The sequence below is a fragment of the Pituophis catenifer genome, unplaced genomic scaffold, assembly GCF_029215685.1.
Source record: "Pituophis catenifer annectens isolate HBS135680 unplaced genomic scaffold, rPitCat1.0.hap2 SCAF_4, whole genome shotgun sequence".
NCBI lineage: Eukaryota > Metazoa > Chordata > Lepidosauria > Squamata > Colubridae > Pituophis > Pituophis catenifer.
This window is the reverse complement of record NW_027256884.1, coordinates 1-55,576: the sequence shown is the minus strand read 5'-3', so window position 1 is coordinate 55,576 and position 55,576 is coordinate 1. Positions and strand designations below refer to the sequence as shown.

The following is a 55,576-nucleotide window of genomic DNA, read 5'->3' as shown; positions in this document are numbered from 1 at the left end:
AAACAACTCTTCTTTCTTTCATAAGTCTTTCAGTTTCAAAGTTCCTTTCATAAGTTAATACGGTAGCATTTTAAAACTGAAACATTTTTATGAGAATGCTAAGAGTATAATTTCACCCCTTGGAAGTGGTTCTAGATGGGCAGCTGATTAGGGCAGGTAGCTAGTAAAAATATTTTATGCTACTCTTCAGAAATTAATAGATCATCCGAGTATCCCATATGGCTTTAAATCTTTGAGCAGCAAAATATAACCTGTATACACACATGCAATTATTACTGCTTACCTTAAGTATTTCTGAGTCTGCTTTTGTTCACTGGCATGACAAAGCCTTGTGATATTATTATATATGGGAACAATCATATACTAGAAGAAAGATCAGGGTTGTTAACCCCCATTGCAGAGATGGTAGCATTTTCAGAGGCAATAAATTGCTTAGATAAAAATACTGTCCCTACTGTGGCTGAATAATTTACAATTCTGACATGTTTAGATGTCACTGTAAAAGGCAATCATAAAACAGTTTTTCCTTTTTCATGACACTCTATGCAACTTGGACATCACAAGATGGAAACATTGAAAGAGTTATCACATTTCTCAGTTGGTCTCAGGATCACGTCCGCCAATGCAACTATGAAAGGGCCCATATTTTTATTGGTAGGAAATAAAGTATAATTTGTCTTTAGGTGATTATTGTAACTTGAGTTGATGCTGTAACCTTTAAAGTGTTATTGTTCAGTTGTGATGTATTTTCCTTCTGTATTGTGTATCCATGTCTTATGTTTTTTTGATGCAACATGTTTTTTTCCCAATTTGCAGAACTTCATCTTGATGTGCTATATTTGAATTAATATAATACTTTAAATTGTATAATGAATGAATACATTTTAATTACCGACTTTGGCCAGTTAGCAAATACAATAAACCCCACAACTGAAGCCTATTCTTAAATCAATGAAATTAATTAAATATAGTCAGGATAATTACGGCGACAAGAGATTGGACTTTGTCTTAAGCTCAAAATTAAAACAAAACAAACCCTCCCAACCATTTGTAGGTAGTCCTTGCTTACACTTAATGATCACTGTTGGGGCTGGAATCTTAGTTGCTGAATGAAGTGGTCGTGAAACAAATACGCTTGGAAAAGGTTCCCCTAACCTTAAGCTTTGTGAAGCAATACCACATTGAAATATTTTTTTCATGTCTGATCCTCAGAGACTGCCTGGAGAAGCTCCTGCTGTTTTCTTGGCAAGATTTTCCAGGAGTGGTTTGCCATTGCCTCCTTCCTAGAGCTGAGAGTGAGTGACTGGCCCAAGGTGGCTTTGCGCCCAAGGCAGGACTAGAACTCACTATCTCCCACTTTCTAGCCCAGTGCCTAAATCACTACACCAAATTGGCTCTCCTCATCCGATTAGATAGTAATTAATCATTTTGCTGGTGGAAGCAATGTACAAATTTTCAAGTTCTCTGCAACATTACAAGCCAGCAGATGTCGCTGTTTCCTTGTGTACCATTTTATCTGTGGTTGACCTACAGCCAAGTGTGTAACTTTTCCCTGAGCATCACTGACCACAAGTAGGGTATGGGCACTTTTTATTCAGAAGAAGGAAAAAGAAATCCTTTATGTTCACCAATTTCAATATGAGAGGGCACAGAAAGTCTTTGGCAGCCCACTCCCCACCCCCAGTTCTCAACTGCTGCATTTCAAGACTCTTTCCCAAGAATTGGGGTTCTTTAACTGTGATTCAGAACCAATTCAGCAGCCGGGTGCGTGCATGGTATAGCATAAACCACTAGGGAAAAGTGACTTCAAAGGATGGGAGACCTGGGTCTTAACCCATCAAATAATAGAAACAACCAGCATCCCCCCTCCCTCCCATCCGGTTCCTCCATTGTGTATTTTTGGAAGCAAACGGGAACAGCTCCAACCATATTTGTTCAATATATTTATCTCCTCTTGAAGATTCACTGTGTCTCCATACTCTGGCCAGACAACCATCTTTAGAAAAGCATACCCCTTCTCCTGGGCTTCTAGAAAAAAGGACAAAAATAGTCCTCCAACGTATATGGCATCTTATTTCAAAAAGGATAATTATCACAATGTTTAGATTTTTCTTAATGCTTCAAAAAATTTTAGTTTGAAACAACTAGGCTGCATAAACAGAGGGATAGAATCAAGTTCAGGTGAAGTGTTAATACCACTTTATAATGCCTTGGTAAGGCCACACTTGGAATATTGCATTCAGTTTTGGTCGCCATGATGTAAAAAAGATGTTGAGACTCTAGAAAGAGTGCAGAGAAGAGCAACAAAGATGATTAGAGGACTGGATGCTAAAACATATGAAGAACAGTTGCAGGAACTGGGTATGTCTAGTTTAATGAAGAGAAGAAATAGGGGAGATACGATAGCAGTGTTCCAATATCTCAGGGGTTGCCATAAAGAAGAGGGAGTCAAACTATTCTTCAAAGCACCTGAGGGTAGAACAAGAAGCAATGAGTGGAAACTTATCAAGGAGAGAAGCAATTTAGAACTAAGGAGAAATTTCTTGACAGAACAATTAATAAGTGGAACAACTTGCCTGCAGAAGTGAATGCTCCAACACTGGAAATTTTAAAGAAGATGTTGGATAACCATTTGTCTGAAGTGGTGTAGGGTTTCCTGCCTGGGCAGGGGTTTGGACTAGAAGACCTCCAAGATCCCTTCCAACTCTGTCTATTCTATTCTATTCTATTCTATTCTATTCTATTCTATTCTATTCTATTCTATTCTATTCTATTCTATTCTATTCTATTCTATTCTAAACTATCTGTGAAAATCTATTAGGATCTCTGTTGTGTTCCCAAACAGGAACTCTACAAAGATATTAAATGGCTTGCAGTTAATCCCCCCTCTCTCTCCCCTCCCTCCCTCCCTCTGTCTCTGTCTGTCTGTCTGTCTCTCTACATACATACTTCATATTGCTTAACCACCCACCTTCCTATGCTGAAACCACAAGATTCACACACCCCTCCCCTCGTCCTCCTGCTCAAATGCTGAAAAGGATCCTATTGCTTTTAGGGTGCCCCACATTAAACAGAGACAAAGAGCCTGCCTTTCCATCTGCAGCAGGCAAGCACATTCATCTTGGTGCAATTTCAGGCTTGTCTGGAATCAGGAACCCCCAGTTATCTGCATTCAGTCCAGTATCTTGAAGCATGTCAAGTATGTGACAAAAATTCTCCAGCATTCTGGGATGTGGGACAACTTTTGCACTTGGGTTTGTGGCCACCAACACCATTCAGTTTTAAACATACACAGGCAACTGCTCAGAATCACCTGAACTGCAAGACGGGAAGCAAGTAAATTTGATACATACATAAGTAAATAAATTGTGTGAGTTGGAATAGCCTTTACAATCACACAGTTGAGCATGTGAAGACTAGAAATAATTGAATAACTTTAACTTAGATCTAGAACTTGGAGTTAAAAATGGCTTGCCTTGAACTCAGCTGGAGATGATGCTGGTGACATCAGCATCATTGGGGGTGGGGGGGTTATGCACATCATACTTGATTTGGGTCGTGACCTGGTGACATCTGCATCCCCTGGGTTTTCTTTACTTTCGTGATGTCACTGGTTAAACAGACAAGCTGCTGCTAAAGTTGGTCTGTACTGTTCCTGAGGCTGCCAGCGCTGTGGCACTGCAGAAATGTGCCACCATCTGTTCTTTGCTTTCTTCCATTTGTCACTTCTTGATGTTAACGCAAAGAGATGCCAGGCCCAGGGAGCACACCGTGCCTTTCCCTGTCACAGCACCTGGGGAGACAGTTCTTGCCAGACAATATTAAATTTCTTCTCATCCAGTCAGCTGTGCTCATTTCAGCATAAAACTCTAGGATGAGGGGTTGGAAGGAGCTGTTGAAAACAAGGGCTCCATTGAATAAGTCCTGATTCTGTCATTTTGACTCATATGTGGCTTTTCATCGCTTTTCATTGAATGTCAAGTCATTTCATTCTAAAATGAATGAATGCGTTAACAGGCAGACTAGGAAGCGACCCTCCTCACTCAGATCATTGCACTGTCACCCTCAATGTTGCCTGTTTTGAAGTGGCATCAGCAGCCATCAGGAAGAGGACCTGCCCAACTCTGCTGCTTGAAGTCAGCTGAAGAGGAGGCAGGGCCCCTCTGAGAGAATCCAACAAGACCCCCTTTCTCCCAGCCAAGGACATGGCTCTGCAGGACTGCCTTCTTCCCGCCCACCTGCTTCCTGCAGCTCCATTCCTTGATTCTCCGTGGAGTGAGAGAGACAAGGCTGGTCATGGCATGGCATTTGGCCTTCTCATGTTGACAAGGAAAGCCAGGTCCACACGGGCTCTTTTCAGCTCTGAACCGTGAGAATGGGCAATAGTTGCACAGAGATACTGTCAGAATATAGACTGAGTGTTTTGAACAACAAAAAGGCATTTGGGGAGAGGCGAGTCTTACATAGAAGCAGAAGCGAAGTGGATTCATCTCAGTCTCTAAATCCTTGTGCTATTTACCAGCAGAATCTCCATCTTGTTTGGATTTCATCTCTGCTTGTCCCCACTCATCTAGCCACTTCAACTGTTTCTGTGGAGTTGGTTGGTAGGGCTGGACAGAGCTTGTTCCCAGAGGTCAATTCTGAATGACCTCACCCTACAATTTCTGGTAGAGGTGAAATACCTTTGGGGACAAAGATACGAATTTGCAAGACATAAAAAGATGACAGGAATAAAGAACTTGAAAGCAGACTAGTATGTTACTACACCAAGCATTCTTAATAGCTTTTTTTCCCCAATCAATTTACTTCTCAGAAAACTTGAGATCCTATTTGTGCCAATCTAGTATCAGAAAGGTGAAATTGACAATGGGCCAAGCACCTACATTGTTTGAAGTCTTCTGGCACCATCTTCTATGTGCCTCCTGAAGGAAGGACTAGAACCACTGCACAGCTATGACTCCTGGCCCATCACAGTGAAGTGGTCCCAAAAGATATTGAGGACCATGATGCTAAAAGCAATAAGAATCTGGGTGGTTGAACAGGATCCGATTCCCCACCATCTATTTGCTGGAATAAATCACCTACCCTAATGATTAAAGCAGTCCAAAAACCAAGTAAAGAACTGATTTAAATAGGTCCAGACAATCAGTTATTCAAATGTAGCTGAATAAACCACCATTTTCACACAAATAGAAGATGTAAGGCTAGGGTATAATTGCAGTGGTCTTCCAGAATCAGGAAGGGCTTTTTCGTGGTTTAATTGCATTATTTAATTGCCTGTGGAGGCATTAATCATCTTCTGTAGCCATGAGACTGGCTGAGGGAGAAGGAGTCAAACTGAAGTGACTGTGGAAAAAACAAAGGGAACTGAGAGCCTCCAACCATTCAAGCTTCCCTCACACAATGCAGTTCCTCCATTTTGCCGCTCTCAGCTCACTGGTCAAACAAGGTGCTGCTTGAGCTGCGTTGAAGGAAGAGCAAGTGGTAATGCCCCCCCATCCTGGCCACCGCTGGGCTCAATGGAAGGGGCAGGCTTTCAACAGTATCATCCACAGATGAGGAAGGAAATTCCCCAACTGGAGTCTGGGTTGGACATTTTAATCAATCAAGGTTAATTATAGCTTATGTTTATACAGATAATACCTGACTTACGACCACAATTGAGCCGAAAATTTCTGTTGTTAATTGAGATGTTTGTTAAGTGAGTTTTACAACCTTTCTTGCCAGAGTTGTTAAGTGAATCACTGCAGTTGTTAAGTTAATAACCCGGTTGTTCAGTGAATCTGGCTTCCCCCTTGACTTTGCTTGTCAGAAGGTCACAAAATGTGATCATGTGATCCCAGAATACTTAACGGTCATAAATATGAGTCAGTTGCCAAGCATCTGAATTTTGATCACGTGACCATAGGGATGCTACAACGGTCTTAAGTGTGAAAATTGTCATAAGTCACTTTTTACAGTGCCCGTTGTAACTTCAAGCAGTCACTAAACAATCTGCTGTAGGTTGAGGACTACCTGTAACCTCACCTCTCTCTGAATTTCCACAGCCCCTATGGAAGGAAGGCATGCGTTTTGGTGATCCTTCACTCTTTGGAGGGCTGTGCAGTCATATTCTGAGGAGGTCCTTCTCTTTCCTCCTGAACAGGGGAGAAGCCCCCTTCATTTCTCAAGGCAAGGCTGCTGTTGTCCCCAAAACTGGGCCTAAGCTTGGTGTTGAAGTCGATGGATCACCAAACACAAGGTGTGATACAAGAATATATTTTTTGTTAGATACTAACAGTGAAACCAATAGGCTTCACTCTGGTCCGCTGAAAGAGCGGGAAAAATACTTAAACCTGATTAGTTGAGATGCCTGACAGCTCCCAATATAAGAACTAGCTGTCAGGCAGACTTTTTGCTGGATGTTACAGGGCTACAATAAAGAACAGTTGTATGAGCCTGGCTTTCCGTCTCTTTATTTGCCTAATCTAACACTGGTGACGAAGGTGGGATTGAAGTAGACAGAAGAAAAAGAGCTGACAACTAATCCAGCCAGGCAGGAATGGAAATTGGAGCGGTGGCCATCTTGCGCGCCAAATTCGAAACATGGGAATAGGCAACGATGTCAGCATTCGCTCTGCCAACACCATTTGACCCAGCCCGGGATCAATGGGGCTCTATATGACCAGGTTCGAATGCTTCATGGAGGCAAACGACCTCCTCAGACTGTCCAATAACAGAAAAAGAGCTATCTTCCTCAACCATTGCGGGCACGACGTTTTCGACATGGCTGAGTCCCTATCAGAGTCAACCCCGATACAATCAGTACCCTGGCAACTGCTGCAGAATATGCTGAAAATGCACTACACCCTGGTGCCATCTAAGGTGGTATGGTGACACGATTTCTGCCAAAGAAACCAGAGGGAAGGAGAATCGATCAACCAGTACATCGCGGCATTACGAAAAGTGGCCACACACTGTGAGTTCAGAGATCTAGATGACATTCTTCTAGATCAACTCACTTGTGGTGTGCAAAATATTTGGCTGCAATGCCGGTTACTGGCAAAGACAAACCTTATCCTACATGCCGCCCTAGATGAAGCAAGAGGAACGGAGGCATCTAATAAGGTGGCAGAGTCACTGCAAAGATAAACCACCACCCCCAGCACCTCAGAAAACAGCTATCAGTCAGAAGGAAGCTGTCCTGGATGAAGGTGCCAAGGACAGTGATGAGGAAGTATTCCGCACAGACAGGAAAAGAAACCCCGAGACCGATGACAAGCAACCAGGGTGCGCTAGCTGTGGGGGACAATACCAGAAAGCCGTCTGTCATTTTAGAGACATTATCTGTTGGCATTGTGAGAGGAAGGGTCATCTAGCACAGGTTTGCAGGGCAAGCCAGCCTGCCCTTCACCGGCCTAAGCATCCTAGCAATCTGGCTAAAACCCCGAAAGCCCCCAGACGAGACCCAGAGAGGCTTAAAATGAAAAAACTTTCATTCTGGGATGCCAGAAACATATCAAACGTGAATCGGCCAAGCCAGCATTCTACAACAAAAAATTACAGATAATGATCCACATTGAGGGGTCACCATGCGAGATGGAGATCAACACTGGGTCATGGGTGATTATCATCTCCTGGGCTGTTCCACTCATCCAGAAAAGACAACTAAGGCACCAACAGCTGAAATTGTGTGACTATCAAGGGAATTGGATTCCTGTTGTAGGCTCCGGTAAATTCTGGATGAAGTTTGGCAAGTATGATAAAGAACTACCAACAACTGTCATCAGCGGAAACCTGCCAAGCCTGCTAGGGTTAGATTGGTTTGAAGCTCTTGGCATGAGAGTCTTGGGCATCAACTCCATTGCCAGTGGCGGAGTGGACGACTTGCTGCGCGAATTCCAGGACATATTCAGCGCTGACCTGGACAAGTATGTTGGCACCCCTATTTCTTTTAACTTAGACCCTCAGATAGCACCAATTTGAATGAAGGCCCGTAGGGTTCCATTCGCTCTCAAGCCAAGGATAAACAGGGAACTGGATAAGCTTCTCAATCAGGGGATCCTGGAACTGGTAGACCATGCAAAATGAGAGACCCGAATTGTAACACCAATCAAATCTGACAAGTCAGTGTGCATCTGCACTGATTATAAGTGGACTTTGAATAAAGCCCTCCAGCAAAGTGCGTACCCTGTGCCCATTGTTCAGCATTTGCTGCACTCTCTGGGCCCCGGAAAAATATTTGCCAAACTCGACCTCGCGCAGGCATATCAGCAGCTGCCAGTAGATACTGCTACTGCAGAGGCTCAGACCATTGTTACACACAGTGGGGTGTTCAAATGTCATCGGCTCCAATTCAGTGTTAGCGTGGCCGCCGGTAGGCACTGAATTCAAACTGTTTATTGTAAAACAGCATGGAATGTCTGCTCAAGGGGGCTATTTGTTATGGGGGGACTGGGTTGTTCCACCTAAACTGAGAACAAATGTTTTAAATGTATTGTATGTGGGGCATCCAGGAATTGTCCAGATGAAAGCTCTGGCTAAAAGCTATGTATGGTGGCACAATATGGGCAAAGATATTACAGGATAACCACATGCTCCCCCTGCCAAGAATCCCATCCAGCTCACCCAGCAGCCCCAGTGCACGAATGGGAAAAGCCCCGAGCTCCCTGGTCCAGAATTCACATTGACTTTGCTGGACCAGTGCACGGGCAAACCTTCCTGATTGTGGTGGATGCCTATTCAAAATGGTTACAGGTAGTCCTCATGAATATAACAACAGAGGAGGCTCTGTTCAGGGTACTCCGGAAAATGTTTGCCACACATGGCCTGCCTGATGTCGTGGTATTGGACAATGGGCCACAATTCACGGCCACATAGGGGTTCTTAGCCAAACAGGGAGTCTGGCATGCTTTGACCGCGCCATTCCATTCAGCCAGTAATGGGCAGGTTGAGAGAATGGTGAGGTCAGCCAAAGAAGCTCTCTCTAGAATGGGACCAGGGGACTGGCAGGTCAGAATAGATAAATTCCTCCTGGTTCAGCACATCACCCCTAGCTCAACCACAGGCCGCAGTCCCGTGGAATTATTAATGGGCCCCCAGCTAAGATCTATCTTAGGCCGACTGCACCCTAACTATTCGACAGAACAAATCTCCGAATCAGCAAACCGAACCAGGTCCTTCAACATAGGAGACTTGGTTTATGCACATAACTATGCTGAAGCGCACTGTGGATACCGGTAAAATAATCAATATAACAGCCCCCTGATCATATAGAGTAGTACTAGATGATGGGCGAATATGGAGGCTGCACATAGATCAGCTCAGAAGTCGCCTCGAACCAATTGCCTCAAAAAGGCAGGAACTCCAAAAATGTTTAAAAATACCAAAATCTGACTCACAAAACACTCCTTCCACAGCTAACTCAAGCCCGAGGGAACCGGAGGACTTACCTGAGGAACCAAGCATCCAGCAACAAGCCCCCTCCGAACCAGTTCCAAAAGAGGCCGACACACCCTATAGAAGTTTCCAAGAACTTCCATTGGTAGAGCAGGGAGAAACAACAGTTCCTACCGAACAGTCCGCCACCGCGACTCCAACTGAGCTGTGCAGGTCCAAAAGAGCCCGAAAACTCCCCGCCTACTTACGACACTACGTATGCTAAATTAAAAGAATAATCCATTCTGAGAGGGGAGGAGTGTTAGATACTAACAGTGAAGCAATAGGCTTCACTCTGGTCCGCTGAAAGAGCAGGAAAAATACTTAAACCTGATTGGTTGAGACACCTGACCGCTCCCTATATAAGGACTAGCTGTCAGGCAGAGTTTTTGCTGGATGTTATAGGGCTACAATAAAAAAACAGTTGTATGAGCCTAGCTTCCCATCTCTTCATTCGCCCAATCTAACACTTTTATTTCAGTACCAAGATATAAGGACTCTGGCTTTGAAAGCTGCCAAGGCCCTGATTACAGTTTTACAGCAATTCTTATAGTCAAGGGTGGATCATATTTACTCCTTTACCCTCCCTCTAATAATGCATGCAGAACATATAATATTGATTGGTTACTTGGATTACAGCCCCCCTCAAGCTAAATGTCACATCAACTGTAACTCACCCCAGGTCACGGGTATCTTGCAAAGTTTCTAGTTTCATGTTCTACCTATGTGGTTTTGGGGTTTTTCTTATAAGCGAGCTATTCTTGTTTCCAATATCTTAGCTTAGAGGTTTCTGACAGGTAAGTCACTTGCTTTTGCCTTGCTATGACTGTGCAGCCCCCCCCATTCCCCCATAGACACCACCACCCTCCAGGTACTATTGGCAACTGTTAGGATGCCTGTATTGCAGAAAAACAAAAAGGAATAAAGCTGTTTAATTGTTCATTTTAAGGCAAAGAAATGAAGACAAGAGTAAATGTTTTTCAGAATTCATATTCCTCACTCTCATGTCCATTACATCCACACCTGGGTCCTATCTCCACATATGACCCTTCCTCTGCTCTCCAGGCCTCATCTGTACATATATCCCATCATCTGATCCTTCACTGCCTATATTTTAGGGAACAAATTCCCTGTATTGTAAGTTATAACAGCCACCCCAACCCCCACCCCCATAATTAGCTGTCCTTAGGTCTCATAAAGGATGCAATATTTGTGAGTACATAATATATATTCACACAGGGCTGGTTTCTGCAAAAATATCCCTTATAACTAGATAATTTAAATAATTTGTTGCAAGCAGCTGCGTCCAGTTTCTGAAGCTGGGGCTCTGATGAAACTATCCTCCACATTAAGGGCACTCAGATGCTAATTGAGGGAAGCATGTTCCTCCAAAGCTGATCATTTGTCTTCATCATCTCTGACCATCCTTTGAGTGGCCTGACAGGAATCTCTGTTTGGAAGATAATAGGAATCACGATTACTGAGAGGGAATCTAATGCTTCACCGGCCTTTGGGAGCAATTTGTATTCATTAATGTTCTCGCAGATTAACTTTCCCTGATTAATATATGAGCGTGATAAGCACCAGGGCTGTCCTGCTTGAGCTGCTTTGATAAATCAGCTCTGACTATCATCAGAGGCTAATAGAATGTAAGCCTCACGTCGGTCCTTTAGTCGTTGTCGTTGTGTTCTTTCTCACTGACTGCCCGAAGCAGGTCAGGGAAGAAGCTTCAGGCCATCAGCAAAACCAATTCATCACTCTCCTTCAGACCAGTGGGATGAGGCATCCATAGCCCATGAATTAGGTAGAAGGAAAGTTTGGTTTTCTCTTCTTCAAATTCACAGGGTGTACCAAAAATCAGGCCCAGAGGCCAACAGGCGGTCTAAAGGAGCCCATCACACAAGAATGTACAAACCTCAGAGAACAAGTTGCTCTTCTATGGATGCTCAAAGGTCAAATGAGTGAGGAGCTTTTGAGAAAGAAATGGCAACCTGTTAAAACATTTAATGTAGTTTTTATAATAAATTGTTTATTTTTATTTATTATCAAACTTCTATGGTGCCCTTCTCACCAAGCATATTGTTTTACAAAATGGAAGGTATAGCAGTGTGTGTTGTTTTTAATTTTAGGTTGTAAGCAGTTATATCAACTTGAATTATGGAAAAAAAAGCAATGTGTTGCTATTTGTTTAAACCAAAATAACTATAATTTACAGTTTTGTAAATTACACTTTTGGGACTGGAGGATGTTTCAGTCCAACCCAGAGAATAAATCAAAGGAAGGAGCAACATCTGTGGGCACGGATTGTCCTCCTATGTCTAATGGACCATACTATCCCTGTGAAATAAAAACCAATATTTCTCACATACCTAGAGAATCCCAATCAGTAAGTTTCCTGTCTCCCGTCATCTCTTTTATGTTTTGTTAAGGTTAACACTGAGCGCTGACAGCTCTTCTGGAACCCACCCACCCCTGGGTCACTGGGGGTTCTCCCCTCTGCTGCTTGGGGAGGGTCCAAGCCGAGGGGAGCAGAGGTGTATGGGGGGCTGAGCCAAGGAAGGGCCAGCACATGTCCTCCCCACAAATCAACTTTGGCTTGATCTGGTTACATCCTCCTGTCCAAGGGTGGGGGTTGGGGGCAACTACAATGTGATAGCAGTACAAAGGACAGCGGACAAGGGTTCCTGTTCTTTTCCTCTGCCCTGGTTTTGCCCAAAATGGTTTTTATTCTTTTTAACATACAGGTTTTTCATGGTTTGTCAGAAACTGAAATATCCGCTGCACATGGAAGGCCAGCCTCAGAAAAGACTCAAGCTGTCTTGAGCACAAAGGTTTCACAGACGTAATTGACCCAGAAGACTTTTTCATTTTGGAGAAGCCACAAGAACAGCATCCTTCCTCAAAGCATTTGCATGTCCCAGGGTCCCACACCAAGGACATGCATGCAGCTCAGATTGTCACGGGTGTGCTTGAATGATATTGTGTGAACTGCCTTGGCGTATGCACACACAGCGCTGATTAATGAAGGAAGACTGAAAAGACAGCATAAAACCTTCTGTGTAAAAGCAATTGCAATGGGTAAATAATGGGGAAAGTTTCGGATATTTACATAACAACAGGATTTTGCATCTTGTAACAGAAAAGACAGAAATCCTCAACCTGGGTGACGTGTACATGAAGGCTAATCAAAATGAGTTTTTCTGGTCCATTCTCATTTTGGTTTTGCTTGGTGTGGGAATCAAGAAAACAGTCTACCATATGCCTTCCCCAAAGAATCTTAAAATATGTATTGTTGCTGGCAAGGAAATGATAAAGGAACATAATTAGGCAATGATGACCCGAAAACAAACATAGATTCTTTCCTGGATGCCACAAGCCATCTGTGCTTGCCTGATGTTTATAGAATCTTCATTAGTGAAGAGCCTCAATAGATAAGAGGCTCAACTAGAACATCAATGGTTGAGATAAGGGCAAGTGGACAACCAATCTGAGGATCCACAAGGGGCTGGGGGGGGGGGGAAACACACAGCAGAAACACAGCTTTAGAAAGTGACAGGCCTTTTTTTTATTTCACAGCATGTTCTTCAGACTTCATCAGACAAAACTTTGCTGTTCTGGATCATTTGTTGTCCCCCAGCCTTGGAAATTTAACAACATGTTATATTTTGGTGCCTGGACTCTTCTGTACGTCATCCTCATTGTCCTACAAAGTGGAACCCTCATGGGAAACCAGCACAGCTTACCCACAAAGGAGAATTCTCACAAATCTTCTGGTGAACTTGGAAATATGGAGGGAGAGGCCTATTTCAATTTTAAGGCTTTTCTGGAGAACCTGAAAGCTGATTTTTTAAGGAACTTGAACTTATCGACGATACCTTCACAAGAAAAGATCAAAGAGAAACCACCCCAGTTCATGATTGATTTATATAACAGATACACCCAGGACAAGTCTTCCAGTCCCATTGCCAACATTGTACGCAGCTTCAGACCTGAAGGTATGAGTAAGCTAGAGTATTTTGGTAGCTTCAATGGGTAAGCTAGAGTATTTTGAGTTGGCAGTTGGGATCCTAAATTCCATTCAAATATGTTTTTTTATATTCTCCACTTGTTTTCTTTTATAATGTAAGATATAAAAATGGAAGCTTTAAAAAAGAAGATTGAAAGTGCTGATAAATTATCAATGTAATTTGCATCAGTTTCTCAGAGGAATGTTAGTACTTCTATAGTTTCTTTAAAGTGCAGGTAGACGGTTCTGCTAAAACATGCAGTGCAGCTGTGAGTAATCTCTGGGTGTTCTAGAAACCTCTGGATTCACAAACATTTGCCAGAGGGGGGGGGGGTGTTGTCCCAAAATCAAAAGAAAGCCAACACTATTTCATTTCCTCCTGAACTGCATGTTCTCCTGAGCCAAAACTGTCTGGCTTTGATAATGGCCCAAATGCTTCGGGATTTTTCTAATTAATATGGTTGAACTATAGATTAGTCTTTGCTCTCAGCCACATCCTTTACAGTATTGCTAGATGGAGTAAAAAGTTTTCAATTTTGCTCCAGGAGGAAGAAGTCTTTAAGTACTAAATTTCTAAAAAAAAAAAGAAAAGAAAGCTAGAACAGATGTTAGGATGGTACTATTTGGTTGCAATTGCTATTTCAGAAGAGATTCAGAAACAAGTCAATTGACCTAAAATTGAGGACAAAGGCAAGCAGGGTTTGAGAGCCTGTCTCCCCAACATACAAGAAAGTGCCATTAATTATGTACTTACTTACTAATTTGTTTGGCTTCGTAGAAGAAGTCCCAACCCTGCTCATCACCAAAGGCTGATCAACATGGAACTCTTCTGAAAGGCATTTAATTAACTGATCAATTAACATAGAGCCATCCAAGTTTTACAGGTGGTTTAAAAATGTAATAAACATGTAAGTAGATTATATGGAAGGGGAAAAGATGGGCAGATCTCCCATTCCCCCTTAGATAATGCCTCCTCTCTATATCCCAGCAACTCAAAGTTACAGCTAAAATACTGAACACATCATCAACAAAAATACAAAATTCACACATTTAGCCAAATAAACCAGCTAATGCCTCCAGTCTCTTGATAAACATAGATTTGGAGCCCATATAAAGTTCTAAAGTCTCTAAGAAGCCTTTAAGAGGGTGTGTTTTTTAAAAAAATAAAAGTCTACCTAGTTTAATCTTGTCCTTTTGACAACAGCAGAATTTTAGGCCGTTAACTTTTCCAACTGATACTGCCTGTAATTGTTTAATTGTCCAAACCATGCAAATTGCCCATTCTTTGAAGTTCCCCTAATCTCTGATTAGAGAAAGCCAGTGTAGCGAAATGCATAGTGTTGGGTTAGAACCAAGGAAAGCCTGGTCTGAGGCCCCCTCAGTCATAGTAGCCCATTCAGTGACTTTCTGGCAGGCAGAATCTCTCAACTCAGCCGGCTCCACAAAGTTCTTGTCATTAGAACGATATAGCTACTTACTTTAATTTATTTTTATTTTTTTGGAAAACATTGTCATTTTCTGAGGACATCTGATTTTTCATTGTGCAAAACTCCTTTCTCTGCAATTTCTAGATGTTATATTTGTAAAGAAGAGGGCAGGCAGCCTCCCTTGGTATTTCTTCCCCTGTTTTCCCTATAACAGCCACTCTGTGAGGTGAGTTGGGCTAAAAGGGAAGGCTGGACCAAAGTCACCAAGCCAACTTCCATATCTAAACACTTACACCTAGTTGCTAGTCCAGCACCTTAACCGCTATGTCAGTTGGGGTTTTTTTTTTTTACATCTAGAATTTTTTTTTACATATTTTTCATCAATAATATTTTATGTTATTAATTTATTCAATTTCTGTAGTCACCCATCTCAATCAATGATTCCAGGCAGTTTACAATATTCTGGAAGATATGTCCATTTCCCCATATTTCTAATACTACCTTTTATTTATATAGGCATAATTTGATTCCATTACTTTGTTTCAGATTAGCGTTTTAGTAATACTAGTGGTAATGAAATATTGAAGGTTCAGCATTGGATGTACTAATATTCAGGTTCAAATTCCTTTCTTGCTAGAGAGAGTCAATTATCATTATAATAGTGTTTATCATTTTCTCCATCAGATATTTCTTCTCTGTCTTCACTGGAAATGAATCAGAAATATATCTTGCTCTTCAACGTTTCCATCCCATGGCATGAAGAAGTAACTAAAGCTGAGCTGAGGATCCACATTGCATGTCAGAAAGAGGCCGAGTGTTTTCCTCGTGTTCATGGGAATGTAGTAATCTATGACGTGCATGAAGGACATAACTGGGAGGAAGCAGAGGGCGTAAAGAACTTCCTCACCTCCAGAGAAATCCAGGGATGTGGCTGGGTGACATTTGATGTGTCCAGCAGTGTGAAAAAATGGGTCAAGGCAGAAAAGACCAGGACTGTCAACCGGTTGGAGACTGCCGTGAAGAGCTACGATCCAAGTGGTTTCAACTGTGAGCATCTGAACATCAGTGTGGCTGCTGACTCAAACCATCTGCCTTCCCTGATAGTGTTTTCTAACGATCATGGCAAAAGAGTCAAAGCAAACCACGCAGAGCTTCAGGAAATGGTGGCCCACGAACAGGAGGATATGCTGAAGAATTTAGCGAAGGACCACGCTCCCCACAGGCGGAATTCTTGGCCTGTCCACGGAACCCATCACTCCCTGTCCAGAAACAAAAGAAGTATTGAGCTCAACCATTGCCGGAAAACAACCCTCCATGTGAATTTTAAAGAAATTGGCTGGAACTGGATCATTGCTCCTCCAGATTACGAGGCGTTTCAGTGTAAAGGGGGCTGCTTCTATCCTCTGACCGACAATGTCACCCCAACCAAGCATGCAATTGTCCAGACATTGGTCCACTACAAAAACCCCAAGAAAGCTGTCAAGGCCTGTTGTGTTCCCACAAAGCTGGAAGCCATCTCCATGCTTTATAAAGACGAAGCTGGAACCCCCACCCTGAAATACGAATACGAAGGGATGAAAGTAGCAGAATGTGGCTGCCGGTAGTATGAGAGCACCTCTCATTCATTTTAAACATTTGAAGTTGTGAGTGCAGCCCTTTCTCTTTGAATTTCTTATAGAATGGCACTTGTTGTAAATCAGTGACTAAGAATGGAATCATTAATTTCTAGACTGAATCTCCCTTACATAGATCTTTCTCCCCCTGCAATATTTCTTTTATATACTTACTGTATATTTTTAGGAAGATATCATTAAAAAACTCTGTCTGTGCCCATCAACTGTACTGTAAATATTTGTGGGGACTTATTGACTGCAGAAGCTATTTCCAGAAGATGAACCATTGATCACAGTAGATCTAGTTGCAGAAGTTCTTTTGACTATTGTGTCAATATCACATATGTTTACAGAACTGTAATTTCTTCTCCAACCCCCAAAGAGAGGGAGTGTTTTTCTCACATTTCCATCATAGAAAAATTATGTAGAAGGAAAGCATTATGACATACTTTTCTAGCAGTGTAATTATTTTCCAAGCAGTGAAAAAATATTTTAGAAATGATATTGAAATCTGACTACTATAGAGATTACTAAAGTATAATATGTAAACAACTTTGGCACAGAAGCTCTGGGAGCTGTTGCCTCTATTCTAAAACTCATCATAGATTTGGTGGGACTGGCCTCTGTGACATTCCCTACCCTCACCCACCCGCCATAGAGAGGACACTAGAAATAGGTAGAAAAGAAGGAAGTTAGGATAGGACTGCAAACAAGTTGTTTCATGCAGTAAACCTTCTCTAGATTGTGGGATTCAGCACTCTAAAATGTCATAATGTTCAACTATGCCTTCTGGTTGGGTCAAAAAAGTACAAAGGATAGGAGTAATCAGGCCCCAAAGATGCCAGGGTTGGATAAAAGGAAACCAACATTCAGAGTCCCTAAAATAATTTAATAAAGGAGTGAATAAATATGAGCAATGAAATAGCACTAAATGACTATTTTAAAGAAAAGGCTATTCCATTGTCACAAAGAGAGAAATAAATGGAAGCTTTATGAATTTAACTTGTCATATTTTACCTCAAACATGAGCAGTTCTAAAACAAACATTAAAGGACCAGCCCCAAATGTCCATGTTAACTGAGCAATTCCCTCCACAGAAAAGGTTTTGTGGTCTCCAGCTATAAAAGAGAAGTCCTATAAAGTTTGTTGGAAAAATAAGGATTTTACTAATCATCTAAAGTCCCATCTGAAAAAAGTATAAGATCTCCCTGGCCATCAAATTCTTCTGCTCTGCCAAGACGAGTACAGAAGGCAGCGATTCCGTCCAGTGGATCCCTCACCAACCACACAAGAGCCCAGCCATCCCATAGAAAATTTAGGGGCTGGGATTTAAAGAACAGATATTTGAAAGCCCAAATTGTCAGCGTTACCAATCTATGTTGGTTCAAACATGCTGCTAGAAGACACACCACCATAAGGGGCTGCAAAAACCCTGGCAATCACTATGTGACAGGTAAGATATTTGCTTTTGGCATTTCTTTGCTGCTATCTAATGGTCACCTGGGTTTTTGCACTGCAGGGGCACACCTGGATTTAGAAGGAATCTCCATCTCTTTCTTGCCGGTGCTTTCCGTTGACTAAGCAGCCAGTATCTCCTTTCCAATTCTCTTATCCATCTGGCTTCTATTTTTATCTCTTGATAAGACCTACTTGAGTGATCCCATACAGAACTACATGACTTTGCAGAGGGACGGAATCCTTTATCTCTATTCTCCACAAAGCCTTGACCTTCTGAATATTCTGAGCCTTTCCATGGCTCATCCGTTAAACTGCCTTGAGTGGCCCTCATGAGAGGCCCGTTTACCAAAAAGGAGAATATCTGTAGCTCAGGGTTGAAATGAGGGGTCCCTGATGCTCTCTGAGCTTGGCTTGTTTCCTTGCAGACGTTTCATTACCCAAACTAGGCAACAACATCGGTGCTATAGTGTTGATAGCATTGCATGATGATATTCCCTAGCTGGCAAATAAAACAACAGGAAGGAAACAAGCCAAACTCAGAGAGCACCAAGGAAAGGGGGGGGAGAGAGGGAGAGAGAGAGAGAGACCCTCTCTTGAGCCCCGCCTTGGAGCTTCCTGTTCCTGTGTAAGGGCAGGTATTTGATTAGTTGTCAGACTCCCATGGGGCCATCCAGGAGTAACTTTGTAGGTTGTCAAGTCCCAGGCCTGGTTGAATCTTGCTGGGTGATGATGTAATAAAGTGGCTTTGGCCAATTCCTATTATGGCTTAATGGCTTTGTCCTGTTTTGGATCTTGAGTGAGGGCTAATCCTATCATATCCTGAGGGCCATGTCTTTTGTTTTGTAGATAAGCTGCCCCAGCCTTTGTCTTGTAGATAAGTTGGCACCAAAATATCTGCTGGGGGAGGGGCAGGGATCTGAGGCTCTGAGTTTGACTTTAGAAACATGTTTCCCCTTTAGAGAAAATATAATAGTCTGCCTTTTTAATATTTCCTGGAATATTTTGTTTTTCTAGGAGAGGGGTGGGTCCTAACTTCCTACAACCTGCTCACTGAAAGTGAATGTGTCAGTAGACGGAAACAGGAGGGCTGGGGAGACTCACATTCTTATTTTATTTATTAATTTCAATTTCAATTGATACCCTGCCTTTCTATCCCCATGATACTTTGGGCTTCTTACAGTCAAGAAAATATAAAATAATAAAAAGAAGTTCAAAACTTTAAAATGTCACATATTTATATCTATGCATAATATAAACTTTGAAATCCTTATTAGCCAATACAGGAGCCCTATTAAAATGGGTCCAAATAATCAATAACTTCTGGAATGTGCTGGGATTGAACATAAATCCGGAATCAGGAACCCCCTCCCTTTCCCACTACTTTAGCCTCAAAGGAGATGTTTGAGGCCAGGCTATAATTTTTCAACTCCTCCGGCTCAAGAGGAGTCTCCAGCATCTCTTTCATGTAGTGGGAAAAGGGTGATATTCCCTCCATATATCTTGTCCCCATCACTGAGAAGAATCCAAAACAGTATATTAAAATTATATTAATATGAAATATGGAGTTTTGCGCTTCCTTCGACTGTTTTTGTTTGTTTTCTTTGGTTGGAAATATTGATTGTAGCTATATTTCTGTCCAGCTGTAGTTCTTTAACTTTTCTTTCCTGAACCTTCACTTCCTGTTTTGAAAATGGGATCAATTATTCAATTTTTTTATTTTTTATTTTAGAAGTACATTTTAAACTTACTCAAAAATAGTTGAGAATAATCATGGAAAATTTGTATTTAAAAATCAGCCCTTCCTCAATCAATCAATCAATCTTTATTATGGCCATAAATAAAATACAATTAAAACAGATAGACACACCCACACCCACAAACATATACTGATAATTATAAAAAAGTAAAATTAAAAAATGAACAGAGTTCTTCAATCACCAGGAAAGACGTATGGCTGCACATGATTGAGCAACCCAGTAGAATCTTGGCCAGACTAGACAAGCAACAGACAGAAGCCCTGGTCTCTGTCAGGAATTTCTTCCTCACAAAGACACCCAGGATTCCCCATAGAGGAAATTGCATTCCTTCACAAAGGTGCACGCATGGAGCAGGTTGACTGAGGATTACTTGTATAGCTGATCATCATTCCTTTAACAATAAGCTGGCTGAAAAGGCCAAGGACTAAGTATTGCAATATCCCACTTGACCCCTCTGGCCAGCCAGTCGAGAGCAGCTGCTGAATAGGCTGCTTCTTAAACCAGTTGTGTATCCACTGAACTGCTAACCCATTCAGCCCATACTTAACTATCCTGGGACCTTTTGTTAGATGCCTTGCTAAATTGGAGATAACATCTACAGTATTCCCACAGCCTATTAAGAAAGTCAGTCAGAAAAATGAAATAAGGTTAGTCCGACGAACCTTATTTCTGTTTTTAGACATGCTCTTGACAAATCTATGCTGACTGTTCATAATTACTGCAGTTTTCAATGTGCTTACAAGTCAGTCTCTGTGATTTACTCCAGATACCTAAAGAAGTATTGCTAAGAAGATGAGGGGAATCAGGGGCAACTATTTATGAAATTCCCAAGTACAAATAATGTTGCCTACAACACAATTGCCCTTACCTCCACACACCTTCTGTTGTAAGCAAAGGCAACAGGATATTGCTTTACCTTCACCAATTCCCATTGGTGCCCACCGGCTCAGTTCAGCATCCGCAGGAGGTGGGGGCTGCTTTACAAGGTGGGTGGAATTGCTAAGGTGGGTGGACTCCCGCTGGGCTCCTGTGCTCAGGGTAAGCGTTTCATGATTAACTGGGGCCATGTGATCAGCAGAGGTAGGGATGATTTAATTTTCTCTCTCTTAGGTTGCAGACAAAGGCTTTCTCGTGCCGTCACATCTTCCTAAAAACAAATCACATTCCTGTACCCACCTAGGGCCCTCCAGCCAGAATTGCTGTGGTTCCTTCTTTCTATCTCTTTCTATCACTAGCCAAAGCATCTAAGACAAATGAAATAACGCCAACGGTTTCAGTCTGTCAAGATCTATTTGTCTTGATACCAGCAGCCATATGTTCAGGGGTGGTATTACAAGTAAATCCTAATTGATTACAGTTATGAAGATCAAAGTCACCTCAGGATTAAGCAGCATTCTAGGGATAGTGCAGAGTACAGCCAGGAGCAGTGATAACAACAAAGTTTTTAGCTAAATTATAAAATACTATTTCTTACTCTTCTTCAGTTCTTGGCATAATGCTGCTTGGTCTGAGAGTGAATGACGTGATGGGTGTGTGCTGTATGTATATAGTTTTTTATCAGTCAAGCAAATATTGTAATGAAGCAAATGTCCCTCACTGAAAAAGTCCCCAGAACAACCGCAGGTCAAACACTGGTCCATTACAAACTAGTTGGCCAAAGAAGAAGCTCCATTCTGACCTTAGTCTTACTTCACCCCAGGATTAAGTACTAGGAGGGCTTCTATGTCTTTAGAGCAGGACATTTTTCCCCCCATCAAAGGCCTTGGTCCAGTGATGGCTAACCTTTTTCTTGTCATGTGCCGAAAGCGCAGATGTGTGCCAGAACCCATAATGCGCATGTGCACAAGACCCCACCGCTCCCCTGCCCCCCATACATGCGCGTGTGACCCCCCCGCCACCCATTTTGGGCCTAGCAGGCCTCCCTGCAGCCTCCTGGACCCAAAAACGGGGGGGGGGCACTCCCCTGCTCCTTGTTTTAGGCCTAGCAGGCCTCCCTGCAGCCTCCTGGGCCCAAAAGAGGGCCATGGGATGGGCATGCAGTACCCCTGCCCCCCATTTTGGGCATAGTAGGCCTCCCTGCAGACTCCTGGGCTGTGGGGGGGAGCGCCACACCCCGCGCTCCCCTGCCACTGCGCATGTGCGCGTGACCCCTGCCCCCCATGCATGTGTGTGCACCCCCCCACCCATGACCATGCGCCTCCCACATGCACCCCGCACCCCCCAGGGTTACCGGTAGTTAAAAATGCTTTAAAAAGTAAAAAAAAAAAAAATTCTGAAGATCGTCACTCAGCTGATCGTCAGAACTTTTTTTTTACTCTTTAGGCATTTTTTATTACTGGTTCTCTGGAACTGGTAGTAGAAAATGCTTTTAAAAGTAAAAAAAAAGGCTCTGAAGATTGCGCGCTAGAGTTGATCACCCCCCCGCGCGCTGTTCTACTTACCCAATGCTTCCTTTTGTTGTGCACTGCACATGCGTGCACCTCGCATTTGGTGCATGCATGCACACAGTACACGTTTGGTGCACAGCACGCATGCGCAGCCAGCAAACTGGTAGTAAACTGATTCAGATTTCACCACTGGTGAAATCAGTGGTGCAGATGACTGAAAGAAGGCTTCTTGGGCAATAGTTCTTTAAATCATCTTAGGCCCCTTTCTTGCTTATAAGAATCACTTCAGCATTTTTCCATGAGTTGGGTATTTTTTCTTCTATGAGGCATCTTGAGTATAGTTTTACTAGTATCTTGTGTAAACTACGACCACCAGCTTTCAGCATTTCAAACATAACACAGTCATTTCCCGAAGCTCTGCCATTTTTCATTGATTTTATGGCACTTGATAGTTCCTCCAGTAGGATATCTGGCATTTCCTTTTTTGTGGGTATTGTTACTTTTGAGTGATCTTGATCTTTGTATAGCTCTGAATAAAATTTTCCAATTATTTCTAACATTTTCTGTCTTGTTCCACACAGAGCCATCGTCATATTTAATGCAAAAACCTTCTTTCTTATATTTATAAGCCCTTATAAGCAGAAGAACATTGACACTGACATCCCCTAAATTCTGCTGAAGATGTTACCTAGCCTGGTAATGAAATGTCCAAAAGCCAACCCACAAGCTCGGAGAACAAACATCCACCCTTATAAAGATGTGTTAAGATGGTTTACAATTGCCATTGCTGAAAAGAATTTCAGTGACAAAAATGAATGTTCTAGGTAGAATGTTTTTGTTTTGTGTGAACCTTTGTGTTGTTGCGGCTGCCAATATTACTATATAAGGCACTACAAGGACTCCTTTATGTCAGTGGAACATAAAGATTGTTAATTGTTTTAAACAGCTAACAACACATTCATTTTAATCTAAAAGTCAGATTCAACAGTTTACTGAAGCATTCTAACAACCTAATTGTATTAATTTATTTTTGTTTACTATATCCAGATTGGTCACTTAAACTTTTTAAAATCAAGTACAGTCTGATCCAGATTCTAGTAGACAGCATCTATCTCAGAAATTAGTGAACTGAAGCATTATGAAATCATAACTGAGTGGTCTAATCACAATTTGAAGGCTGTTGCAGTGGTTTCATAAGGTGGTTGCTGTACTACAGAACAAAGCTGCACCTTGCTACATGCCCTCCTGTTTAATAAGATTAAAGACTTAGAACTAGATTTAAAGATTACTGTCAGCTAAAATGGATATTCAGCCTCTCTGATTTAATATTCACTTCTGAGATCAAGTAGGAAGAACCTGCATTTCTCACAGTCTGTAAATTGTTTGGAACTCATTTGCACTTTTCTAACAGCATGAAAATAATACGAAGAAATTTATTGTTCGGAATGGCACTTATATTTGGTAGCATCCATATTGAGAGTGTCTCACACTCCACCCTGGTGCTGGACATGGCCAAGATTCTGTTGGACAATTATTGTTTTCCAGAAAATCTGGTGGGAATGCAGGAAGCCATTGAACAAGCCATCAAGGGTGGGGAGACTTTGGATATCTCAGATCCTAAAATCTTGGCAACAGCTCTAACAGCTGGACTTCAAGGAACTTTGAACGATCCACGGCTGGTAGTATCGCATGAAGCTTTGGCTCCTGCAGTCCCTGAGCAAGAAGTGGATGCTTCTCTACCATTAGAAGCACTTTTAGAGGTTATCCAGCACACAGTCAAATCTGAAGTGCTGGGTGATAATGTAGGCTACTTAAGAATAGACTACATCATCGGGGAGAACATGGTGCAGCAAATTGGTGCTTTCCTGGTAGAAAAGATGTGGAAGCCCTTGATGGAGACATCAGCTCTTGTCTTAGACCTGCGTTATACCACTGGAGGAAAGATCTCGGGCCTTCCATTCATCATCTCCTACTTGTACAATGAGGACAAACTGCTGCACGTGGACACTGTCTACAACCGGCCTTCTAATAGCACTATGGAAATATGGACCTTTCCAAAAGTGCTGGGCATGAGATACGGTAAGAACAAGGAAGTTGTTTTGCTGACCAGTAAACACACCTCTGGGGTGGCCGAAGATGTGGCTTATATCCTGCAGCAAATGCACAGGGCCATCATAGTGGGCGAAAGGACAGCAGGCGGCTCCTTGGACCTCCGTAAATTGCAAATTGGGGCTTCCCAGTTCTACATGACTGTTCCTGTGTTGTGTTCTATGAGCCCCTTAAGTGGCGGTGGCCAGAGCTGGGAACTGAGTGGGGTGATGCCAAATGTGGCCGTTCCAGCAGAGGGAGCCCTGGGTGATGCCCTGGCCATTCTGTCCTTTCGCAAAGCGATTCCTGACAGCGTCAGTCGCTTGATGCATGTCTTGCAGAACAATTACTCAATAATTGAACAGGTGCCAGCGTTACTTCAACAACTCTCTGCGTTTGATTATTCAGCCATCCTGTCAGAAACAGATCTGGCTTTCAAACTGAATACCGAATTGCAAAGCATCTCCAAAGACCCACGACTTTTCTTGTGGACTACCACAACCGGTGAGGCTATGGTTATGCCAGTTGAGGAGCCAATGGACATGAACATAGAGCTGCTGGATGGCGAACAACTCAAACAAATCCTGGCTGCTGTGTTTCAAGTGTCAGTGCTATCTGAAAATGTGGGCTACCTGCGTTTTGATCAGTTTCCCGATGCTGGAGTGCTGATCAAGCTGGAGCCCTATATCATCAATCAGGTCTGGGAACCTTTGCAGGCAACAGATTATTTGATCATTGACCTGCGCTACAACCAGGGTGGACCATTTTCAGATGCTGTACCAGTCCTATTATCTTACTTCCAAGATCCCTCTGCCGGTCCTGTGCATTTGTTTGCCACCTATAACAGACTCACAAACCAGACCTACGTTTACAACAGTAGAGTTGAACTGCTAGGCAAGCCCTATGGGACCCAGCGTGGCATCTATTTACTCACCAGCTACCTCACAGCTACAACGGCAGAGGAGTTTGCCTACCTGATGCAATCCCTCGGCCGGGCTACTCTGATTGGTGAAATTACTGCTGGCAGCCTGGCCCACTCGCACCCCTTCTGCATACTCAGGGTAAAAAAAGAGGAAGGCTGCGGTCTCTTTATCAATGTGCCATTCATCACCTTAATTGACCACCATGGTGAATATTGGCTGGATGGTGAAGTGGTGCCTGATGCCATCGTGCTGGCCGATGAGGCTTTGGAGAAAGCCCAAGAAGTGTTGGCATTCCACAGAGAGATGGGAGCGTTGATCAAGGAACTCGGGCTGTTGCTTGAAGCACATTACGCCATACCAGAGGTGGCCACGCGGGCAAGAGGCATGCTAAACTCCAAGCTGGCTCAAGGAGGCTATCGCACAGCAGTGGATTTTGAAATGCTTGCCTTGCAGTTGACCACTGACCTTCAAGAAGCTTCTGGGGATCACCAGTTGCATACATCTTACAACCATGTCGAATCTTTCTTACAGGAACAACTTCCTAACAAGACTTTGACCCCTGAGGAGATCCGCTACATAATTGAGGATCTATTCAAGGTAGACATTTTGCCTGGCAATGTAGGATATCTGCGTTTTGACCTGATGGCTGAAGCAGAAATGGTGAAGGCCATTGGACCCCAACTGTTGCACATTTGGGACAAGCTTGTGACCACAGAAGCTCTGATTGTTGACATGCGCTACAACACGGGCAGTTATTCCACCGCAGTGCCCATCTTTTGTTCCTATTTCTTTGACAGTGAGCCCCAGCAGCATCTTTACACGCTCTTTGACCGCAGCACCACTCAAAGCATGGAGGTGTGGACTTTGCCACATCTCTCTGGCAAACGATATGGCTCGGCGAAGGATATCTATATCTTAATTAGTCACGTGAGTGGATCAGCAGCAGAAGCCTTCGCTCGCTCTCTAAAGGATCTCAATCGGGCCACAGTCATTGGGGAGCCCACGTTGGGGGGCTCACTGTCCGCAAATGTTTACCATTTGGGCAACAGCCCCTTGTACGCTTCCATCCCCAGCAAGGTAGTGCTGAGTCCCGTCACAGGCAAAGTGTGGAGCCTCTCTGGCGTCCAGCCACATGTCACCAATCAGGCTTCAGAAGCCATGACTTCTGCCCTGAACATCATTGCTTTGCGCTCCAACCTCCCCAACATTTTGCAGACGGTGGCCAAACTGGTGGCTGACAACTATGCTTTTGCTGATGTTGGGGCTCTAGTGGCAGACAAACTTTCTGAGGATGCCAAAAGAGACACGTACCAGAAGATCAATTGTGAAACGAAGCTTGCTGAAAAAATTGCAGCTGACCTAAAAGCGCTTTCTGGAGATAAACACTTGAAAATAACCCATGTTCCCGAGCACCTGCGCAACCATATTCCAGGGATCATGCCCATGCAAGTAAGTGCCTTTCATTAGCCACTGACATAAAACCTGTATGAATACATATTTACTATGATGGGATAAATCCCTTTGGATTTGCCTCAAGAACTGGATTTGTTCAAGTAGCACTTTCCTAAATTTACACTGTAACAGCTCAGTTAATATTATTTTGTTTACTGTGTTTGGTTACATTATCTTATTGTTTTCCCTAGGTAGTTTTGGTTTTTGTCTTTATGTCTTTAATTTTTTTTTAGCAAAATGAAAACTAGGACAGAAACTATTAATTAGTAAGTATCATAGTGATTTCCAGATTTTACTATCATAATTGTATTTATAATTAACTATGCAGGTCCATGAATTTTAGTCTCGCTTTTACTCTAATTATAGTATTGGCAACGATGCAGCCTTTTCTAATTTTTCTCACACTTACAGTATTCACTTATAATTTTGAGTGTATGGGTGTAATATTTTAGATACTGATAGAGGGTAACCATACTCTGTCCTAGGACTCTCATTGTATTATTAATATGTTATCTCACATTTTAAATCTTATTTTTCAACTTGAAACTTTCCTTGTGTTATGCTGGTGCTTAACTGAGCTATTGAAATTGAAATTACATGTGCCCAGCTTAACAAGTTGGTATAGTACTACATTCTGATTTTGTTTTTAATCAAGCAGTATGCTTACTATAAATAAGAGATTTTTAAAATTATAAAATAATATTAACAGACTTATCCCAGAAGGCCTGGTATGACTAGTTCCTGATAATAATTTCATTAAAATACAAATTAGAAAGGACATTAAATAGATAATCTTTAGTTCGAGTGATTTTCATTGACTTATTTATTTATTCTTGACATAGTGCTGTGATGTTGACTGAGGAATGTTGACTAATTTGAGTAAGGGTTTCAGTCCTGATCACACTAACTCTCTAGCTGCAAGATGTGTTATTTTAATGCAAGGTGGATTCTCATATTTCCCGTGTTATTCTTGAAAATTAACTACTTATTTTTTAAAAAATGTTTCAGATTCTTTCCTCAGAAATGTTAGAAGACCGCATTAAGTTTTCGTTCCAAACCAAAGTGTTTGAGAATAATGTTGGTTACCTCCGATTTGATACATTTGGGGAGAGTGAGCTTTGGCCGCAATTCTCTGAGCTGATGGTGGAACGCATCTGGAAGAAGGTTGTCCACACTAATGCACTAATCATCGACATGAGGTAAATAATCTGTCCTAAGCAGAATAAGCAATGAAGATAAAACTTTTGAAATATATGCTTTGCTATAAAGGTATTTGTCAAATTTAATTCCTGGGCCTAACATAATTGCAGTGTATCTTGTGAGGCCATCATTGACCAGATTATGAGCTATGTGTTCCTTGCAGGAGGAAATGTATTTATTACCCTTTAAGACAAATGCAAGGATGGAGGTTGGGTACCGGGATAGAGGGCATAATAACAATACACCCGAAGTTTTACCTCCTGGGATCTATCCCAAAATATGTGTGATCGAGGTACAGAAGCTCCAGTCTCCTGAATCTGAAATAAATGTTGTGACCTTTATTTCAGTGGGAAGATGCAGCAATGTTTTCCTCAATGCAATTGCAGCCCTTCACAAAGCACAAACCTAGCACAATCAGGATATCTGATGTTATACAGCAGGTTTCTAGAAAGCCTTTTTATCAATATAAAACATAGGTGGAATGGCAGATGCCTTTTTTCTGGGCGCATGAAAAGTGCTACAGCCTGAGCACATCTTGCTCAGCCACTTTTACTAGACTGTGGAAGGTCTTGGTATTTTCTCATAAGGATGTTGCAGTCGTTCAGAACTAGTAGGGGCCCTTTGGGCTCCCATGACGTCAGCTGAAATCTGACAACTTATTTCTCCCAAAGCAATATTGGAATAATAAAACTAATTACTTTTTATTAAGTGCTGTAGTTTTGTAGAGCTCGTAGATAGACTACAAAGTCTTGCTTTGTCCTGAGTTTCAGGATTTCAAATCTTTCTAGGTTAATTGTGACTTGATGACTTTTTTACATACACAAGCAGACAATTTTTTTAAAAATTTCAGACAAGACATAAGAACAGGAATGGGGAAGTGTGAAACAAACAGCTAATTTCTCTTTTAACTGGAGTTGGGTTATGAGATCCTGGCTAGAAAAATTCATATGACTGTTATATGGAATCAAGGACTTAGAATTTTCTGTCTATGGGGTTTTTTTTATGGCTGCCGCTTAGGGCAGTCAAGACGTCTTTGTTCTGAGCATTTCAAGATTTAATTGTGGATCATTTTCAAACTGCTTTGGGGGGATCAGAGACGAGAAGTTGTGGTAACGTAAGGGTGCCTCTATGTCAGGTTTCCTTGTCAGTGCCTACTTCTCAAAACGTCTTCCATGCCTCACCAGGTACAACACTGGAGGGCCCATCTCCTCTGTAGCAACTCTATGCTCTTACTTCTTTGATGAAGGACATCCAGTTCTACTGGACAAAGTCTACTACAGACCAAATAATACTACCAGTGACCTTTGGACTCCTTCCCAACTTTTAGGTAACAACATCTGAAGTTGTGAATGTCAGTATTTCTCTTTACTTACTGCACATTGTGGCTAAAGATAGCACATTAATCTATCAAATATTAACCTATGGCAAACATGGGTCATGGACTGGAATAACCCCAGAGCAAAATAGGCACAGAGAGCCAAAGCCAGGTTAGTCATTCCTAAGCACTAGGTCCCTAGAAGCAGGGCTCACCATGCAGGACAGGACCTATGCTGCAGACTATCGAAAGAGGCCTCAGAGACAGTCCAGTACACAGGGGCAGGGTGTCAGATGCATTGCAGCCAAGTGAATCATGGGGTTGTTAAGCAAATCTAGCTTCACCCATTGACTTTGCTGGTCAGAAGACAGCCGGAAAGGTAGCAAGTGGCGATCCCAGACTGCTACCACCATCATAAATGCATGCCGGTTGCCAAGTGCTCAAATGTTGATTACACAATCATGGGGATGCTGTGACAGTCATATGGGAGGACGGTTGTCACTTTTTTCAGTGACATTGTAACTTTGAACAGTCATTAAATGAATGGTGGTGAGGACTACCTGTATTGTATATACCAGTGGTCGGCAAACCACGGCTCGCGAGCCACATGCGGCTCTTTGGCCCCTTGAGTGTGGCTCTTCCACAAAATACCGAAAAGTCCGCAAAGTGCTGAAAAGTCCTTCAGCCGGTGAGAAAAAAGCTGTGCATGCGCGAATATGACGGCAGTGACTGGAGATCTTTTCGGCGCTGTGCGCCAGTGGCTGGGTAGAAAAGAATCCTCTCAGTCCCTTCACACAGGGTCGCTTTTCTCCGTGCCCGAGAAAGATCAAAAGGCGCGGAGCAGCCTTTAATTAGGTAAAAGAAAACAAACCACTGAGGGAAAGAGCCCACTGAAGCTGCCGGTGTTGCAGCCACCCCTCCCCTTCCCCGCAGCTTGGAGCTCCAAGCGGAAGAAGTCCTCAGCTGTTGCAAAGAAGCGGCAGCTCTGGGTGAGCCATGCCCGCTTCTTTCTCTTTGAGAGCTGCTTTGCAAACAAGGTGCAAAGCAGCTCTCAAAGAGAATGAAGCAGGCGTGGGGCACCCAGAGCTGCCGCTTCTTTGCAACAGCTGAGGACAGAAGAGTTCGCTCAGGAGCGACGCCAGCAAGGAAGGCAGCTGGGTCGGAGGGAGGCGTAGCCCGAGCTCTCTGGGACGGATAAACAAGTGTGGGTAGGTGAACAGGAACGGACCTGGCCTTCCGGGTGTTGCATCCCCTTCCCCCTACTTTTTAATTGTAGTTAAAAAGAACTAATTAAGTTAATAACAATGTACCTACCTATATAGTTTAAGTTTAAAAAAATTGTCTCTCAAAAGAAATTTCAATCGTTGTACTGTTGATATTTGGCTCTGTTGACTAATGAGTTTGCCGACCACTGGTATATACTAACTAGCTGGGGAATTCTAGGAGTTGAAGTCCGCATGTCTTAAACTTGCTAAGGTTGAGGAATGCTGCCCTGTACAGTATATGCATAACATTAATTACAGTATTTATTCTCATTTTATGAATTCATAGAGGGACATTAATTTTAATATGGGTTCTGATCAAATTTAATGTTTGGTGAGACTGTGGGTAACTTTTTGCATCTTCTCCTGTCTCTTCAAGGTCAAAGATATGGCTCTGAGAAGAGCGTGGTCATTCTCACCAGCTCTGCAACTGCTGGGACTGCTGAACAATTTGTGTCCATCATGAAGAGGCTGGGCAGAGCCTTGATCATTGGACAAAGGACCAGCGGAGGTTGCCTCCCCTCTCAGACATTTCAAGTGGACAGAACCGGCCTCTTTGTCACCATTCCAACTTCTAGATCCACAATTTCTTCTAAGGACTCTTGGGAGGGGGTTGGAGTGGATCCTCATGTGGCGGTTCCCATTGAGAAATCCCTCATCCAAGCCAAAGAGATCCTTGTCTCCCACCTCCATAGTTTGAGTTAGATTAGTGGGTCAAACCAGGAGTTTGCATGAAGGCAAAAGGGCATCCGGTTCCCTCCCCTACCCTTGAGACTAAATTTTTGGCCTTGCACATTCATGCCAGACAACACATCATTCCAAGTCTTCTATAAATAGTTAAAATATAGAAGGAGAAGGAGGAAAGCAAGAAATATTAACCCATCCTCCCAATTTCAGACTGTGTTTCAGAATATAACTTGAAATCCCCAAATCCCTAGAACCGTGATGGCGAACCTATGGCACGCGTGCCACAGGTGGCACGCAGAGCCATATCGGTGGGCACGCAAGTGTTGTCAGCTGATTTTCAGGCCTTCCGGGCACACTGGAAGGCTATTTCCGGCCTCTGGAGGGCCTCCGGGGGAGGGAAGGGCATTTTCACCCTCCCCAGGCTCCTAGAAAGGCTCTGAAGGCTGGGGAGGGCGAAGAATGGGCCTTCCAGTCCCACCGGAAGTCAGTAAATAGGCCATTTCTGGCCTCCGAAGGGCCTCCAGGGGGATGGGGAAGGCTGTTTTCGCCCTCCCCAGCTCCAAGTAAGCCTCTGGAGCCTGGGGAGGGCGAAAAAACGGGCCTACTGGGCCCACCGTGCCATCGTGTGCCAAAAGCGGGGGGAGCGCAGGGGTGTCACGCATGCCTGCGCCGGGGGAGCGGGGTGCACTGAATTATGGGTGTGGGCACGCGTGAGTGCAACAACCCCCCCACGCACTCCCCCCGCGTTTGGCACACGATGGCAAAAAGGTTAGCCATCACTGCCCTAGAATTTTTTAGGTTTTAAAGAGAAGATACAAACTAACAAAAACTAATATAGAATAAAGAAAGAAAAAAGAAAGAAAAGACAAATTGCAGGAAAAAAGAAAAAGAAAGAGAAAGAGAAAGAGGCAGCTTCTGATTCTCTTTGCAGCAAATACAAATACAGTTACACAGTTATCTCTAGTTGTAAAAGGAAAAGCTAACTTTTTTCTATTATTTTTTTTTCTAATCATCAAAACCACAAATCATAGGTGCATTTTTCTGTGTCATGCAAAACCTCCATCGGGGATATCCAATCAGCCATAAATGCAGATGTGGTCTTTTCTCTGATCAAGGAAGTCAATTTAGCCATCTATGAAAGTCCAATCATCTTCACCAACCATTCCTTCTTTAATGGGTAGTGTTGAAACTGTTCATTTTTGAGCATATAATAATCTCGCTGCAGTAGTCATTCTGTGTCTTTTTTTCTAGCTGTGTATCCATTAGTTCCAAAATAAAAGCCTCTGGGTTCAACTGTACTTTAGCTTTTAAAATCTTCTGAATTAGCCTATGTGTCCATTTTCCCATCGATCCATTTGTATAACCAACATTTTTAGCCCATTTTATTATACATTTGTTCCTTTGTCTCAAATTTCAACAAAAGTTTATACATTTTAGTAACATGTTTATTATTTGTATATAACTATCAGCACAAACTCTGCTTTCTAGCCTGATGCTTAACTACTAACCAAATTGGCTAGTGCAATATATATTTATATATAGTATAATATATATTTATATAGAGAGCAATATACCCATTTTTGTAGCAAATAAAATTGATGTCACTTCAAGAGGCTTTGAACATATGTTACATTTTGGAAGTATAAACAAAGCAGAAAAAAGTAAGGTAAAATGCAAATAAAAGCACTTTGCATTAGCATTTGGCCATTGAATACCTTTTACCAATAGTTGTACAGCTTTGTTTCAGACTTCTGATAGAACAAATTTCTTTATGATCTTGACTGCAGAAAAATATATGGACCAAAGGCATTATGTCCATGTTTATATTAAGAATATTGATACCCAAACCGGTTCTTAAATATAACTTGAGGAGGTAAAATTGCTCCCTGAAATTGGAACATGGAGGCAAGCTATCACCAATTCAGAGGTAACCTTGAACTTTTATGCTACCAGTGCTATCCATAATCCACAATATGATGTGGCTGAAAAATTAGATACCTGTTAGGAGTGGTTTAATTTGGACTCCTGCACTGGATTTGATGCCCTAAATGGATGCTTCCTGCTTCTCTTACTCTAATCACTGTGCCTTCATTTGAAAGCTTACAGACAAGTTGTGGGTGTGAATTGGGAAGCTGGCACTTCCATCCTCACCTATTCAGTCCTTGTTGAGATACACACACACACACACACACACACACAGAGACACCTGTCACTGCCTGGTGCAGCACTGTGTTGCACAACTGAAGAAGGCCATTTTATCACATCAGAAAAATTACATTGATTTGCTTTGATGGTCACCAGGAATCAACTTTAACTTAAAATAAATTTTATCCTTTACTTCAATCCTAGGCTAGGGAAGAATTTCATTCCATAATGGCTCTGACATGGAAAAAGTTGCTGCTTCAAATTACTAAAGAAAAAAAAATTGTTATCAACATTTTCATAGTTTAAGGTGAAAAAAATGGAACTGTAGAAAGCAAAACTTTTCTCTTTACATGTTACTGTTTATTTCCTTATAAGTGTATTTCCAGAGTTTCATTTTCAGAACTTGAGCTATCTGTAACTGATGTAATTACATTTCTTCTTAACGCTTCTATATAAAAGGCTGCCTTTCAAAGATTCTGGTTAAATGCAGTAAAATCACAATGGAATTCAATCAATGTCTGCACACAATCTGCAGGCTAGTTGTGTGAAGTCATGTGCCGAGATAAATGATGTCTTTCTCGAAAATATTCCTGGCAAACAGGACAGGACAGCTTTTCCTCCCGCCTCCTTTTCCTTTGGGAGTCTGTCGAGACCTCGACCTTTTTGTGATGGGAACGCATGTGCAGCACAAGGTCTGAGGTCATGTGGAAGGAGAGGCTGCACTTTGCACACCAGTTCTGGGCTGCCACACTGAGAGGGGCGAAACTGGGAGGCAGCAGAGCCCAGGAGGCAGAGGAGGAGAGGCTGCAGCTGGAAGCAGGGTTGGCCTGCATCTGCTCATCTGCTTCCTTTGGCCACAGAGCTGAAGAGAAAGCGAATGGGTTGCTCTTAATGAGGTTGGTCGACAGCAGCTGGAAACCATCTGAATCGTTTACCAGGAACCTGGAAGCGAGGCAGCCACTGTGCGGCATGAGGTCAGTGGCAGCGATGCATTCTGACAATTTCCTTGGGCTTCCTTCCTTGATACTTTTTAGAGGTTGAAAAGCAGCCAGAGCCCCTCCGTCTTCCCAGCACTTGGCTGGTTTGCTGAAAGCACTTTTGGGTTCCCCAGCAATGCTGTTGGGCCACACAAAGGAGTATGTGCTACCAGGGGAACACTGGACTGCAGCTTTGTCCAAACCAGCCTTCCTATTGCCTTGTTCTGCCTCTTTGACTTTCTCCACAGACCTTCTCACTTCAGTGAATGCACTCTCCTTCTGTCGCAGGACATCCTTTACTAATAAATGTGTCCTGGTACCAAATGTCCAGCAGGGTTCCCTTAATATGTGCTCCGCAGTTCTTCCATCCTTGAGCTCGCTGTAGGCTGCTTTCTCCTGTAGACAATTTGCCTTCTCAAATAACACAGATTTTCTGTTCTGACAGCTCTCCATTTCACGGCTGTTCATTCTCCTCCCCTCAAAGGAAGCAACCATTTTAAACTCCAAGTCCCTAGACAGACCATGGAAGTTTGTTGATTGTTCCATAAATCTGCTTTTCACCATCTTTGGGAGAAGACGTTTTGTTTAGAGCTGGACCCTATTCTTCAGAAAGCAGAAGAAACGAGCAAGACAGCACTGGGAGGCTTTCTTGAAGTCTGGACAATCGAGTTCTAGAACGAGAGAAATCAAATAAATAATTATTGAACAGATTCTTGGTTGGTTGGGAGAAATTAAGTAGTCAAACCAAGAAAGACCCTTGATAACCTAGATTAACACTCTGTTTTGCAAAAACCATTAAAACAATCTCTCTAGAGACCTTGAGCAAAGGCTGCTACAAATCTTGCCAAGGATTGTTGAAGGGACATGCAGCACTGAATCTCATACTTGTTATAACAGGAGGCAATATTTATTTTTACTATTTTTTATTAAACGAATGTATATAGCTGCCCAACACAGACATCGTTGATTCGGATAGTTTACATTTTAAAAATCTACTGCATAATAAAAGCATGAAGCCTCCCCCCACCCCCATCCCACATACAGCCTGTCTCCTGAACTTCCAAACACATTTTTAGAATCAAACTGCACTAGTGTTGTGTTTTCTGCACCCTCTGACCCATCCTTGAGGGGGAAAAAGAAAGGAATAGAGGGGAAGATAATTAAGTTTGACCATGGATATTAGCAGAAAAGGAGAAACAGAAAACTCAACCTTCCAGATAGAAGTTCTCCTTGGAAGCCCTTAGGGCAGCAGGCAATCTGCTGCTGTCATGATGAATACAAACACATTTTCAGGGAAAATAAAATCACAACAAGGGCTGATACAAAAATCATGCAATACAATACCCATTGGACATTTTCTCACCTATGTGGCTTCTTGCCTACATTGCTGAAATATTTCTAGTAAATCCTGTCATAATCCTCAATTCCTTTCTGGCAGCATCCAAAAAATGATATGGCAATATATATATATATATATATATATATATATATATGCGTTCACATTTCTTTTCCTGTGTAGATTAATTTCCCAAAGTGCCTACTGAGAAGCACACATTCTAAAGAGACCTTTAAAAAAACAGCAAACTTTCTTGTATAAGTTGTTGAAAATAATTTCAGAAATAGTATATAGTGTAACCCTTATCTACATTTTCTCTGAAGTAAAATCAGTTTATTTGCTGTCAGACTAACCTTAAATGGTTTTTCCAATATCCTATCATAATTTAGCACATTTTCCCCAACAATAAAAATTGTACTCTGCTCATGCTTTTTTTTTCAATAATTACTCCCATTATGTCCATCGTAGCTTAATCGCTGCATGTTATTAGACAGAAACCTAATCGACTTCGACGCGAGGTGAATACTGTAGTCAGCATCCATGTTTTAAAAAACTGCAAGCAGTTAAGAAAAAAAAATGTGTCCAAAAGCACACACAGCTTCTGCTGGACTGTTTTCTACTAATTCCAATTTTCATGCACCGCTGGCGTTCAGATTCAAGAGCAGAATGTCAGCAACTCGGGTTAGTCTTATTATGATTTTATCCCGACTTTTTTATAGGCGCAAACATAGCTAACGCTCCGGCCCCTTATTTTCTCCACACAACAACCCTGCGAGGCGGGTTGAGCCGAGAGAATGACCGGCCGACACTAACCCGCGAAGCAGGGCTGCGGGACCGCGGAGTCCGGGAGGCGCTCGGCTTCCCCGCCTCCCCCGTCCCCAGTCCGATCCTCTCCGGGCGAGCGGTTCCCCTCGTACCGCCCCGGCCCTCCTGCGCAGCCCCCGCCCCGCAGTCCTCGCGTCCCACCTCCTCCTCCTCCGGGCTCCCGGCAGCGGCTCCGCAGGTCCTGGCTTCCAGGCATGCCAGCGCCGGGAAAGCGAAGGGCGCGACCGGGCCCCTGGCCGCCACCCGCTTCCTCGCCCTGCAGTCACCACTTCGCCCGCGCCCTACCTGCGCAAGAGAGGCCGCTCCGGCCCGCGCAGGTGGACCCGCCCAGTGCGCCGCCCAGGAGCGCCAGCCACGCGCCTGGGAGTAAAGAGCCGAGCGGAAAGAGCGGCGTGTAGGACTCAGCCTGGATTAAACTAGGCAGGGAGCCGCGAGCATCGCAGGGGGTGTTTGTGTGTGTGTGTGTGTGTGTGTGTGTGTGTGTGTGTGTGTGACGAGGGAGGGAGCGCGGAGCTCCAGTGCCAGCCCTGCCGAAAGAAGTATAGCCGGAAGGCAGAAGCGGGAGCGGGAGCGGGAGCGGGAGCGGGCGGGGGTGGGTGGGCAGACGCTCCTGGTCGAGATGCCCCGCGCAGGCCGGCGTCAGAGGGCGGGCAGGAAAGTTTTGCGGCGGAGCGGCTTTCCTCTGGCGTGGAAATCCAGGTGGAGGAGCGGGCCGAAGCCCTCGAGGCCCCGAGAATCGCTCTGCGGAGCCTGAGCCGCCGCCGCCGCTCTGGGACTCTCCGCTGCCTTGCCCCTTCCGTTCGCCAGAGCTCCGGGGGCTCCGGGCGGCCCTGGAGGGGACCGGCCGTGGTCATTCCCGGTGCAGCGGCCTCGGATCTCCCCCCGTGGGGCTTTCTAAAGTCTCCGCAGCAGATGTCCCACCCGAAGTACCGGAGCCTTCGGGAGCAGCGGCGCTTGCCGGAGCTGTCCTCGAGAAAGATCCCCCATCCATTTGTCAGGTGGCGTCGCTTCGAAATCTGCTTCAGGGAGCCTCTGGCCTGGGGAGGGGGAGGGGCTTCTTGTAGCCTCTTCTACCTCTTGGTCGTTCTTCCCCCTCGGCTGCCCAGCCCAGCCCAGCCTTTCTCGAGCTCTCGGAAGATGTCTGGCGGGGGAATTCCGCGAGTTGGAGTCCCCCGTCTTAAAGTTGCCGAGATTGAGGAAGATTGGCCCGGGCAGAGGGATGAGGGCTCGTCTCCTGAGCGCTGCTCCCTCTTCCCACGGCGTGGACGACGACTTTGGTCCAGGCGTCCTTATGCTTATGTCTCAACCGCAGGCAGCAGCAGGGCTTGGCCGAGCTCCGTTTTAGCCGCCCGTGTTGCTGTCCGAACATACTGTGGTCCTGAGGGTGAACGTCCTAAACAACGAGGATAGACCTGCTCAGCTCCTTTGGCCCCTTTTGGAGAGCAGCTGCTTGGCTTCCCACTTTTCAAAGTTTCCCAAGCTTCTTGGGTTGTTTTCCCCTTGAGGATTCTCATCTGTGGAATCTTTCCCAAGCTCTCTCTAAGTTAATTGAAATTAGCTCTCTTAAAGTCCAAGACTCTAGTTTGACTTTGTTCTATTGCTTGTGCTTGCATAATGTTGAATTCCAATATTGCACAATCACCCACCCACCCCCAGGTTCCTGTAGCTTCAACACCTTTTATCATTTCATCTCTGTTAGAATTAAGTCCAATATGGCTTCGCAACATTCTTTGTTGTGCTTTTTTGAAGACGTTTTTGATGTTAGGTGTCTATTTTAGATCTTGCGATATGGTAGAACCTAGAAATTTGAAGGTCTCTACTATTGATACTGTGTTGTCTAGTATTGTGAGAGGTGGAAGTATGGAAGGGTTTCTCCTAAAGTCTACCACCATTTCTACAGTTTTGAGTGTGTTCCATTCCAGATTGTTCCGGTCGCATGAGGCTAGTTGTTCAACCTCCCGTCTGTATGCAGATTCATTATTGTCTCGAATGAGACTGCTCACTGTTGTGTCATCTGTGAACTTCAGTAGTTTAATGGATCGTTAGAGATGCAGTCATTGGTATACAGAGAGAAGAGAAGTGGAGAGAGCACACAGCCTTGGGGGGCCCTTTGCTAATTGTACAGGTATCTGATGTAATTCTGCTTAGCTTCACCTGCTGCTTCCTGTTTGTTAGGAAGCTTATGATCCACTTACAAGTGTGTTCAGGTACCTCTAGCTGATTTAGCTTAGTTAGAAGTGTGTCCGGAATGATGGTATTGAATGCTGAACTAAAGTCTACAAAGAGGACCCATGAGTAGGTCTTTGGAGATTCAAGATGTTGTAGGATGCAGTGCAAAGCCATATTAACAGCATCATCTGTTGATCTATTTGCTCGGTATGCAAATTGCAAGGGTTCTAACAGCAGATCCGTGATAGTTTTCAAGTGGGACAGCACTAGCCTTTCAAAGGTTTTCATGACTACAGATGTTAGAGCAACTGATCTGTAGTCATTCAGTTCCTTGATAAAAGGGTGACATGATTAAAAGTTAGAATAGAGATAGAAATAAGAGAAAGGGGGAATATTAGTGTATACATTTTTACATAATAAAATAAAAGCAAGAACAAGAGGGAAGCTTAGAAATGGAATGGTGGTATTATTATTTTAAAAAAAGTTTTTTATTTTTATGTTTAAACAAACAATACATCATTAATTATTCACCTGAGTACATATTTTTGTGTCATCATATTCCTCCTTTAGCATCATTTTCCTGCTAGAATTCTATCTTACTTTTACATTTTAATTTAATTTATTACATTTTTTCCAAATTTCTTACATTTATATTAATTTTTTATTATATCTCATCTCTGTCCATTGATAGAATTGCCCTCATATCCTGTAATACTCCCATTCTTCCTTTCCCTTAATTGCCAATGTTAGTCTATTCATTTCTGCACATTCCAATATTTTCTTAATTACTTCTCCCTCTATAGGGATTTTTTCTGCTTTCCAATTTTGTGCAAATACTATCCTCGCTACAGTTATTACATGTATAATCAGATAAATATTTTCTTTACTATATTTCTCTGGTAAGATACCCAATAGGAACAGTTCAGGTTTTAAATCAATATGTTGTTGTATCATTTCCTCTAACCTGAATGGAGGTATTATTATGTATGATCAAATAACACGGTGAGTGGTATTTGAGCAATATATTAAGGCATTGAATAATTAAATAATGATAGATTACAACTTAATATAAATGTGTATTATTATTAGAAATATATAAGTTGGTTGAATGTAATAACTATGATTAATTTTACTAGTTTTATTTGCATTAGAATGTATGACACCCAGGTGCCACACTGTTCACGCAGTGATATGTATATGTAAACTAAAATAAAAAACTTGAAAGAAAAGCCATTACAGTATGTCCTCCCCATGCAAGTGGAGCAGCAAAATTAAGCTTACTTATTCTATGGGTTTCTTAATATTTATATGAATTTGTATAATTATTGCCTCCCCTCAGGGATGGGTTCTACTTACCTTTACTACTGGTTCGCAACAGGATTGCACGCGTACTCACTTTGTTCGCGTGCGCGCCTTGCTTCTGCATTTGTGCAGAAGCTTCTGCGTATGCGCAGATCGCCGATGACAACATCCAGGGCGGTGGGCAGGGCCTCCCGCCAGTTTTACTACCGGTTCTTGCAAACCGGTCCGAACTGGGGGCTATCCACCACTGCCTCCCCTCCTTTCCTTATATCAATTAAGAGACTAGAGAAATTCAGATCTCACTACCAGAAACTTTTTAGCCCTTCAGGTTTGCTGGCTGGCATTTTCTGGGCTTTTCTGCAGGGATTTGGGCACCTCTAAGCTACTGGTTGGAGGGTGGGATTTGGTGTGACTGCTGAGTTTCACAGCCAATCCTGCCTCCTGCCTGTTTTACTCACCCTCTGAAACAGTCCCTGCCTCCAGCAGGGATCCACTTGCCTGGCATGCAGTCGCCAGGCCGGGTTTTGTCCTAAACACGTTCTCTTCTCCCACAACAGCCTCTTTTCCTTCTCTCCTGTGAAAAGGCCTTGTCTCCTCCTGACTCAAATCCAGAATCCAGAGTCTCCTCTGGGAGCAGGATTACACTCAGGTGCAGCCCACCTGAGTCAACCTGGGAATAAAGAGGCCGCAAAGCACCCCTTTCACCAATAACAGGACCTTGCAATTCCTGGGCAAGCTTGGACTTTTTAGTATATGTTTTTAAAAGTTTCAAATGGATTCCGTGGGGTTCAGATGGGCTTGTTGCTTACGTACCTGGCTCCCTGCCGTGTGGCAACAGCCCTACCTGAGCTACTCGACATGATAGCCACGGTGGCAGTAGATACACCCAGGCTTTTAGTCATGGGTGATTTCAACTTGCATTCCATTGGTGAAACATCTGAGGTGGCTCGGGAGTTCATGGCTTCCATGACGGCCATGGACCTGACCCAGTTAGTTCATGGCCCTACTCACAGGGGAGGTCACACTCTGGACTTGATTTTTGTCTCTGGCCAGTGGTTGAGTGGTCTTGTTATAGGGGATATAGACATGGAACCCTTGTCATGGACTGACCACTCACTCCTTCGCCTGGATCTTCGAGCCGCTACCCCCGCGCCGCAGGGAGGCGGACCCAATTAGATGGATCCGCTCCAGGCGCCTGATGGATCCTGATAGGTTCCAGATGGAGCTTGGGCCATTTCCTGAGGATCTAGCACATGACTCGGCCGAGGACATGGTAGCCGCCTGGGATCGGGCGGCTGATGGGGCCTTGGACCGAGTCGTGCCTTTGCGGCCTCTGACCCGGTGCCGATCCCAGGCGGCTCCTTGGTTTACTGAGGAGCTGAGGGAAATGAAGCACCGGAAAAAACGCCTGGAGAGCGGTTGGAGGGCCAGTCTCGCTGAATCTGATCGAACACTGGTAAGGTCGCATATTAAGGCCTACCTAGTGGCGATAAAGACGGCAAAGTTTAATTACTTTTCCACCTCTATTGCATCATCAGGGAATCGTCCGGCCACCCTGTTTAGGGTGACCCGCTCCCTGCTCCATCCGGGAGTGCGGGAGGATCCCTTGGAAGGCAGGGCGGAGGATTTCGGACAATTCCTGTATGACAAAATCGCTCAGATCCGGGGGGATTTGGACTCTGACTGGGTAGATCAAGGCAGGGTGACGAGGAACAGTCTTGAGAATGTTACCTGGGAGGAGTTTGATGCTGTGACTCCCGATGATGTGGACAGGATTTTGGGGAGACTTAGTGCGGCCACATGTTTACTGGACCCGTGTCCCTCCTGGTTGGTACTGGCTTCCCTGGAGGTTACACGAGGCTGGCTCCAGGGTGTTATCAACGCTTCGTTGAGTGAGGGTCACTTCCCCGCTGCCTTGAAAGAGGCGGTGGTGAGGCCTCTCCTCAAGAAGCCGTCCCTGGATCCGGCAATATTGGCCAACTACCGTCCTATCTCCAACCTTCGCTTCATGGCGAAGGTTGTTGAGAGTGTGGTCGCGCGACAGTTTCCACAATTCCTGGAGGAAACATCTTATCTAGATCCATTCCAGTCGGGTTTCAGGTTTGGGCACAGCACGGAAACGGCATTGGTCGTGTTGGTTGATGATCTCTGGAGGGCTCAGGACAGGGGTTGCTCCTCTGTTCTGGTCCTGTTAGATCTCTCAACGGCTTTTGATACCATTGACCATGGTATCATGCTGCACCGGCTGGAAGAGTTGGGGGTGGGAAAATAAAAAAATGTCGTGAAACGTCACGTGACGGCAATGTGACGTGGTGAGTTTGACACCCGTGGTATAGGGTTTCCTGCCTGAGCAGAGGGTTGGATTAGAAGAGCTCCAAGGTCCCTTCCAACTCTCTTATTCTGTTATATTTCAAAAGATTTTAATCCAAGCTCTGCATATGGCATCCACCAGTATCTCTTACAGAGTCAACTAGCTCCTAATTCAACAAGTTCAGATTTCATCCCACTTCAACAAGCACATAACAACCATTGTATCCCACATAATTACATGCTCCATTCATATATGCATGAAGCACCTCTGGAGCAGCAGCTGTCAGGCAGCACGAGGCACATGAGCTCTTGTATTAAAACAGTTGCTCAGACTGCTGTCAGCTGTATTGGAAGGTGAGACTGAGGCAGAGACACACCTTTGAAACCAGGGTCAGGACTCCAGGCGAGGTCTTGTGTGTAAGCAATGCATGAAGAGAGGCCATATGGCTGATCTAATTCAGAAATGTCTCAGCCTGGCCAGGCCTCTTGGGCATTTCATGCAGCCATCTTTATTCTGAGCAGGAACATTGGATCCTTTGCATGCAAAGAAAGAGCTTCTCAGCTGAGGCATGTATAGTTCCCTAAACAATAGGGGAAATGATCATTTTTGTAAAAAGTCATTTCCAGCCTCTCTCTCTCTCTCCCTCATCACAAAAATGGATATTGGGGAGAGGGAACAGAGTATCATTAAAATGTCTACAGCCTTTCCAAAATGATCAGTTGATCCTCAGAATCCGTCTCCAAGGCTGCTTATTTAAAGGAGTGGAATAGGAATCGTCTCTTTTTGCTTTGCAAAATATTATTGTGCAACAAAAAACCCCCACAGTAATCATGTCTTCTGAAATCTTTCAACGGGAGGACAATTTTTTTTTCTTCCCGCAACATTTACCAGTTTTATGTCTTCCTCTTCCTTAAGTCTCAGTGTCTGTATTCTGTGACCTCTTTTTGGGCAGGCCACAGCTGGTCAGTTGTGTTGTTTTTGGGGGGTTGTGCTGATTCTCCGGGGAAAGTGTAGTCCTTTCCTCAAAGCCAACACCCATCCATCTTGGATGGACTTCACACCAGGGGTGGAATGCTACCGGTTCGCTTTGGTTCAGGTGAACCGGTAGTGATAAAAACTACCAGTTCAGGTGAATCAGTAGTAAAAAAACCCTACCGGTTCAGTTGAACCGGTAGTTTAAAAGCTACCGGTTTGGGTGAACTGGTAGTTTAAAAATCCTACTGGTTCATCTGAACTGGTATTTCCGATGCCGCACCGTTTATATTCACTAGAAAGCAGGAAATCCTGCTTTCTAGTGTAGCTAAATCCCCCGGCACAGCTGTTCTCCCGCCCTCGCTGTTCTACTTACCTAATGAAGTCTTCTTTTTCCATGCAAAGTGTGCATTTGGTGTGCACTGTGCATGCGTGTGCAGTGTGCTTTTGGCGTGAGCTGTGCATGCGTACACACAGCGTGCTTCCTGCATGCAGTGTGCATGCACAGGCAGCAAACCGGTGATGATCCGTGGAGGATTTCATCACTGCTTCACACCCAAAAGCCATGTGTCTCCGAAGACAGAGATATGGGTTGTGACCATGATAGGAAAGCAAACGAAGGGAGCGTCCAGTTCGTTATATATATATTTTTAAGAATTTTTTTTATTTTTATTTCTTATACACATAATGTAAATGTACATTCTCTTATACATAATTGGTCATACATATTTTTCTTAAAGAAATCATAGAAATAAGGCATTTTAATTACATTCGGGGTTGCTCTTCTACCCTTTCTTTTCCCTCATTTGACAATAAACCTTCTTCTCCTTCTGCTTTCTTTCCCTTCCCTCCGTCCTCTCCTCTCCTCTCCTCTCCTACTTTCTTCTTCCTCCTCTCCTTCCTCTTTCCTACTTCCCCTTCCTTTCCCCCACTCCTCCCCTCTTTTCCCCCTTTCTCACCTTCTCTCCTACTTCTGTCCCCTGTCCTTTCTTCCTCTCCTTTCCCCTTTCTTCCATTCCTCCCTCTCCCTCTCCTCTTCTTACCCTCTCCTCCTCTCTCCTTTCTTTCTCCTTTATTGTGGAATATTTTCCCTGTTTGGTATCCGAGCAACTCCAATATTCTAATAATAAATACTTCCTTTTTGATTTCTTTTCAATTTTACCCAATTTGTCACTTTTATCATCATAATTGTACATTTATACTTATAATCTTCTTTCTTTTCTCCCCTCCCATCCCCCTTTTCCATTTACTCTGGTATCATCTGGGTTTCTATTTCTTTTTTATCCTCTCCCTCATTTAACTTTCTATTATCTAAATCACTTATCTATCATCTTTTATTCATATTTCTTTTGTAACCATACATAAAATCTTCCCCATGTCTTGAAATACACCGATTCCTCTTTATCTTTTATTCTTAGAGTTAATCTATTCATTTCCACCCAGTCTAAAATCTTTTTTATTACTTCACCTTTTGACGGGAGTGTCCGTTCATGTGGAACAGTCCCTTTAAACAGGGTCCAATGACAGCTGTAAAAATGATCTTAATAACTGAAGAATTCTTACTCTATCATAGAAATCATTGAGAAATTCACACGTGAACTGGATGTATAACTAAAAGCAATGATTATATTTGCAAGTAATATCTGGTGCTCATTTTTAATTCTCATTAAAAGCACTCAGTGGAAATAATTTATGGATCTGTATTGCAAATTATTTTTGGCACAGCTGGTACACAAAATATAGCCATCAAATGTCTTGTCACAATCTAATAGCCCTGAATTGGGATTCACCTCATTGCTTTTGAAAGATGTCACTCCATATAAATGCCTTTAATGCCTGGTAGAAAAATTTTATGAGCACATTGACAAATGAAATAACAATAGGAATTTGATTAATGTTCAAGTAAAATGAATGTTAGCCGACGGGAAGAGAAAGAGGAAAGATTTTGTTGTAATAGTTTCCACCAAATTGCAGAAAAGAAGGAAAGAATATAAAAAATACTGTTTTGCACAATCAGGTTCTACTGTTAAGAAAAAACAGAGGGCAGCGTACTGACCATGCCTCCCTCCATCCCCCACCCCCAGGATTGCTGCAACCAAGAAGACTCCCGAGCGAATCTGCAAAGGGCAGCATAGCAGCCAAAGCACCAGCACTCCATGCTCCTGTTAAGGGGGTGAGAGCAGTTGGCTGCATAGAATAGCGGTTATAGCATTCCTTTTGGTGTGGGAGACGGAGGTTCAAATCCCAGCTGGTACTTACCTTCCCAGCAGTGATCCTTTTCATGTAAAAATATTTTTCTTTGAACTGACCTGTTATTCCTTTAATGGGGATATTGGTTGGAAACAGAAGAGGCCTTCATCCTGCAGTGGATAGACAATGGCTAAAATGATGATGATTGTAATTTAGGGCATGTCCAATTTTTCAAGTTTCAATTTTGAAACATTATGGGTGCTCAAAAGTTGTGACATTCCTTGGGGATTGTAAAGATATTATGGTTAATAATAATACTTGGTAAGTAGCTACATAGATATCATAACTTTTAAAACATTTTCTTAGTTTGATTTGAATATCATTACATATACAAAGAGAGGGGGGAGGGAGGGAGAGGGGGGGAGAGGTTTGTTGCACAGATGTTCAGACTGGATTTGGCATTTTTGTCTGCCTGTTGAGTCCTTCCCAAGGAACTCGGATAGGCAGATGTTTGATGGTGTTACAGATCTTGTCATCACAGGATGTACAACAGCGTTTTGCAATCGACAGATGGTAAAATCGTCATTGCTGATGGTCTTCCAGGGGTGCTCCATTTGTTTTGGGATTGTGCCTAAGGTGCCTATTATTGTTGTTACTAATATTATCGGTACCTTTTCATTTGTTACAGTTGTTCTATTTCTATTTTAAGGTCTTTGTATTCTATTATCTTCTCCAGTTCTTTCCCTTCTATTCTGCTGTCTCCAGTTTTACTGCTATGAACTCTATCCAGACGTCTTTGTCTTTCTTATTGACTTTACTAAGTCTGGGGTGTTATGTGGCAGTCACCTGTCTCTTCGAATAAAGTCCAAGAGTATTTTAGCTTATTTTCTATGATTTCTATTACAGATCTTCCAATGCAGCATTGTTGCTCTTTTGTCGGGGTCGGGGTCGGGGTCGGGGTCGGGGTCGGGGTCGGGGCCGGGGCCGGGGCCGGGGCCGGGGCCGGGGGCCGGGGCCGGGGCAGGGGCAGGGGCAGGGGCAGGGGCAGGGCCAGGGCCAGGGCCAGGGTTAGGGTTAGGGTTAGGGTTAGGGTTAGGGTTAGGGTTAGGGTTAGGGTTAGGGTTAGGGTTAGGGTTAGGGTTAGGGTTAGGGTTAGGGTTAGGGTTAGGGTTAGGGTTAGGGTTAGGGTTAGGGTTAGGGTTAGGGTTAGGGTTAGGGTTAGGGTTAGGGTTAGGGTTAGGGTTAGGGTTAGGGTTAGGGTTAGGGTTAGGGTTAGGGTTAGGGTTAGGGTTAGGGTTAGGGTTAGGGTTAGGGTTAGGGTTAGGGTTAGGGTTAGGGTTAGGGTTAGGGTTAGGGTTAGGGTTAGGGTTAGGGTTAGGGTTAGGGTTAGGGTTAGGGTTAGGGTTAGGGTTAGGGTTAGGGTTAGGGTTAGGGTTAGGGTTAGGGTTAGGGTTAGGGTTAGGGTTAGGGTTAGGGTTAGGGTTAGGGTTAGGGTTAGGGTTAGGGTTAGGGTTAGGGTTAGGGTTAGGGTTAGGGTTAGGGTTAGGGTTAGGGTTAGGGTTAGGGTTAGGGTTAGGGTTAGGGTTAGGGTTAGGGTTAGGGTTAGGGTTAGGGTTAGGGTTAGGGTTAGGGTTAGGGTTAGGGTTAGGGTTAGGGTTAGGGTTAGGGTTAGGGTTAGGGTTAGGGTTAGGGTTAGGGTTAGGGTTAGGGTTAGGGTTAGGGTTAGGGTTAGGGTTAGGGTTAGGGTTAGGGTTAGGGTTAGGGTTAGGGTTAGGGTTAGGGTTAGGGTTAGGGTTAGGGTTAGGGTTAGGGTTAGGGTTAGGGTTAGGGTTAGGGTTAGGGTTAGGGTTAGGGTTAGGGTTAGGGTTAGGGTTAGGGTTAGGGTTAGGGTTAGGGTTAGGGTTAGGGTTAGGGTTAGGGTTAGGGTTAGGGTTAGGGTTAGGGTTAGGGTTAGGGTTAGGGTTAGGGTTAGGGTTAGGGTTAGGGTTAGGGTTAGGGTTAGGGTTAGGGTTAGGGTTAGGGTTAGGGTTAGGGTTAGGGTTAGGGTTAGGGTTAGGGTTAGGGTTAGGGTTAGGGTTAGGGTTAGGGTTAGGGTTAGGGTTAGGGTTAGGGTTAGGGTTAGGGTTAGGGTTAGGGTTAGGGTTAGGGTTAGGGTTAGGGTTAGGGTTAGGGTTAGGGTTAGGGTTAGGGTTAGGGTTAGGGTTAGGGTTAGGGTTAGGGTTAGGGTTAGGGTTAGGGTTAGGGTTAGGGTTAGGGTTAGGGTTAGGGTTAGGGTTAGGGTTAGGGTTAGGGTTAGGGTTAGGGTTAGGGTTAGGGTTAGGGTTAGGGTTAGGGTTAGGGTTAGGGTTAGGGTTAGGGTTAGGGTTAGGGTTAGGGTTAGGGTTAGGGTTAGGGTTAGGGTTAGGGTTAGGGTTAGGGTTAGGGTTAGGGTTAGGGTTAGGGTTAGGGTTAGGGTTAGGGTTAGGGTTAGGGTTAGGGTTAGGGTTAGGGTTAGGGTTAGGGTTAGGGTTAGGGTTAGGGTTAGGGTTAGGGTTAGGGTTAGGGTTAGGGTTAGGGTTAGGGTTAGGGTTAGGGTTAGGGTTAGGGTTAGGGTTAGGGTTAGGGTTAGGGTTAGGGTTAGGGTTAGGGTTAGGGTTAGGGTTAGGGTTAGGGTTAGGGTTAGGGTTAGGGTTAGGGTTAGGGTTAGGGTTAGGGTTAGGGTTAGGGTTAGGGTTAGGGTTAGGGTTAGGGTTAGGGTTAGGGTTAGGGTTAGGGTTAGGGTTAGGGTTAGGGTTAGGGTTAGGGTTAGGGTTAGGGTTAGGGTTAGGGTTAGGGTTAGGGTTAGGGTTAGGGTTAGGGTTAGGGTTAGGGTTAGGGTTAGGGTTAGGGTTAGGGTTAGGGTTAGGGTTAGGGTTAGGGTTAGGGTTAGGGTTAGGGTTAGGGTTAGGGTTAGGGTTAGGGTTAGGGTTAGGGTTAGGGTTAGGGTTAGGGTTAGGGTTAGGGTTAGGGTTAGGGTTAGGGTTAGGGTTAGGGTTAGGGTTAGGGTTAGGGTTAGGGTTAGGGTTAGGGTTAGGGTTAGGGTTAGGGTTAGGGTTAGGGTTAGGGTTAGGGTTAGGGTTAGGGTTAGGGTTAGGGTTAGGGTTAGGGTTAGGGTTAGGGTTAGGGTTAGGGTTAGGGTTAGGGTTAGGGTTAGGGTTAGGGTTAGGGTTAGGGTTAGGGTTAGGGTTAGGGTTAGGGTTAGGGTTAGGGTTAGGGTTAGGGTTAGGGTTAGGGTTAGGGTTAGGGTTAGGGTTAGGGTTAGGGTTAGGGTTAGGGTTAGGGTTAGGGTTAGGGTTAGGGTTAGGGTTAGGGTTAGGGTTAGGGTTAGGGTTAGGGTTAGGGTTAGGGTTAGGGTTAGGGTTAGGGTTAGGGTTAGGGTTAGGGTTAGGGTTAGGGTTAGGGTTAGGGTTAGGGTTAGGGTTAGGGTTAGGGTTAGGGTTAGGGTTAGGGTTAGGGTTAGGGTTAGGGTTAGGGTTAGGGTTAGGGTTAGGGTTAGGGTTAGGGTTAGGGTTAGGGTTAGGGTTAGGGTTAGGGTTAGGGTTAGGGTTAGGGTTAGGGTTAGGGTTAGGGTTAGGGTTAGGGTTAGGGTTAGGGTTAGGGTTAGGGTTAGGGTTAGGGTTAGGGTTAGGGTTAGGGTTAGGGTTAGGGTTAGGGTTAGGGTTAGGGTTAGGGTTAGGGTTAGGGTTAGGGTTAGGGTTAGGGTTAGGGTTAGGGTTAGGGTTAGGGTTAGGGTTAGGGTTAGGGTTAGGGTTAGGGTTAGGGTTAGGGTTAGGGTTAGGGTTAGGGTTAGGGTTAGGGTTAGGGTTAGGGTTAGGGTTAGGGTTAGGGTTAGGGTTAGGGTTAGGGTTAGGGTTAGGGTTAGGGTTAGGGTTAGGGTTAGGGTTAGGGTTAGGGTTAGGGTTAGGGTTAGGGTTAGGGTTAGGGTTAGGGTTAGGGTTAGGGTTAGGGTTAGGGTTAGGGTTAGGGTTAGGGTTAGGGTTAGGGTTAGGGTTAGGGTTAGGGTTAGGGTTAGGGTTAGGGTTAGGGTTAGGGTTAGGGTTAGGGTTAGGGTTAGGGTTAGGGTTAGGGTTAGGGTTAGGGTTAGGGTTAGGGTTAGGGTTAGGGTTAGGGTTAGGGTTAGGGTTAGGGTTAGGGTTAGGGTTAGGGTTAGGGTTAGGGTTAGGGTTAGGGTTAGGGTTAGGGTTAGGGTTAGGGTTAGGGTTAGGGTTAGGGTTAGGGTTAGGGTTAGGGTTAGGGTTAGGGTTAGGGTTAGGGTTAGGGTTAGGGTTAGGGTTAGGGTTAGGGTTAGGGTTAGGGTTAGGGTTAGGGTTAGGGTTAGGGTTAGGGTTAGGGTTAGGGTTAGGGTTAGGGTTAGGGTTAGGGTTAGGGTTAGGGTTAGGGTTAGGGTTAGGGTTAGGGTTAGGGTTAGGGTTAGGGTTAGGGTTAGGGTTAGGGTTAGGGTTAGGGTTAGGGTTAGGGTTAGGGTTAGGGTTAGGGTTAGGGTTAGGGTTAGGGTTAGGGTTAGGGTTAGGGTTAGGGTTAGGGTTAGGGTTAGGGTTAGGGTTAGGGTTAGGGTTAGGGTTAGGGTTAGGGTTAGGGTTAGGGTTAGGGTTAGGGTTAGGGTTAGGGTTAGGGTTAGGGTTAGGGTTAGGGTTAGGGTTAGGGTTAGGGTTAGGGTTAGGGTTAGGGTTAGGGTTAGGGTTAGGGTTAGGGTTAGGGTTAGGGTTAGGGTTAGGGTTAGGGTTAGGGTTAGGGTTAGGGTTAGGGTTAGGGTTAGGGTTAGGGTTAGGGTTAGGGTTAGGGTTAGGGTTAGGGTTAGGGTTAGGGTTAGGGTTAGGGTTAGGGTTAGGGTTAGGGTTAGGGTTAGGGTTAGGGTTAGGGTTAGGGTTAGGGTTAGGGTTAGGGTTAGGGTTAGGGTTAGGGTTAGGGTTAGGGTTAGGGTTAGGGTTAGGGTTAGGGTTAGGGTTAGGGTTAGGGTTAGGGTTAGGGTTAGGGTTAGGGTTAGGGTTAGGGTTAGGGTTAGGGTTAGGGTTAGGGTTAGGGTTAGGGTTAGGGTTAGGGTTAGGGTTAGGGTTAGGGTTAGGGTTAGGGTTAGGGTTAGGGTTAGGGTTAGGGTTAGGGTTAGGGTTAGGGTTAGGGTTAGGGTTAGGGTTAGGGTTAGGGTTAGGGTTAGGGTTAGGGTTAGGGTTAGGGTTAGGGTTAGGGTTAGGGTTAGGGTTAGGGTTAGGGTTAGGGTTAGGGTTAGGGTTAGGGTTAGGGTTAGGGTTAGGGTTAGGGTTAGGGTTAGGGTTAGGGTTAGGGTTAGGGTTAGGGTTAGGGTTAGGGTTAGGGTTAGGGTTAGGGTTAGGGTTAGGGTTAGGGTTAGGGTTAGGGTTAGGGTTAGGGTTAGGGTTAGGGTTAGGGTTAGGGTTAGGGTTAGGGTTAGGGTTAGGGTTAGGGTTAGGGTTAGGGTTAGGGTTAGGGTTAGGGTTAGGGTTAGGGTTAGGGTTAGGGTTAGGGTTAGGGTTAGGGTTAGGGTTAGGGTTAGGGTTAGGGTTAGGGTTAGGGTTAGGGTTAGGGTTAGGGTTAGGGTTAGGGTTAGGGTTAGGGTTAGGGTTAGGGTTAGGGTTAGGGTTAGGGTTAGGGTTAGGGTTAGGGTTAGGGTTAGGGTTAGGGTTAGGGTTAGGGTTAGGGTTAGGGTTAGGGTTAGGGTTAGGGTTAGGGTTAGGGTTAGGGTTAGGGTTAGGGTTAGGGTTAGGGTTAGGGTTAGGGTTAGGGTTAGGGTTAGGGTTAGGGTTAGGGTTAGGGTTAGGGTTAGGGTTAGGGTTAGGGTTAGGGTTAGGGTTAGGGTTAGGGTTAGGGTTAGGGTTAGGGTTAGGGTTAGGGTTAGGGTTAGGGTTAGGGTTAGGGTTAGGGTTAGGGTTAGGGTTAGGGTTAGGGTTAGGGTTAGGGTTAGGGTTAGGGTTAGGGTTAGGGTTAGGGTTAGGGTTAGGGTTAGGGTTAGGGTTAGGGTTAGGGTTAGGGTTAGGGTTAGGGTTAGGGTTAGGGTTAGGGTTAGGGTTAGGGTTAGGGTTAGGGTTAGGGTTAGGGTTAGGGTTAGGGTTAGGGTTAGGGTTAGGGTTAGGGTTAGGGTTAGGGTTAGGGTTAGGGTTAGGGTTAGGGTTAGGGTTAGGGTTAGGGTTAGGGTTAGGGTTAGGGTTAGGGTTAGGGTTAGGGTTAGGGTTAGGGTTAGGGTTAGGGTTAGGGTTAGGGTTAGGGTTAGGGTTAGGGTTAGGGTTAGGGTTAGGGTTAGGGTTAGGGTTAGGGTTAGGGTTAGGGTTAGGGTTAGGGTTAGGGTTAGGGTTAGGGTTAGGGTTAGGGTTAGGGTTAGGGTTAGGGTTAGGGTTAGGGTTAGGGTTAGGGTTAGGGTTAGGGTTAGGGTTAGGGTTAGGGTTAGGGTTAGGGTTAGGGTTAGGGTTAGGGTTAGGGTTAGGGTTAGGGTTAGGGTTAGGGTTAGGGTTAGGGTTAGGGTTAGGGTTAGGGTTAGGGTTAGGGTTAGGGTTAGGGTTAGGGTTAGGGTTAGGGTTAGGGTTAGGGTTAGGGTTAGGGTTAGGGTTAGGGTTAGGGTTAGGGTTAGGGTTAGGGTTAGGGTTAGGGTTAGGGTTAGGGTTAGGGTTAGGGTTAGGGTTAGGGTTAGGGTTAGGGTTAGGGTTAGGGTTAGGGTTAGGGTTAGGGTTAGGGTTAGGGTTAGGGTTAGGGTTAGGGTTAGGGTTAGGGTTAGGGTTAGGGTTAGGGTTAGGGTTAGGGTTAGGGTTAGGGTTAGGGTTAGGGTTAGGGTTAGGGTTAGGGTTAGGGTTAGGGTTAGGGTTAGGGTTAGGGTTAGGGTTAGGGTTAGGGTTAGGGTTAGGGTTAGGGTTAGGGTTAGGGTTAGGGTTAGGGTTAGGGTTAGGGTTAGGGTTAGGGTTAGGGTTAGGGTTAGGGTTAGGGTTAGGGTTAGGGTTAGGGTTAGGGTTAGGGTTAGGGTTAGGGTTAGGGTTAGGGTTAGGGTTAGGGTTAGGGTTAGGGTTAGGGTTAGGGTTAGGGTTAGGGTTAGGGTTAGGGTTAGGGTTAGGGTTAGGGTTAGGGTTAGGGTTAGGGTTAGGGTTAGGGTTAGGGTTAGGGTTAGGGTTAGGGTTAGGGTTAGGGTTAGGGTTAGGGTTAGGGTTAGGGTTAGGGTTAGGGTTAGGGTTAGGGTTAGGGTTAGGGTTAGGGTTAGGGTTAGGGTTAGGGTTAGGGTTAGGGTTAGGGTTAGGGTTAGGGTTAGGGTTAGGGTTAGGGTTAGGGTTAGGGTTAGGGTTAGGGTTAGGGTTAGGGTTAGGGTTAGGGTTAGGGTTAGGGTTAGGGTTAGGGTTAGGGTTAGGGTTAGGGTTAGGGTTAGGGTTAGGGTTAGGGTTAGGGTTAGGGTTAGGGTTAGGGTTAGGGTTAGGGTTAGGGTTAGGGTTAGGGTTAGGGTTAGGGTTAGGGTTAGGGTTAGGGTTAGGGTTAGGGTTAGGGTTAGGGTTAGGGTTAGGGTTAGGGTTAGGGTTAGGGTTAGGGTTAGGGTTAGGGTTAGGGTTAGGGTTAGGGTTAGGGTTAGGGTTAGGGTTAGGGTTAGGGTTAGGGTTAGGGTTAGGGTTAGGGTTAGGGTTAGGGTTAGGGTTAGGGTTAGGGTTAGGGTTAGGGTTAGGGTTAGGGTTAGGGTTAGGGTTAGGGTTAGGGTTAGGGTTAGGGTTAGGGTTAGGGTTAGGGTTAGGGTTAGGGTTAGGGTTAGGGTTAGGGTTAGGGTTAGGGTTAGGGTTAGGGTTAGGGTTAGGGTTAGGGTTAGGGTTAGGGTTAGGGTTAGGGTTAGGGTTAGGGTTAGGGTTAGGGTTAGGGTTAGGGTTAGGGTTAGGGTTAGGGATTAGGGTTAGGGTTAGGGTTAGGGTTAGGGTTAGGGTTAGGGTTAGGGTTAGGGTTAGGGTTAGGGTTAGGGTTAGGGTTAGGGTTAGGGTTAGGGTTAGGGTTAGGGTTAGGGTTAGGGTTAGGGTTAGGGTTAGGGTTAGGGTTAGGGTTAGGGTTAGGGTTAGGGTTAGGGTTAGGGTTAGGGTTAGGGTTAGGGTTAGGGTTAGGGTTAGGGTTAGGGTTAGGGTTAGGGTTAGGGTTAGGGTTAGGGTTAGGGTTAGGGTTAGGGTTAGGGTTAGGGTTAGGGTTAGGGTTAGGGTTAGGGTTAGGGTTAGGGTTAGGGTTAGGGTTAGGGTTAGGGTTAGGGTTAGGGTTAGGGTTAGGGTTAGGGTTAGGGTTAGGGTTAGGGTTAGGGTTAGGGTTAGGGTTAGGGTTAGGGTTAGGGTTAGGGTTAGGGTTAGGGTTAGGGTTAGGGTTAGGGTTAGGGTTAGGGTTAGGGTTAGGGTTAGGGTTAGGGTTAGGGTTAGGGTTAGGGTTAGGGTTAGGGTTAGGGTTAGGGTTAGGGTTAGGGTTAGGGTTAGGGTTAGGGTTAGGGTTAGGGTTAGGGTTAGGGTTAGGGTTAGGGTTAGGGTTAGGGTTAGGGTTAGGGTTAGGGTTAGGGTTAGGGTTAGGGTTAGGGTTAGGGTTAGGGTTAGGGTTAGGGTTAGGGTTAGGGTTAGGGTTAGGGTTAGGGTTAGGGTTAGGGTTAGGGTTAGGGTTAGGGTTAGGGTTAGGGTTAGGGTTAGGGTTAGGGTTAGGGTTAGGGTTAGGGTTAGGGTTAGGGTTAGGGTTAGGGTTAGGGTTAGGGTTAGGGTTAGGGTTAGGGTTAGGGTTAGGGTTAGGGTTAGGGTTAGGGTTAGGGTTAGGGTTAGGGTTAGGGTTAGGGTTAGGGTTAGGGTTAGGGTTAGGGTTAGGGTTAGGGTTAGGGTTAGGGTTAGGGTTAGGGTTAGGGTTAGGGTTAGGGTTAGGGTTAGGGTTAGGGTTAGGGTTAGGGTTAGGGTTAGGGTTAGGGTTAGGGTTAGGGTTAGGGTTAGGGTTAGGGTTAGGGTTAGGGTTAGGGTTAGGGTTAGGGTTAGGGTTAGGGTTAGGGTTAGGGTTAGGGTTAGGGTTAGGGTTAGGGTTAGGGTTAGGGTTAGGGTTAGGGTTAGGGTTAGGGTTAGGGTTAGGGTTAGGGTTAGGGTTAGGGTTAGGGTTAGGGTTAGGGTTAGGGTTAGGGTTAGGGTTAGGGTTAGGGTTAGGGTTAGGGTTAGGGTTAGGGTTAGGGTTAGGGTTAGGGTTAGGGTTAGGGTTAGGGTTAGGGTTAGGGTTAGGGTTAGGGTTAGGGTTAGGGTTAGGGTTAGGGTTAGGGTTAGGGTTAGGGTTAGGGTTAGGGTTAGGGTTAGGGTTAGGGTTAGGGTTAGGGTTAGGGTTAGGGTTAGGGTTAGGGTTAGGGTTAGGGTTAGGGTTAGGGTTAGGGTTAGGGTTAGGGTTAGGGTTAGGGTTAGGGTTAGGGTTAGGGTTAGGGTTAGGGTTAGGGTTAGGGTTAGGGTTAGGGTTAGGGTTAGGGTTAGGGTTAGGGTTAGGGTTAGGGTTAGGGTTAGGGTTAGGGTTAGGGTTAGGGTTAGGGTTAGGGTTAGGGTTAGGGTTAGGGTTAGGGTTAGGGTTAGGGTTAGGGTTAGGGTTAGGGTTAGGGTTAGGGTTAGGGTTAGGGTTAGGGTTAGGGTTAGGGTTAGGGTTAGGGTTAGGGTTAGGGTTAGGGTTAGGGTTAGGGTTAGGGTTAGGGTTAGGGTTAGGGTTAGGGTTAGGGTTAGGGTTAGGGTTAGGGTTAGGGTTAGGGTTAGGGTTAGGGTTAGGGTTAGGGTTAGGGTTAGGGTTAGGGTTAGGGTTAGGGTTAGGGTTAGGGTTAGGGTTAGGGTTAGGGTTAGGGTTAGGGTTAGGGTTAGGGTTAGGGTTAGGGTTAGGGTTAGGGTTAGGGTTAGGGTTAGGGTTAGGGTTAGGGTTAGGGTTAGGGTTAGGGTTAGGGTTAGGGTTAGGGTTAGGGTTAGGGTTAGGGTTAGGGTTAGGGTTAGGGTTAGGGTTAGGGTTAGGGTTAGGGTTAGGGTTAGGGTTAGGGTTAGGGTTAGGGTTAGGGTTAGGGTTAGGGTTAGGGTTAGGGTTAGGGTTAGGGTTAGGGTTAGGGTTAGGGTTAGGGTTAGGGTTAGGGTTAGGGTTAGGGTTAGGGTTAGGGTTAGGGTTAGGGTTAGGGTTAGGGTTAGGGTTAGGGTTAGGGTTAGGGTTAGGGTTAGGGTTAGGGTTAGGGTTAGGGTTAGGGTTAGGGTTAGGGTTAGGGTTAGGGTTAGGGTTAGGGTTAGGGTTAGGGTTAGGGTTAGGGTTAGGGTTAGGGTTAGGGTTAGGGTTAGGGTTAGGGTTAGGGTTAGGGTTAGGGTTAGGGTTAGGGTTAGGGTTAGGGTTAGGGTTAGGGTTAGGGTTAGGGTTAGGGTTAGGG

General features: G+C 44.5%; 3 protein-coding genes across 3 annotated transcripts; 2 read left to right on the top strand and 1 right to left on the bottom strand.

The window, feature by feature from the left end:
- Positions 1-13,072: 13,072 nt before the first annotated feature.
- GDF2 (growth differentiation factor 2) lies at positions 13,073-16,600 on the top strand. The gene is made up of 2 exons (XM_070943332.1): positions 13,073-13,412; positions 15,535-16,600. The coding sequence occupies exons 1-2, from the start codon at positions 13,073-13,075 to the stop codon at positions 16,452-16,454; spliced, it is 1,260 nt and encodes a 419-aa protein (XP_070799433.1). The 3' UTR covers positions 16,455-16,600.
- A 6,910-nt stretch (positions 16,601-23,510) lies between these two features.
- RBP3 (retinol binding protein 3) lies at positions 23,511-31,669 on the top strand. The gene is made up of 4 exons (XM_070943129.1): positions 23,511-26,525; positions 27,537-27,727; positions 28,913-29,055; positions 30,685-31,669. Exons 1-4 carry the CDS (start codon positions 23,511-23,513, stop codon positions 31,008-31,010), a joined length of 3,675 nt encoding a protein of 1,224 aa, XP_070799230.1. The 3' UTR covers positions 31,011-31,669.
- A 1,881-nt stretch (positions 31,670-33,550) lies between these two features.
- On the bottom strand, positions 33,551-36,461 carry ZNF488 (zinc finger protein 488). The gene is made up of 2 exons (XM_070943383.1): positions 36,417-36,461; positions 33,551-34,785 (listed from the first exon to the last, which is right to left on the bottom strand). Exon 2 carries the CDS (start codon positions 34,676-34,678, stop codon positions 33,674-33,676), a length of 1,005 nt encoding a protein of 334 aa, XP_070799484.1. The 5' UTR covers positions 34,679-34,785; positions 36,417-36,461; the 3' UTR covers positions 33,551-33,673.
- Between the last annotated feature and the right edge of the window lie 19,115 nt (positions 36,462-55,576).

Coding starts and splice junctions, on each gene's coding strand:
- GDF2 (XM_070943332.1), top strand. CDS start 13,073: ATGTTATATTTTGGTGCCTGGACTCTTCTGTACGTCATCCTCATTGTC. Junction 13,413..15,534: donor ACGCAGCTTCAGACCTGAAG/GTATGAGTAAGC, acceptor TTTCTCCATCAG/ATATTTCTTCTCTGTCTTCA.
- RBP3 (XM_070943129.1), top strand. CDS start 23,511: ATGGCACTTATATTTGGTAGCATCCATATTGAGAGTGTCTCACACTCC. Junction 26,526..27,536: donor CAGGGATCATGCCCATGCAA/GTAAGTGCCTTT, acceptor AAAATGTTTCAG/ATTCTTTCCTCAGAAATGTT. Junction 29,056..30,684: donor GACTCCTTCCCAACTTTTAG/GTAACAACATCT, acceptor TGTCTCTTCAAG/GTCAAAGATATGGCTCTGAG.
- ZNF488 (XM_070943383.1), bottom strand. CDS start 34,678: ATGGTGAAAAGCAGATTTATGGAACAATCAACAAACTTCCATGGTCTG.